At 39.7% G+C, this 70,884-nt stretch overlaps 1 protein-coding gene across 1 annotated transcript; it reads right to left on the bottom strand.

Annotated features, from left to right (window-relative positions):
* Positions 1 to 23,306: 23,306 nt before the first annotated feature.
* nptx1l (neuronal pentraxin 1 like) lies at positions 23,307 to 27,088 on the bottom strand. The gene is made up of 5 exons (XM_075453704.1): positions 26,565 to 27,088; positions 26,086 to 26,293; positions 25,189 to 25,433; positions 24,903 to 25,082; positions 23,307 to 24,516 (listed from the first exon to the last, which is right to left on the bottom strand). Exons 1-5 carry the CDS (start codon positions 27,006 to 27,008, stop codon positions 24,295 to 24,297), a joined length of 1,299 nt encoding a protein of 432 aa, XP_075309819.1. The 5' UTR covers positions 27,009 to 27,088; the 3' UTR covers positions 23,307 to 24,294.
* Positions 27,089 to 70,884: the final 43,796 nt, after the last annotated feature.

Below are 70,884 nucleotides of genomic sequence, written 5' to 3'. Positions count from 1 at the left end.
TAGGAGCAGCATCTGCCAGACATCTATAACTTCCTCAACTTAGACTAAACAATTTAAAACAGTTGCTTTCATAATGAACGAGCTTAGTATATAAATATAGCCAAAGTAACTGCACCGGCCTTGCCATTGACTTAAATGTTATTTATTTTTTTCATTTAGATGACTTTTTAACTTTTTTTACTTTAATAAATTGGCCAAATAAAATGGTCATATTTCTCAGTATCAAATTTAGGCACAATATTGACCCAACTATTAGCAGTTCTTGCATTTAGCAATGCAATTCAATTCAGACTGGTAAGGCCTATTTTCCCTCTCCATTTTGTTTCTTTTCCTCTCCATTTAGGTTTTTTCAATGTGTAACCAAACAAAGAAAAAACTATCCAGGCAGCAATGGCAGTAAGCAGAGGTAAGAAAGCGGCATCTCGTAAAGGATGGCTCTCCTGCTCCAGCATGCTGCATGCTTCTGTCCGAACTTTGCATTCGGTGTGTTCAATTTTATGCTGTTGCTCTATGCTGTTGCTTTATGCTGATGCTTTATGCTGATGCTTTATGCTAATGCTTTATGCTGTTGCTCTATGCTGTTGCGTTATGCTGTTGCGTTATGCTGTTGCGTTATGCTGTTCCGTTATGCTGTTGCGTTATGATGTTGCGTTATGCTGATGCTTTATGCTGATGCTTTATGCTGTTGCTTTATGCTAATGCTTTATGCTGTTGCTCTATGCTGTTGCGTTATGCTGTTGCGTTATGCTGTTGCGTTATGCTGATGCTTTATGCTGTTGCGTTATGCTGTTGCGTTATGCTGATGCTTTATGCTGTTGCGTTATGCTGATGCTTTATGCTGTTGCGTTATGCTGATGCTTTATGCTGTTGCGTTATGCTGATGCGTTATGCTGTTGCGTTATGCTGATGCTTTATGCTGTTGCGTTATGCTGTTGCGTTATGCTGATGCTTTATGCTGTTGCGTTATGCTGATGCTTTATGCTGTTGCGTTATGCTGATGCTTTATGCTGTTGCGTTATGCTGTTGCGTTATGCTGTTGCGTTATGCTGTTGCGTTATGCTGATGCTTTATGCTGTTGCGTTATGCTGATGCTTTATGCTGTTGCGTTATGCTGATGCGTTATGCTGTTGCGTTATGCTGATGCTTTATGCTGTTGCGTTATGCTGTTGCGTTATGCTGATGCTTTATGCTGTTGCGTTATGCTGATGCTTTATGCTGTTGCGTTATGCTGATGCTTTATGCTGTTGCGTTATGCTGTTGCGTTATGCTGATGCGTTATGCTGTTGCGTTATGCTGATGCTTTATGCTGTTGCGTTATGCTGATGCTTTATGCTGTTGCGTTATGCTGATGCTTTATGCTGTTGCTCTATGCTGTTGCGTTATGCTGTTGCGTTATGCTGTTGCGTTATGCTGTTGCGTTATGCTGATGCTTTATGCTGTTGCGTTATGCTGATGCTTTATGCTGTTGCGTTATGCTGATGCTTTATGCTGTTGCTCTATGCTGTTGCGTTATGCTGTTGCGTTATGCTGTTGCGTTATGCTGATGCTTTATGCTGTTGCGTTATGCTGATGCTTTATGCTGTTGCTCTATGCTGTTGCGTTATGCTGTTGCGTTATGCTGTTGCGTTATGCTGTTGCGTTATGCTGTTGCGTTATGCTGATGCGTTATGCTGTTGCGTTATGCTGTTGCGTTATGCTGTTCCGTTATGCTGTTCCGTTATGCTGTTGCGTTATGCTGTTGCGTTATGCTGATGCTTTATGCTGTTGCGTTATGATGCGCAAAAAAGGATCATCAGAGGGTTTCACTGATCCACTTTATGTGAGATACATTTTTATTCTCGGATCCTTAGATCAGTTATTTTCTATGGTAATTTCATATTTGAAGCATGGGATGAAATGATGAAAAAAAAATTAAGTGGTTACAAAAGTAACAGGATAGATTTTCTATGTGTGTGATTTCTGTGTCACTGAACTTTCCATTGAGTTGTTATCATTTCCTTAACTGGAACCCATTTAGAAACACAATTTCACGCCACAGTGCTCTAATCAGGAATAACAGATTAATTTACTTCTACTTTTTTCTCTTTGTAATAGGGTGGAGAAAGGTATTTCATCTATTTTGCATTTGATGGACACAAGAAGGAACTTTCTTGAGCACAAGAAAAAGTTGATTCATTTCATGGGAAATACATACCGTTTTATTCTATACAACAAGCCATGTTGAATATGATAAAATGCATGCTATCTTATTATTTGTTATCTACACAGAGGCCTTGATGTTGAAAAAAACAAAGTTGTAGGAAATGCCCTCACTGCTGAACTTTTCCCCTTACCAATTAAAGAAGAAAAATCAATTTGAAGAGGGCCCTAAAGAGGTTATTCTCAGATTTAGAACTCGATACCTCACCACCTATTTCATCAGAAATTGCCAATACTCATTTTAACATGATGGATGATATTTATCCCAAAATAATTGAGTGTTTTGTGACCCTGAGGTTGAAAATGCACATCATCTCTTATTTGCTGTAACTTTCTAAAATCATCTTGGAAATCCATTCATGAAAACAATTTCCCCTTCTTGGTCACCCACTGTAGAATAAAATGTATTCTGAACTATAACTGATGAGAAGAAAAACATGTGATGTACAATGTTTTGGCTCTTATTACCAAACATTTTCTTCACAGATGTAGATTAATTAATAGCAGAAAGATCTTTTTCATCTTCCTGAATGAGTTGGTTTTCAGAAAGCAGTGGAACGAAAGGCATAGTACTAAACCAACCTGGCTTTTTGATTTATATTCAGCCTCCATTTGGGCTGCTGTTGCTGGAAAAAAAAAAAAAGGGACGTCAAAAGAAAAAGTTCTCTTTAAAGTGTTGCTCTAACTGGTATTCCCCTGAGATCATCTGCTGTTGTGAGCTACTTGTGTCCAACGTTGTGTCTGATTTAACTGCAGCTCTTATGGGCAACTTAAAGTTTACTCTAAATTGGATTGTCTCTCGGCTGGATTTTAGCATTTCTAGGCTGGCAACCATCATGCCAAGGCTAAAAACCTACTAAATGGTCCACTCCTTTGATTATGAGCATGCAAAAGCTGACTTGATTAACTGTGGAGTTGTCTCATCATCTTCTATTTAGAGGCAGATTGTGCAGTACACCAGCGCTACCTACTACTGACTTGGCTGTGACTGCTACCATAAACTAGAAATCATTTGATACAAAGTCTGTCTTGCAAAACACATTTGATCTTCATAGGACTTACACTGGCATCTCATTTTTCCAGACAGGAGCTGGCCTAAGGGATTTAGCCTCCCGCTACTAGTATATAGCCTCGGCCAAGTGCTAAATAATCTTAATTTGGACCTTTTTACTGTGCCATATCTCTGTAGGTGTGTAGCTAAATATATTAAATTACTAAATATATTACTGGAATCTTCATCATACATGACTGAAAAGCCAAATTAGACAGCAATTTATGATAAAGTATACTTCTGCTGTATTTGACGATATTGCACATATGAAGAATACAGATAAGTGTTCATGAATTTTGTTTTTAAACATTGTATAGTATTGTGTTATAGCAGCTAACGCACACCTTCCTTTCTAACAGAATGGTGAAGGTACTGAACTGATGCCGAACTCAACGTTGATCCTGCTTACTTTTTTATTTCGGTGTGAATGCAAGATTAACTCCAGGAGAGGTGCTGGGACTACGAAAACAGTGTTTCAGAGTCATGCTTCTTCTACCAAACAACCAAGAATGTTAATTTGATTTTGGCTTGTCTAATTATACTATAGAATTAATGCTAGTTGGGTAACGGCCAATGCAAACTGCTATTTGTCAAATTAAGGTGCAGTAGCAACACAAGAGGAAGAGATGGAGTAGATGTAATGCAATTGTATTTAAATGCATATTCAACAGAAACCCACATGAGACTACATGCACAATGCTCCAGACCTCCATGCCATACACCCGTATAATCAGTTGTATAATCAGGATGAACGCTGCTATCGAATGGTAAAATAGCACAATCTGTTCAGTTGTTGGGAAACTAACAAAAACATGTGCCCATGTTTTCACAAAGGCTGAGTCATCTTTTGTACGAGAAACACAACGGCCATGTTGGCCCTCTCCCCAAGGACGCCCCATTGCTCTTTATGTGTGTGTGTGTGTCATTCTAAACTTTTCTGTATTCGTGTACATGTTTGCGTGATTCTGCTTTGTTGGTGGCAGTGTGATTCATTATCTAGCAACTCCCTTTCATCTGGCGGTTAGATTAATTTGTTAAAGCTCAGCAGCCATTTATTATGGGAGAGAGAGTGTACAATCTAAAGCAGTACTGCTTTAGATGACTGGAATTGATGAAGGACCCAATGAAGTGTTTATCAACACAGTTGTTTTTATCTCTGTTGTCTAAAATCGTACTACCATTTATCTACATGTGAAGTGTTTGGGCTTGTTGTGAGGAGATTTGTGAGGCTCATATCACAGAACAGTATTCATATTATTTTTGATAGATTTTTTTGGAGATGGGATTTAATTTGAATCAGTCAACATAAGGGTGTATACAGGCACAATTTGGTCGACATATGTCATCCCAGTACTCGAGACACCATAGCGGAACAGCATAAATAACAGAGGGCAGGATGGTAAACTTTGACCACAAAACCTGCTTATTATTGCGTCCCACAGAGGTACGGTAGAAAATAAAAGTCAAAAAGTTAAATGTACATGTAAATGTTTTTTTGGTTTTTTTTTTCAGTTTTTCTGTAAATTGACCAATAGCCGCTAGATTTGTTAAGCAAGCTCACACTTGTTCACATGCATATATTTCTGAGAGGGTACAGTATGAACCGATAATGCAGGTCAGCAAATATACAACTATTAACCTCTCTGGAAATTTAAAACTGTATCTACCGTGACTTTATCAGAACCCTTTCTCATTTGTTGTAAAAAGGGTGTACATCATTTCCAAACCATCAAATTGGATTGCAATTTATTTAAAAAAAAAATAAAATAAAATAAATGAATCGTTTCACATGGGAGTTGTAATTGGGCCTCATAACTTTCCACCCTTATTCCAGAGGACACCTTGAGCCAGACACATGTTCAACAAGGTAGATCTGTGCCCTCGAGTCTGCTCATTCTCTGGTGTGTTTGGATTTTTCATCCTGCTTTTCACTTCTGCTCACCCGCAATGTCACACTCACCTCTGTCGTCACTGTGGTCCACTTGTCTTCCTGCCACCTACTTCATCAATCTGTTCCCGATTCTTTAAAACTCTCCTCTGTTGTGTCATCCTCCCTCCTGGCTGACTTTTCTACCTCCTCCCCATCTCTATATTTTCCTTGCCAGAGATCTCTGCCACATCCTAACCCTGCTCCACCACCACCAGCATCTAGACACCTCAGGGGTGCAAACCTATCCCTGTCCTTGTTCGTGTCAAAATTCCACCAAGAGCGGTGGACAGAGTCTAAATGCACACCTGCATAGGCCTATTTTCCACTCTTGTTATATTCTGTGTACTCAGTTCTGGAATAATAAACAGGCAACAAAGAGAAAAATAACAAGAGTCATCAGCTCTGTAAGTTCAGAACACCCACAATTAAATATGTTGTAGTAGAATTAATAAGAAACAGAAAAACTATCATGACAAGTCGTAAGTTCTGTAAAAGTGTTTGTTTTTGGTTTTATTTTTTAATAATTACCTCTCTTTCCGATTTCCTTTCCACCATAATAGGCTTATGGGCTGCACGGTGGTGTGGTGGTTACCACCGTCGCCTCAAAGCAAGAGGGTTCCAGATTCAATTCCTCTCGCCCAGTGACCATCTCTCCAGACTGAATTTCATGCGTTTGAGGTCGAGGAAAGTTGTTTTTGGCTGATAAACATCCGACGCGTTCAGCTATGGGAAGGCTTTAGGTATGACAAAAATCGCGCCTGGAGCCACTCTATTGATTTGTTGATTCATAATAGATGGCCCAGGATAGTTCTTCTAATCATTTGCCAAGCATTTTTTAAGTTCCTTCCATTTTCCAGACACTTGTATGCACGACTTTCCAGATGGCTTCATGTAAGAAACCATCTGGCACGTCAGGTTTGCATTCAACACCCTGGAAATTAGAACAGGTTGGTATTGAGGGCGCATTCGGTGCAACCTGTACAATATTATTGGTGAGACATAACAGTTTACATTACATAAGCAGAGCAAGAAAAATCCAGTATGTGGGGTTCTGTTTTGCCTTTTTTCCCTGGTGCTCTCCGTTTACAGTGTTTAATGACACTGACGTGTTTTTTTTTTGTTTGTTTTTTTTTGTTGTTGGATTTTATTGATGGATGATGCAACTTAGAACTTAATAAGTTGATGAAAGTAGGGGTTAATGAGGTACAATCCTGCTGGCATTCTTTGTATAATACACATCAAAGCTGCACTAAAAGCAACTGTAAGATCTCATTAAGAGCAAGCTGTTGGCCGAAATGGACTGTTTGAGGAAAGAAAAGACCGTGATTATAAAGAGAAAGACGGTTTGCACATCATGTCTCCTCTTGATCTGTTTTCGATTGAACACTCACTAAGGGGGGAAATAATTACTTCCACAGGTTGTGTTCAATGTAAGAATGAACACGTGGGACAGTAGTGGAAACATCACTGTTACCAGAACAGCTAAATATGGTTAGGGAGTGTGTAATGCAGAATAGGATAATATCATCATTCACTATAATGTGTAGGCCACTCAGGCCTTGTGTGGAAGCGCTACATTTGTGTTCACATTCAGTTTTCATTGTGGTCTTTGTATTCTTGTATTACCTGATTCTTTTGTCTATTTTTTACAACAGTCAGATCTTTGTAAGGCTTCCCAAGTGTTGGAACTCAGACAGAAAATCTCCAGGAAGATTGTTTGGTTTTTCTTACTTTTTCTTTTCTTTTTTTTCGCACAAGCTTTGCAATAAATTGATTTAGTTTTCTGATAAATTAGTGTTTGTGATGTTATCCCCTTGAAAAAGTTAGAAAATTAAACTGTGATTGGCACACTTTGTATCCAAAATGTGAACATTATGTAACACAACAATGAGCCTCGGCAAACATGGATGGAAAATGTGACCTTGGATTAGAACCTTGCCCTCTCCACACTGACCTTGGGTTAAAGCCCGTGTTCTGGGATTATGGTAAACCAGCACTCCACCAATATGACTCACAAGATTATGTGGTACTGCATTATCCGAACAGAATTCAACATACGTTAGTTTCAGGAGATTGGAACATCAATGACAAATCCGTATCCTTGAGGATTTTTGTCCCACACCCTCTTAGATCTTTGTGTGGTCATTTTGGATTTTGTCAAACACTTTAAAACTCTAAGAAGCTGTATCGACCAATTTACATCAGTTACATGATGTTCATAATGTATAATGTGAATTTAAAACCCATAAACTAGTATTGCAATGCATTTTTTACTAATCAGTGTTGTAATTTTGATGTAATCTCAGTTACATTTCAGTTACTGTTTTTTTTTTTTAATGCTTTTTTTCATAACATGCCAGACATTTCAGGTAGGGTTGGAGAGGAGCTGCTGACGTTTTGTTGTGGCTGGTTGGATTAACTCTCCCTCTCTGCTGCTAAAACCCTCATTCACGCCTTCATCACTTCCAGAATTGCCTACTGCAACAGCATCCTCTACGGAACACCATCCAAAACTTTGAATAAACGACAGTACATCCAAAACTCAGCTGCACTTCTGCTCATGCACACCTACACCCGTGATCACATCACTCCTGTCCTCCGGAACCTCCACTGGCTCCCAGCTCCACAGCGTATTCAGTTCAAAATCATCTTCCTCACACACAAAGCCCTCCATAACCAGGCCCCGTCCTGCCTCACTGACTTGCACCATGGCCACAATCCATCCTACAGCTTCCGTTCATCTGATGCTAACCTCCTTACTCCACCATTCAGAACCAAGCACCGGACCTGGGGCAACAGAGCCTTCTCTGCAGCTGCCCCCGCCCTCCGGAACTCTCTCCCCAAACACAACCGTGACTGTACTGACTTGTCCACCTTCAAATCTCTGACAAAAACCCACCTTTTTAAAATTGCTTTGAATGTTTAACCTCAGTCTAATGTGTTTTTAGTGTACTATTTTATATTGTTTTGCTGATTTTATGTTGTTTTTATGTAAAGTCTTTGAGTATTTATAAAAGAGCTTTTTAAATAAAATGTATCATTATTATTATTAAAGTCCTGAGCTGTGTGTCGGAGAAGAGATTTGGATCATTTTACAACTCAAATCTGAGGTAAAAACCACACGGACAACCAAAGGGAGTAGGTAAAAGCAAACAGGCCTAACAGATATGGCTTTATTTGCTTTAAAATTGAGAGTTTTTCATAACTTCCGTACTTTCTGCAAAAGTTGATATACGACTTTAGTAACAAGCACACATGACATGAGCGATCGTCAATATTTGTGCAGCGCTTGGTGCTCGCACAGTAAAACTTTTCTCCCAAGTTTCCAGTCTTTACTTGGCAGCAGCTTTCACCAGAGCAGATGCATTACAGTGTATATCATTTGTGTTAAGGGTTACAGCTGTGCATTATTTTCTTATCTCGATATATCTTCAGTTTATTTTGTCAGTCTTGCAGTAAAAACGGCAGAGTCAATGAGCTCTGGTCTTAAATATAGAGAAATTATTTGAAAATATATTGTCTGTTTTATGGAACTAATTAGTCTTATGAACTAAATCATTTATTGAAAAGGAGATACAGATTGCAAACATCAATATCTTTATCATAAGTTTCTTCTCTCAGCTCTATGACCACAGCAAGCTAAAGCTGCCGATTGTTCGGCACAGAATACATTGCTATATCCTTGAATTGCTCATTACTCTGTAATCTACATCCCCATGTTTTCTACTGTCACAGGGGAACATAATTGCATTGATACTTCCCTAAAACCATAAGCTAGATGCAGCAAAATACAGGAAGATTCAATTTAAGAATCTAACAAAACCCTTAACAGAGTCACCAGCTGCCCTGGAAGCAGAACTGCCAGACAGAAGTCACACCAGAAAAGCTTCAAACTGAGTATGTGAGTCCAATGGATGGATGGAATCACCTTCTAAAGGGTCAGTGCAGTAAATGATGGCTGGATACTTTAAACCTGTGGCCTTATTCTGAATATTGTATTCCAGACAGTTGAACCAGACCCTGTTTTTTCTTTTTAAACTTTCTTTACCATGATTTATAATAATGTAGCAGTAATTTATATTAGGACTATGTTTGCTGGAGTAGCTTAAAAAATATCTGGCTTTAGAGGTTTCAGTCCTTGTAATAACAGCCAGTAATGTAAGACAGATTGCATCTACAGACTCTGTGATGACTGTGGTCCATTAGTGTAATGATGATTATGCTGTCTCTAGCGTAAATTAGCTTGACAGGATCCACTTGGTCTATTTGCTCATTAATTAATCTTTTCATCTATCGTCAAGCAGCAATTAAGAGTTTGTGTTTTTACAGAATGTCATAACATCCTTAAATCCTTTCAGCCGTGATAATCTAGTTAGAGATTTTGTCAAATATTGATCGCTGATAATGTGCATTCTTTTCACTATGTTTGTAATGCTAGTTTTCCATTTACTCTTTATTCTGTCATTGGTACAGCTCCATTGAAAGAGACCCAGAATCTCAGCCTCTTCATGTGTGTGTCTCTGTGTGTTGTTTGTCAAAAGATGGCAACGCTGGAGTTAGAGGAAACAATTTATGTGTTCTGAGGTGGATACCTCTGATCTTTTCGCACTGAGTGCGAGTCGTTTCTGAGATGTGAATGTAAGGGTAAGAAAATAGCTACAGTAGTATTGTTCTCAGTGACCCTTTAATTCGACTTAATGTCAGATGTCTTCGGCTTGATGTGTGCTTGATGTTGCTATTTTTTCATCTTTTCATTTTTTTTTTGTTAAATTCCAAGCTGAAAGTAGATAGCCTGGGTCACAGCATCAGAGCTTTTGGCTTTCTGATGTGACTGGTTGGATTATACCTTTGATCCCAAAGAGTTTTCCAGAGAATTTGGATAATTGGAGTTAACATTACCACTGAACTCTGTGGTAATGGTTCCACTGAGGACCAAAGAGGTTAATGACTAGCTTTGAACTTCTGTTGTGGGCACTGACACTGTAATACTCTCTCTGTCTGGTACTCTGGGCAATACATTCAAAATGGGCAAGTCTTAAATTGCTATGTAATTTTTCAATTTCAGCGTGTTCAAAGTTGCATTTTTGTGCTATTAATTGCTTTAGAGCAAAATCATTCATGCATTCTGTGATGCTCTCCTTGGAGGTTTTTTTAAAGACATTTTTCTTGTTTTATGTTATAGTTTATCATATCAATCAATCAATCAATCAATCTTTATTTATATAGCGCATTTCATACCACAGGCAACTCAATGTGCTATAAGTATTGCATACTTCAGTCAACCTTTTCTCCTCTTTTTTTGCCACGAGCAACCATTTTTTTTATCATTCATCACTCACCTCAGCATAAATACTTCCCTTATTGCACTCTCCCCTCACCAGATTGTCTTCACTCTTCGTAGCATGTGTTCCAATCTTTCATTGTGTTTCATATTCATTTTGTGTGTGATCTCTGCCAGTGTTGCTTAGTTATGCTCCTGGATTTTTTAATAACACTTGCTCATTTTTTTTTTATCTTTCTCCCTGCTGCTTGTCTGGAACGTCTGCTCAGCTAACTGACTACCTTTGTTTGACCCCTGCTGTGTACGACAGTAAATATCAGATTTTGGACTTTTTATGGGATAACAAATGATGAGAGTCCAAGCTTGTCTAATTTGTAGACTTCAAGCCTCCTATAGGCTTGTTTTTAATAACTACTGTGCACTGTAGCTTATTTTCTGCTTTTCGTGGATATGTAGGTCTCACGTGTACATCACATGACTGGTGGGACCACAAATTGATGTCAACAGCTGTTTTGGATTACCACAACTAGGAGAGAAACCCATGACGCTTGCAGCCTATAAGCCTTCTACAGTTTTTAATTACCATTTACCCCCCCCAGCTATCTACATATGCATGATATTGTAAGAAAGTGCACTTACAATCAAGCTGCATTTTCCCCCATATACCTGCAGAAAATATATGGCTATAATGTACATTGACTATTTTCAAGGTATAAGTTTGTGAACACGTAGTATCAGATGGGACTCTTCCACCAACTGACACCACGAGTCATCGCTTCCTACATCGTTAAGTTTTCATTTTTGCTTGTTTGTTTGTCTTCTTGTGGATGTTAAAGTAACTCTCAGTTAACAATCTCCTTTAAACGTATTCCACCAAAATTTACATTTCAAAGTTTTTACCAGGAAAAACGTGGCGCTTTTAAATTTGCCCGGGATGTGACTGCAGACGTTCCACACTCAGTGAGCAGGCATCTGTGATGCTAATTTGTTCTGGGCCACATCTCGGCCTGCCTGCAGCTGCCTTCCCTGACTATGCTAAGCACTAACCAATTCCAATGCTGGGGTAATTCAGCCATACAGCTTTAAACTACAAGAAGCTAAGGGAATTATACACAGTTGTATATGCAAGTTAAAATATCAGAATGGTAATGTATTCATTTTCTATCATTTTCAACATTCTGGGAGTTGTTAGCTCCAGGATCTCTCATACTGGGTGCAGGCTCGCTGAGCGGGGAGCAAGCCTGCCTAACTTTCTCCAAGACCAGAGCTGACCAGGAGCTTACCACTATATCCACTGTAGTGGTGGATCCTCACCAGGCCATGATTCTGCTGTTTTCTTACTAACTTTTTCTTGTGGCTTGCTAGCTTCCCACTTTATCGGGCTCACAGGGTAGCCTATAAAATTTAGCTGTGTCGCTCCATCCAACAGGTAGTCAGGTTTGGTTCCTCATATGTTCCACATAGAACATTCGTGCTGTTGACCTTTCCTTTCTGATACTGTAGGTGGTGCTCAACAGATTCAGAGCAGAAATCCTCAGCCATAGTATTGATGGCTTATTTTGCTTAAGATGAGCCTTTTAGCACATTAAATGACAATCCTTTGGACATGGTCAAAAGGTTAAACACTTTATTTTTAGCAGACGGGGACTTTAAAAAGTGATGGAAAAGAAAACTGATGGGTCATGTTCTGTCAAACATAGGCATGTTATCAGTTTTGAGTCTGTATTTTAAAACTGCTGCATTTTGCGCTATAAGACCAATGTAACTAATATCTGTTGTGGAGTAAGACAATATTGCAAAAAGTGCAAAAATAAGTGCAAAAAGGATTTATTTATGAGGTACTTATGAATAAAGTAATTGCTGTAAGGTCATTTCTCATTCAGTCCCAGTTACTAAGCAGAGCTATGTACCTTGTTAAAGTGGTTGTCCCTATCAAGGCTTTAACAAAAAATACAGTGGAGGAAATGAGATGACGGCGTGGGTGAAGGAGAAGGTGAGCGGTAGTGATGCATACACACACACACGCACACACACACACACACACACACACACACACACACGCTTTGCAGGGTGTTCATTAAGTGTGCCATAGGGACCTGGTATGTGACCTTGCCTGGCGCTGCAGAGCTGTGCTGCAAAATTCAGAGGAAAGATGGGATAGTCTTTGTTATAGGAATGTTCTACACCTGGTGAGGTAGATGACTGTGCTATTATAGTGTCCCTGTCACAGAAGACTATATTTGGAAAGACACATCACTTCCTAGTCTCATTCTCCCTTCTGTGGCAACCATCAGCAGCAGTTCCACAGTAAAATTACTGGACCGTGAAAGGAGATATAACGATACCTTTGGCATGTTTTGGGACATTTCTGCATTTCGTGCCCACATACAGACATTTATGCAGTTGACTGAACCAGGAATTATTTGCACCAGGTCTTTGAACAGCACCATCTCTCATTTGTTTATGTTTGGAGAAAAAATAAGAAATAAATCAACCTTCCACACACCCACGGTGTTGAGTAGAATAACCAGAGTTGTCGCGGTTCTTCTCCCACCTTCTGGCAAGTGTAAATAGACACTTGTGTCCTGTTTTGACAGTTTACTTGAAGGAAAGCTTCTCGCAGAGCACCAAGAGCTGTTCCCGGTGCCTCTGAGGTCATGGATTATTCATGGGATATGAAGAGAGGTGACATAGTCCCATTGTGTGGCTCATATGCCAGGAAGCATGACAGGGCCAGCTGCATAAGGTCAAGAGAGAAATGCATATGTCGCATGTCTGGAGTTCATAGCAGTGAGTGATGACTGATGGTGAGTGTGAGTGGCTGATAATGGAGGGAAACAATCTCGAAGCCTCTTGTGATGCGATTATCCTCAAACATCACTGATTGCTTTACTAGCTTATAATTGGCCACACCAAGACTAAGATGCTTCTACCTTTCCATACATTCAGCTATATTTGCTTCTATTCTTCCTTTGACAATCTGTCTTCTCTTTTAACCAACCTAACACTATCTTTCTGTAAAATTTGGTCATGGTTGACATGGCTGAGCATGACAATGATTTGTGTCTCCTGTGTGTGTGTGTTTTTCTTTTTTTATTGTTATTTAGGAGTTAAAGTTGAAAAAAAAAACAACTTAAACTTATTCAAGTTGAACAAAATCCAGGCGAGTATTACAAATCACCGCCCTGTCAATCAAACGTCCCAAAACAAGCACAGCTCAGAAGTTTTGATCTGGATTTTTGAGAGTTTTGACAGACCCAACCTCCATGTCTGGTTGAAGCGATGGCACACAAATCTCTTGGGAAAATGGAACTTGCTTGCCAAGGTCAACTTTAATATCCTACCTTTGCCTTTGAGATCTCATAAACTGGCCATGGTGCCCTTTGCAGTATCTCTGAGAGGTCATTGGGGGAGGATTGAGGTTGGAACACATCTTCCATACTCATGTGTGAGTTTTCATCTACCTTCTGAATTTTATGTATGCTCCAAACTTACCGCCCTTCCTCACAGCCTTTTCTTTATTGAAGCTCTGTAGTGAGCAATACCAAGGTCCACACAGTTGCTGTATGTGATTTCACCATCTTGGTGGCCCTCTTGATGTCATTACCCCTTCTTTCATTTTCTATAACTCAGTTTCTCTTAACACATCTTGTACGTTCTTATGATTACCTTTGTTGACTTCTTTCCAATATCTCTCAACTCCATGGCCTATCGGCCTGGTTTCATTAAGTGGCATTGGTATCGCACACCAAGCCATGTCTGGTGTTATTACATTCATTTGCTGTTTGGTATGTCATTTCATATTTTGCACTTTACCCTAACCCTGATACTAACCATTTGGAGTGTTATTTAAATTGCGTGAATTGGTAGAAAGCTCACGACTCAGGGCAAGCTGAAAATGTGCATACAAATATAGCTTATGGGAATTGTAGCTAAGCAGATAATTTCCTTTGTTTTTCTGACTTTCTCATCTTTTGGCATAATTGTTCTCAGAAGCATTCCACAATGACAAATAAAGAAAATTTCTTTATTTGTTCTTGTCTGCCATATTAATTCTATCATGCTCTCCAATAAGTGGAATTATATACCAAGCCATTGTTATGGTTGTGTTTATTTTCAGTAGTAGTTAATGGGGCTAGTCACACATTTGTCTTCAGGGTGTTTCCTGATGTGAGCCACATATTAGTTGACCGGCATTCTCGAGCGACTCCAACTTAATTACTCTTTTTGTAAGCACACATCGCCGTGATGTTGCTTGAAAAACTGAAACACCAAAAGTACACAGCCTTCAGCTGTCTTGTTGCATTTGTGTACTGTGATGTTTATTTTCTTTTGTGAGGCTATAGATTAGAGACCGAATACCTCAACAGAAATGACATGCATTGGATTTTTATGAATGTGACAGAAACCCACAAGCACAACAAGTGTGGTCAAAACTTGTGGAATGTCAGTTCATTAAAATAAAAATGTTTTTATCATCACTGGCAGCTTTTGTCACAAGTGAGCAGTACTCCTACACAGAATCTCTAAAAGTTGAACTTTTCTGAGAATTTAAAGGAAAACACACCACTTTTTCAATCTAGATAGAATTGTAGTGTTAATATTGTTCAGCAACTGATTTGATCATTGCTCTGCATTTAAAATAGCATATCTCATTTGACAGTGCATCGTTATTTAGTGGTTTTTCAGTGTCTTGGCTAATATTTAGTGCTAGGTTTACTGTTGTCTACCATCTTTGTTAAAGACTGGAGTCTGTTTCCTTTGGACTTGTTGCTCTGACAGCTTTGGTGATGACACCTGTGTTGCCTTCATCTCGTTTCAGTGCCGACTACTTTTGCACCGACCATACGTCCACGCACTCATCTTTACCTGGAGTATGTCGGGGTGGATGTAAGGGCAAGAGGGCTTCGCAGTGCCTGTTTGTGACTGACCTGATTATGGAAAACAGGCTCTGACATTGCTCCTGGAGGGTGCAGGGATGGTGGCATCTTCATGAAAAATATGCCTGTTGTGCCAGCTTCTGTCACAAGATGCCTGTGGATAAAAACCAGCCCTGGCAGACTGCAGAGAGAGAGAAAGAGCACGAGAGCACAGGAATAGTAAGAGGGGAACAAGGTGGGGCATTTCAAAGGAGAGCGAGGGAGGGAGAGAGATTAATGAGGAAAAGGCGACAGAATTATGCAGGACTCATATGATGACAGGTTTATGTGAAAATCACGCATGTTATTATACACCCGACTGAGAGATAAAAGTCCGGGTATGATTGTTGCATGAACACTTTGTTCCATTTTTGCATCAACGGAGTGAGTAACTATGGGAAAGTGGACATAGTTGCAGTTATTTTTTGACACATTTAATTTACAAAATTAAATTGTATTTGTGTTCAATGATATCAAACATTTTTCTCTTTTTCTCCTCCTGATAGGTGAGAAATGATCATGCACACTTAGCGAATTACACAACCGACTATCATTTGTAATCACTACATTTGAACATTTGTTATCACAGCCGACATAGCCCCTGAGGAGGGACGAATACTGTGATCTACTTTCGATGCAAATTTCAAATTGATCTTTGAAGATGGGAAATGAAAGCTTTGCTCTTAAGAAAGTGCAAAATCGACAAGCTATGAGTTGCAGGAGGTTGAGCCAGGAAATGTGAATGCACCATCATTCTACATTGCCATTCATTAGATAGGAGAAGACTTTCCTCTTCTTTTTCTTTTTTACTATACAGATAGCTGCATACATTCAAACCCCCAGTAATAATCGTAAATTTCAGCATGTTTTGCTTTCATCTGAGGGAACATGGAGGCAGGCGACTCGCAGAGAAGGATGATGATTGGTTTGCTCTCATGATGGGGGTATTTTACTGCTCAGCTAGTTTGCCGGATGCAGAAGCCACGTTGGTCTTGAAACAAGTGGCTCCTCATTTGTCCAAGGACATATATGGGGTCATTGGTTCATCTAGTCTATGTGCTTAGTGGATTTAAAGAGGCTAAGCTGTTCCTGAAGCCAGCAGAGCTTTTACATAATCCATGTGTTGTTTCTATAAAATATTCCCAACATGCTCTGCCAGGGTATTCTGTGCAGCTTAACCTGTTTAGCCCAGTCTTACAGTACATAGTTTAAAAGGTATGTCTGTCCACATGTCTAAAAGAAAATACTCCCGCTATTTATAGTTAAAAACTATAAATGACGGCAACAAAAGTGTAGGTGGTTACTTAGAACATGCCATGTCACGTTACTATGACGGCGATTTGTGCATGTTAAAATGTGTAAGCCCAAACTATGTATGTTACTATTAATTCTATTCTTAGCCATGTATTATACTGTAAAGTCATAACCCTTACTATTTGTTAGGACGTTTTAAGTGTGTGCATTGTCACGTAGCAAGATGTCACAGGTGAAGGATGTTGTTATTCTGAGTTACGTGTCAGTTGATCGTTGTCACATAGTGAGAATGTGGGTGCATGTTTAACATATGTCACCGTATAAGCCGTATCTCTGAATAGACAATGGGAAATGAGTGTGGAAAACATGATGATGGGAAATGTTTTAACCTTGATGGTGAGACTGCAACATTTTGTGCTCGTGAGCAACGTACTGAAGCCATCTAACGTTCTGCCATGAGATCAGGTCGTCCTGTTTGTGTTGTGAATGCTCGTTAGGAATGAGTGTCTATGCTAGATTTACGTCACCCAGCTCCTTAACGAAACAAACACTCAGGCACAAATTGTTCGTATTTTTTAAAATGTGCACTTCAAAAATACAGAGACGTCAAAAGAGACTATTATGGGTTATATTGGTCCCTATAATTTCAGTGTGTGTTTTTTTTCTGGTCTAAATGGTGCTGAGGCTGTTGAAATGAGAAAAAAATAAAAGCAAAAACGTGGTTGTGCTATTTGCATTGAGTTGTGAGATTTAACATGAACGTTCAGTGTCCACATTGAAAACAAAAGGCGTCTTTGGAGAATAAAACATCGCCAAAAGGTATAACCAACAACCATACAATAAGCCAAAATACTTGCTTTGGGCGTTTCTTTTTCGTTTTAGATGTTTCAAAACTAAAATATTAAAATGAATAGTTCAACTTGCTTTAAAAGTCAAAGAAATTTGCCATCTTTAACATCATGCCTTTTGGAAACTAGTCCATCTCTTACTCTCTTAGCTTTTCACAGTCAGACCACTGTGACATATCACTGCAGCGTTTAAAGCCTTTTGAATTATCAAGTGAAATGAAACATTTAGTGTTTATGTTTGTGAGCTTAAAGGTACAAACTCCGTCTTTATAGCTCGCTTGGCATAAGAAACCCATGATATCATCAGAGCATTTCTACAGATGAAAGTAGTATTGAATTTCCTGCAAATACACAGCAAGTGTTACTCAGTATGTCTCCCAGATGAACGCTGTAGAATGTATAATATACACTTGAGCAGCTATGGCTGTTAGACTTAAAACAATTCAAAATAATCTCTCCCCTTGAGAAGTAATTATGTACCTACTCATCTGGCAAACACTTCAAGTCTAGTATTAACGCAACAGTGGTGTGATTTTGAGTTTGCACTTCCCTGGAGGAAGGACATTTTTGTACATATTTTAGCCGAGGCTCAATGGATGATAATATGGAAGGGAGTTTCTCTCGTTGGCAGGAAATCAATTATTCATTCGGGGGCACCACCCTGACAGCTGCTGAAGTAGTTCTGAGATTAAGGACAAGTATGGCTGCATGTGTGCCTCATATATGTATATATATTCTATTTTATCCAGCAAGCCCAACTCCTCTTGTCTGCCTGCCTCCACTAGCCCATTCTCAGAAGCTTTGAAAATACATAGAAAAGAGACTTTTACAAATGAGGAGATTTAAGTGGAAGACTAAGATATTCATCCATAACAACTGAGAGAAACTTTCCTTTTTTTAAAATTAGACTTAGTCGCCGGGGTTAATGTGGTGGGACGATGCATGCCATGAATAAAGAAAACTGTGAAACATGGATTCTCTTGGGACATACACTTTGTTAGTTTGAATTCATGCCAAGCCTTCCTCTACCAAAATCCCTGAAAAATAAAAACTGTGTCAGCATTTTTGTGGTGTGCACTATAGTAAAAGAATACTGATACTTTAGACAACTGGTGAAAATCAACTTTTTAATCAGTTTTCCTATATGTGCAGCAAATATTTGTGTATTTTTCCGAACAGCATCTGTGAACAGACCGTCTTTGTCATCAATATTATATTTCAGCAAAAACAGCTCCTATTCAGCATGGATGGGACAGTTACATTTCTATCAAGCCCTCGTGGATTGCTTTGTTTGTTTTCTTGATCTGTAGCCAGTCAGACTTTTAAGATGTTTTCCTTATGGAGTTCGGTGAAAATATACTTGCCATTATGGTTGTTGTTGAGTTTTTCATATCTGAAGAAAAAGTGTTTAGTTCATCTTAAGACTGGAAAGTCAAAGAACTGCATCTTAGATATTTGATTACATTGAGGGTTGGCAAATATTCCAGCTGTCATTAAGCAGGAGCAGATGTACAGCTCACCAGTCCTTTACAAGTGCAATACTTACGCAAACTACCACATCCACTCATGCCCAAGGAGAATTTAAAATCAAGAGAAACTCCACATAAGTACAGGGAGAACAAAGGAATGCTAAATTAGGTCAACAATGAAATAGACTAAATATATATAGTTACCTTAAGGTTAATCTCTTAGCCTTACAGGGTACTTTTCTAATAACCATAACTTTGACTACATTTGAGAAATTAGACATTAAATTAAAAATGCACTCTGAATCACTTAGAGGTGAGGAAAAAAAAGTTTATCACACCTTTAGCAGCCTCTGTCATCTTCCACAGTTGTTGTTTTTTTTATGCTGAAGTGTGTGGCGTTGTCATGATAGGATTAAAAGAGCTCTCTTAGGGCATCAGAAAAAAAAGATGTTGTTTGTCACTACGAGTTTGGCAAAGGATTCTAAAACATCACCTGGCTATTTTGAATAAATAATTCCAGTGTCAAGAAACATGTGTTGTAGATTTCAATAACTGCAAGTTTACCCTAGACTATACAATCATTAATCGCAGCATAAGATCATACTAAAGGGTTCTTGAGTGTCAGGGAAGACTGAAGTTTAAGAGTAATTGGAGCTAGACCTTCCTAATCTTCAACATTCTAATAAATCCCTGAAGAACTGGAGGGTTGCAAACCAGGCTTGTTCAGCTAATTTTCCCATTCAGTTCAGCTCAGAGTTGAAGGATTGCATGTGAATATTGACAACTTCATTTAAAAAGTTAGATGTTTACTTGGGTTTCAAGTGGAGATAGCACTGGATGAAATGCAGTAAAATACACCCCTGAATTTGTCCTTGTCATGTTCTCATCAAAGACTGTCCGCTTCTTCATTGAAATTGCTTAATTTTTTCTGTCTGCATTCCTTTTGTGTCATTTCAAGGACAAAAACGGATGATTTTCTGCAAAAAGCTTAAAAAGAGTTGCACACAGTGAATCTATTTGAGCTATGCACACAAGGAATGGAATGAGAGGCACCAGATATGAGGAAAAAAAAACAACGTCTCATATCTGACCTCTCTTCCAAACTAATTTCAAGCAGAATGCATGCTGCACACTCCAATTAGGGCTCTGCAGAGCTGCGGAGAGGTCAAGAGGCCAGCTAGTATTTGGCTGAGCTGAGCGTATACCTGACAAAATGTAGGGCAAGATTTAGTTCATGAAAAAGACTTTCATCGCACAAGTATGGTCTGTAGGTCAGCAAGGCCAGGCGGACATGAATAAAGAATGGAAGTCAATAGAAATGTCTCATACTGTGTGTGCCTAAGTGTCCGTAATTTCACATGTGTGGATACATGGTTCTCATCTTGAGATTGGGAGGAGAGTTAAAAAATTCCACTGAAACCCAACCCCAGATGTGTCGCTGCAGCTATCTTTAATGGCTGTGTGATAGGTATGAGTCGAAGTTAGTCTGGTGTCTTGGGAAAAGACTATTATTGATGTGAAGATGCCCCCCCCCACCCTCAGAGGTAGAGAATGGAAACCAATTTGTGGGACATATGACCCGAATGTGGTGGGACTTAACAATCTCACCAACGACAAAGAGAAGACCTTCAAATCCAGGATCCTTGAGCGGAGGCGCTCACAAGTCATTTGTAGAGAAACTTCATAGATTTCCTGTCCCTTTTCTTTTTTTTTGGACCAGGACAGCGAAACGTATAGTCGACAAATTTTATATAGTTATTATAGTGCGTATGTGTTGCTTAATGTAAACGTTTTTAACAGCATGTGCTCAAGTATTTGTTTTCTTGAACTACATCTCCTGGAGACTGATCATACAATTAAAAGAGGTGATGTCTTTTCAACTTGGATGAAGTTCACTTGTAAAACATAGAACAACATGTTGAAAGTGAGAAATTTAACAATTTCATGAAAACAAATGTTCTCATCTTGCATTTGATGGCAGCGACATGACCATGTTTACCACTGTGTAGTATCCCCTCCTCTTTTAACAGTCCATCTGTGCCTGGAAACTGAGGTGACAGGTTGGTGGACCTGGGGGGGCAGCAAGACGATGACGATGTCTATGCGCGACACTGAAGCTTGTAGAGTGTTAATCCAACATGGCAGCGGACACAACGTTACCATTCGATGCAGCCTTAGAACGTGTTTTAAGTAGCTTAGAGCGCAAGTTTACTTTTATTTTACTTTTTTTTTCTTCTTCTTCCTAGTCGAATTTCTGTCGTCATCTGGTATAAGTGATACAATTGGCTATGAATCGTGCGCAAAGCAGCATGGGAAGAACCAGACGCCATTTGATAGACATTCGTAGCGCTCAATAAACGGCTCTAGGCATTCGTAAACCACGCCTCAAATACGAGAAAATGCACACCTAGTTCCCAGACCACCATCTCATCGAGATGTGGACGCGTCAGCCAGGCCATGTGCAAGTGTGAATAAAGAGTGAATTCATGAGATTTGCAATTCATCGTACTCTGTTTTTTTTGTACGTTTACCGCAGGGTCCCAGCTTATTCAGAATTGGAGTTGCAGATATAGATTTATTTGAATTTAATGCTGGGATATAATTTATGGTCCTAAAATATTTCAGAAAATCTTTGAGGGCATTTTGTAACAATTAAAGGAAGGATCAAAGCCATTTTGAGATTTATACGCTCAAAATTCAAAGCAACATTTCAGCATAACAGTTTTTTTGTTGCCAGGTTCCATAAGGGTCGTCCAGTTTGTTGAAAAACTGCCATTTCTACAGTATAACCCAAGGAGATCCACCATTGGGCCATGTTTTCTTAGATTTTGAAGTTGCTGCGGTATTGTAGTGTTGGCACAGAGGCAAAGTTGCTATTCACCAGGGAAATTTTGAGTTGACAGTAAAATGAATCACGCCTTCATGATGAACAGTTTTTGTGCATGTTTTTTGCATATTGGTCTTCTGACTGGACTCCCCCAAAAGAGTCTCAAACAGCTGCAGCTCATTCAGAACGCTGCAGCCCGAGTTTTAACTAGAACAAAGAGATCACATCACATCACCCCAATTCTCAAGTCTTTACATCGGCTCCGGTCAGATACAGAATAGATTTTAAAGTTCTGCTACTTGTCTACAAATCACGGAATGGTTTAGGTCCAGAATACATGAATGACATGCTAGCAGAGTATAAACCCAGCAAAGCTCTGAGATCTACTGACTCAGGTCAGATAGTGGAGCCCAGAGTTCAAACTAGACACGGTGAAGCAGCTTTTAGCTGTTATGCTGCACACAACTGGAACAAACTACCAGCAGAACTGAAATCAGCCCCAACTGTAAGCACTTTTAAATCCAGGTTAAAAACATTTATCTTTAGGTGTGCGCATGGTTGAGTTTATATCTTTCTTTTTCCCCCTCTTCTTTGATTGCTTTTAACTGTGTTTTTAATTTTTATTCTATTTTTTTTTTTTCTTTAAATTGCTGCTTTATGCTGTTCTTTTAAATGCCTTGTCTTTATGTAAAGCACATTGAGTTGCCTGTGGTATGAAATGCGCTATATAAATAAAGATGCCTTGCCTTGCCTTGCCTATTGGTGACGTCAATTGCCAAAATCACTTTTCAAATGAAAATGCACACATGATTCAGTCTCCTGTGCTCTTCTCCTCTCTGCTAGCTCAATATATCTAGACTGTTGCAACCTGTATCTTAAGGACTTTTTGATGTACAATGTTCGTACTTTAATTAATAGAGAAAGTTGTTTTCAAATTAGCTTTTAAAGAATATATCACAAATAAGCGTGGGCTAAAATGAGTTTTTTCTGTGAAAGAAAGAGAAGTTTGAAAATCCCACATTGAGAGGAGCCAGCTGAGGTGGTTCAGGTGGTTGATAAGAAGGCCTCTTGGGCCTCTCCCTTTAAAAATTTAGCAGGCAAGAGTAGCTGGGCAGAGTTCTTGGTTGGCCTAGTTGGGTCTCGCTGGAGGAGTCATATTTCCAAATTGGCATGGGAATATCTGGGCATCCACCATAAGGAGCTGAATAATGTTTTTGGAGATGTGGAGGGTGTCTCTTCTCTACTTGTTGCTTCTGCTTCTATGAAGTGGACTAATCGGGATTAGGCAACTCTTTTTTTTTGGTCATTTTGTACCAACTGCGGCCCATTAAAAGGCTTTCCGGTATGCAGATGGAACACCTGGCCAACTTATATAGCCCACCACATTCAGTTGTATTCATAGCAACTGAATTTCAAGCTCAGGACTTGTCGACTGTTAAAGAGGCAAAGGTTTGTGCTTTTATTATTGCGAGCTTATGTCCACTTCAACATCAGTATGTGTGCAAAAATAAACATGTTTACACCTGCATATGATTCAAGTATCACAATTTATTACAAAAACTAGAACTTTTTTCATCTGTCGGTGCTGCCATGCTTTAAGCGTATAACAATACAGTATAAAACCTCAACCTAAAAGTAGGATAGTCAAAGCAAAGATCAAAGATGCTGACGCAGCATTACAGAGGTTAAGACATGCTGTTACTGTACAGAGAACATTTCCGCTGAAGTTCGAGCTACTGTAAAACGCACCATTGTCATCAATGGATTGCATTTCACAATAAACAACTTGTTCCAGTCTCATCTAAAGTGTCACAACAAACACCTCTTTTTAAATTGATTTACAATAAAACACAAATGCACAAACACTCTGCTAAGGGTGATGAATGTGCTGAGATATTTTTCAACAGCCCAAGGCACTCAGGCTCAAACATTGGCAATGAATATACGTCATTCTTCGCACAAAATCACGCCAAGCAGGTGGTGGTAGAGAAAGAAGAGTGACAGAGAAACAACGATGTCTTTTTCACACCCTCTTGAAGAACACCTTCCCTTTTAAAGAAGTCCACCCTGCCCCTTTTCACAGTGAAAATCCCTGGCAGTCGAGACACAAAAGACAATCTGAAGAAGTCAGTCATTTTGTTGAATTGCGTGACATCTTTTTCCTAAAAACTACATGACCTCCTACTGTACGTTTGATGCTGGCCTGTCATTCTGCTCCCGAAGAGCGAGCTCCGCTCTCGTGAGTGGCATTGCCAGCTTTTTCAAAGGAAACCACAAATTGACCTGGTGTGCTTTCAAGCGCCACAGGATGCCACAGCGTCTCTTTTCAGTGACCTCTCCCACACGAGAGTCTGGTCAGAAATCTGTCAAATCGTCCACAAATGATGTTTTCAAATATCTATAACAAAATTCCAGATGCTATTCAAATGCAACAGTCTCCTCGGGATTTTTCAAATAGTTTAACGATGCCGTGACAACAGTGGCTTGTGCAAACGCACAGGGTTTCTCTTTGCAGCTCAATTCATCTGGCGACAAGCTTCAAAAGTCCACTTCGAGGCACCTCCGTAAATATCAAGGCTCGTCTCCATCCATGCAAAAACGTTGCCCACTTGAGCTTTGCTGCTGCAGGTTGCTAGATTATAAATCTCTCCCACTGACAGTTTCCGATCCCAGATGTGGAAATTTGCCAAGTCTCCAACAAAAGCTTGTGTGGCGTCAAATCCTCCTCCGTACGTATCCTGTGGTGAAGAAAATGTATTTAAATGAGGAAGATGAGGCTGCTTCATGGGGAGTACAAGAATCTTTTTTAATATTTAAATATTTTGATTAATTTGAAAGAGGAATGTGCTTCCCTGATGCTCATAGATTCTCAATAAGTTCCCACTTAAATATATAATCACTCTATTAAACCTGTGAAAACAGCCATGTAGGACAAGAATAATGAATTCCATTTTAATGTCACTGTAAACATCTTACCCAGCTTCTTAAGTTATTGTCTGGATCATTGAACAAGATTCTATAATTGAAATATATGTACACACACACACACACACACACACACACATACATATATATATATATATATATATATATATATATATATATATATATATATAGTGTTTACCTGCTCTTGGCCAAGAATCAGCAGGCCCTGCGGTTTGATGGGATGATAGGGAGCTAAATTTTCTCCACTCCCCCTTTTGACACCATCTTGGAAAGCTTCCCAAACACCATCACGAGTTGTCCAGGTCACGCAGATATGATGCCACTTTCCGTCGTTTATAAGAAATGGCAGCTTTGCAACCTTGAACAAATTGAAATACAGTAACAATCAGGCCGATAGTAACAAAGAAAGTACCTTACAGTGTAATTAAAGGGCTGACAAGATTTCCAGCTAGTTTATGCCATACCTTGTCGTTAATTAGTATCTCCATTGGGTTGTTTCCCCACTCAATAAGGACTAGCTCGTTGGCCTGGCCGGGAACAGCATAAGAGAAAGGTGTTCCCACCCCAGGGGACGCATTGGACTTCAGCCACATGCAAACGGTAAGGGCGTACATCTCTGGCAAACTCTTCTTCACTTTTGCATACATGTAGTTAGTTCTCAGTGGGAACGTAAGCTGGAATTTATCCAGTGGTCTGTTTTCTCTTTGACCTGTGAGAAAAGGAAATACTTGGCGTCACACACTGTGGAGAATGTAACATATGTGGGTTTTCTCTCTCTTTTTATCTTGGGTAGGCTAAACACCGATATCTCAAATCACATCACACGCACCCTGAGGATTTACATTGGAATTACACGTTGCACAACAAATCCACGACGGTGGTGCTCCAGATTTGCTTTAATCTCGCACGATAAATCCATCACTGGAGTAGTGACGGTGCAAACATTCATTTCGTGTTTTTTCTTCATACCCACCTCTGCGTTTTACCTAGTTGCTCAGCATCAGATGGGCCCAAAACAGACACCTCGTGTTCTAAACTGTCACTTAGAGCAAATGGATGTGACCGGTCGTTCACTGAGTGTTTGCAGATGTTTAATCTACAATAATTAGTACAGAAAACTGCGCAAAGCATCGGACTGCTTCTGCTGGGAACAACAGTAAATCACCAGCTGAAGTCGTAGAAGTTTATAAAACCAAACTGGATATGGACAGATTGTTTTCTTAATTTTTTATTCGGAATTAAATTTGCACACTGCAGCAATCTTCCACCCTCCCCCATTATTGTCTTGCGTATCGGTCCTCAGCCCTCCCACCAAGGACTCCCACATCAGCCGAACTTTTTTGTGTGTTTTCTCCACCTACCTTTCTCCAAGTCGGTGATCCTCTGGTGTAGAGACGTGAGGGTGGACTCAACTCTCCCACGCTGCTCTGTCTCATTCCGTAGTCCGGGCTTCCCCTCCTCGATGCTGTTCACTCGGGACAACACCTGCTTCTCCAAGTCGTCGATTTTACTCTGGAGCAGGTCTTTCAGGCTGTTCGCCTGCACCGAGTTGTTACTTCTGCTAAATTGCTGTTAAGGGCAAAAGACGTATTTAGCTAAAATAATTTTGGGTGGGGACAAGTCTAGATTTCAAATATTTCAAATGGTTCCTGCTGTGAGCAAGCAACTTTAATTCACATTTGCCAATTGTTTTATCTTAATATTGACTATAAGGAACATGCAATGTTGTTTTCAACAGTGATAATGTTGCAAATCAATGAGCAAAAATGTTGTAATTTGGTCGATCAAGCTTTTGCGCAACGTCAAAGGGTTGGAAACGTCTCCAGAAACATCAGCCTACCTCTAGATTTTCTAATCTCTGCTTCAGTGACTGCAAAGTCTGTGATAGCTGCGTCAAAGTGTCAGCGGGTCCCCTCGACACATCCCCCATAGTGTTTTTGGTCCCTGTCTCTTTCCTCCTGCCCCCGGGCCGCGCGTCCCCGGGCTCGGCGCCACTCTGGCTCTCACACCGAGCCAACTTTGAGGTCAGTTCTCTGATAGTCTCTTTTTGGTTCATGATTGTCTCTTTCTGCTGCAAAACCGTCTCCCGCAACTGCATAACAGTGGTCTTCAAGTCGTCTCCTGGCACACTGTTCTGCAAGGTGGCTGCGCATATGTCCATATCCTTGGGTACGGACGTGCAAATGAACTGCGTCTGTCCCGCGAAGTCTTGAGATAAACTCTCCAAAAAGACGCCAAAAAATAGAAAAAGTCTCCAACAGAATCCGTTCCTTGTCGCCTGCATGCTGGCGTCCGTTGTTGGTTTTGTTTTGGTCGATGAGTCGCGTACAGACTTCGCGCTCTTGTTGTTGTACTCGGTCTGTGGAAGCGCAACCGCTTTTATACCGCGTGCCAGGCTCTGCGCAGAGTGGGTTTACTGCATCACGAACAGAGGGGCGGGAATCGAGCTCTGCCCCTCTTTAAAACGTCTCCAGAAGTCGCGTCACAGTCAAGAGATGAAACCCATTTTGCTTTCAGGCTCTCGCATGTTAAATCTTTCATCACTTCGACTATTTGTCATTTCACGCCGTGTATTATTTATCTGAAAAAAGAAAACGCGGATTTCTTGCCAGAGAATGGGGGGGCTTGCTTGTGTGGCACCGGGGCAGAAGAGCCAGCTGTGTTTGAATTTTGTTTCGAGCGGACTGGAAACTCAAACACATTGTAGGTGGATGCAGATGAGAAGTTGCAGCAATTTGTGTCCGACTGAGTCCCCGCGGACTCAGCACCAAGGACAGCTCCAAACGCATCATATCATCACGGAGCCGCTTCTCTGTTGATGCTGGTGCCTCGGGCTTGTTTTACGACTGTCTCGTGTTTTTTTTTTTTTTTTTTTTTTTTTTTTTTTTTTTTTTTTTTTGGGGGGGGGGGGGGGGGGGGGGGGGGTACTTTTAAACTGTATGTTAAGCATTAACTGTACATTCAATGTGAGAATGATGTGTTCAGGCCAAACCCATGGCCTTGTAGATCTGACAAGCACACACAGACACACTCTTCATTCCGATAGACCGCCTCATGCTGTGGCGAGCTGCTCTCCCCATCACTCACTCTGTTATTCAATTTCTAAAAACATCACATGTCCATGAGCAAGTTGACCTCTGTATTATTCAGGGGAGGAAATGTCCATTCATTGACCATTGTCTACGCTGTTTGTAAAGAAAATGCCTTCGTTATTCTTAAGCTGTTGTTGTAAATGAGTAGAATATAAATAATATATTTCTGATTTGCAATGAAAGTGTATCAGCTGTCATATTAAAAGTGGTTGGAATGATGAAAACGAGGGGAAGTGCATGTGGAAAACCCTGCATGTGAGAGTGGGTTAGTAACTGCAGGAGGTTAAAAGGTTTGTGGCATAATTACTGTCATCTGTAGCAGGTCACTGGGCTGAATGCTGTAGCTGCACGTTTTAACCTGCTTGCTGGATGGAGGATAACACTGAATGATTAAATGATTTTCATGAGGGAGGGTTCTGATTTTAAAAGGTGCAAAAGCTATCAGAGCACAATGTTAATACAATATGAGTCATTATTGTGCTTCTTTTGCAACTATTTTCTGAAAAGCAACGACTGTATGCATCGATCATTCTCTTTAATGTTAATTTCATTTTGACTTCCATGATACTTTGATGTTTCTAAAGTCCATTCTTTTTAAGTTTTTTAGGCAGAGCAAAAGACATTTTGAGGATATTATTTTCCTGGCCAAATGAAAGAAATGAAGTGGCCAACTGTGCACTTTTATTTAAACATGTTTGGATTGAAATTTGTTCTAAAATAATTTTATTTTAGATCTTGACAAAAATTGTCAAAAATGTAAAATGCAACTTGGTAAATTTTAGACACTTTAGACACTGTGTTTCTCTGGATGTAGCAACTTCTCCATGCACCATAGGGCCTCAAGACTAGAAATATGAAAACTTTTGTACATATATATATATATATATATATATATAAAAAAAAATTGATAATAGATTATCTTCTGAAGTATATACTTCATAGATATGTTATTGTGTGTAATATTGTGTGCTTTCCTTCTACTTTTTTTGTTAATATTCATTTTTGTTTGTGTGTATGTTATTGGTGTGTGCTCTGATCTGCCAAGATTTAAGATTCAAGATTCAAGATTTGAAAAGCTTTATTTATCCCGAGGGAAATTGCTGTGCAACAGTTAAGGTATGAGAGGGAAAGAACTAAAGTAAAATAAAATAAAATAAAGCTAAAATAAAATAAAGCTAACATAAAATAATATAAGTAATTGAATACAATATTTGCAAAGAGACTCCTGATATGAGTTAGCTTGTCACGTCCTGTCCCTTTCAAATTCATAAACATGTCAAAAAGAAAAAAAAACTGGAGACCTTTAAAATAAAACATGCTAAAACATTTTCTGTTTCAATCTTTCTTTCATTTCATCTTGAAGTTTGCTTTTTTTAATGTTTTATTACATCAGAGCTTTCACTTGCAAGAAGGCAGTTCACCAGTGTTATGTAGGAAACTTGCAGAGTGTTATATGTGACATAACTTAGTGTTCCCAGCATTTATGTATTGTTTACTTATGGTCTCTTGAACCTTTTCTGTGGATTAAAGGTCCATTAAAGTGATGCAACATAAAAGAGGAATGAAATGGGAGAGAGCTTTAGTGATTTTGACTTTGGGTTTTTAATCCAAAGTTGTTGGGCACAATTTGATATTATGAAAAATATAAATGAGGTGCGCAGGAGCCAGAGCCAACAACTTCTTTTCACGCTTTTCAGTTTGGTAGCTTTGGAGGAGGAATGCCTGCTGGAAGACTGCAGAAAGGTCAAGAGTCAAAAACAACATGCTGTATGATATCAGTAAAGCTTTTGGTCTATTTTTAGGTCTGGGAGGAACATGAGAACAAACAGAGAACAGTAACACTAGCACAGAATCCTTGTATTGCTTTTAGCTACGTTGGCATAAATTGTTGAGACAAAAACCGAAAACCTGATATGTCATACAATAAGACCTTCATTCTTTCCCTGTCAGAGCACCTAACTTGTACAGATGTGAGGAAGCAACTTTTTTCATTACTGCACCATTTTGGACAAGTAAATCTTAGCTTGCTACATGATAGACAAAAGTATTTTTTTCTTTTATTTAGATTAGGGTTAACCCCTAATGCTCTTTAAGCAACCCTCTACTAAAGTAAAAGCTTCAACTCTTCCTAAAACGTAATTCTACTGAGGAGAGCACACAAACAGATGAACAGCATTTGTAATATTTGGATTTGCTTTTCAACTGTCTGTAAATACTGAATAATCAGGCACAAAAGACCAGACATCATCTACCCTGGAACAAAGGAGCACTGCAGTACGTCCACAGTCTATAGCTCTCATTATGAATTCATTATTCAGGCCTTCCCACACAAACAACTCCTGGAGCAATATGCTTTAACTGTCTGTTCTCCTCAGAAATATGCTGCACCTCTGCACCATCACCTACTTATTACTGCCTTTCCTTTCTCATCTGAACAATTAAAGCACCCAGTTATTCTGAACCCTTTCGTGTCTCTCAAATTAACATCTTCCTCTGGATATGACAAGTCCAGCCTGAGACCGTGCTGTGTTATGCTGGGATTTTAAAGAAATGTTGTGACAAGGATTGAATTTGTAATGGCTGTAGCCATGGAGTGCATGAAATAATAATGGGGTTTGGATGAAATGTTTTTGTTGTTGTTCTCCAAACCATTTTGCTAAATGTGACAGTAGAACAATCTATGATTCTGAAGATATTAATCTGAGAGGAAAAAAAGAAAAAAGAAAAAAAGAAACAGCTGCCAGTAGCTGTTGTCACGCTCGTGCACTGGCTCCAGTTCTGGTAAAGCCTCGCCACTGTCCACCTGTTGTGGGGAAACAGCGTTCGTTAATAACACAGTCAAGCACAGAGGAAACACATTCTCCAGCAAAATAGATCAATAGTTGTAATTTCACATGATGGAATTCCCCCATGACTTATTCCCCCACCTTCTGCAACAGCGGGGACCATTTGGGAGATAACAAATACTGCTCAATTTAGTTTTTATTTGATCTTGTAATCATTTTAGAACCTCTGTGTCTCTGGATTAAACCCAATTGGATATAGAGATTTAGTGTTTCTTTTTATATTTCTCATGGGGCTGCTGACTGTGTGTCTTCCTCATTTAACAGAGTGTAAAGTGATCTTTTCCTCTCCAATACTGTACATAAAGTAGCAAAGAATATGTGTACAGTGGTGTTTAAAAAATGTGCAAAATATTCAGAATTTTCTACATGTCGATCTAAACCAACATGAGATTCTCACCAAAGTGAACATCTAATGAGGAAAATGAATGACGATCGTATCGGTATTGTATCGTGTCAGTAGCTAACCTTTGCGGATCTGGTTTGACCCGCTTGTTCAGCAAAAGCTGCAACCAGACATTTCAGCAGAAAACTGTTCATCAGTCCTGCACATCAGCTTGGAGGAATTTCTGTCAATTACTTCGCACAGCTTTAACTCGGGGCTGATTATAGGTTTCCTCACATGAACTGCTCACTTCAGGTCATTCCACAACATTCCCATCTGATTAAAACCAGGACTTTGACTTGGTCATTGCATAACATTCATTTTCTTCTTTTTTAACCAGTCTCTTGCAGAAAGCCTTGTTTTCTGGCACTTTCTCCCGAGATTCACTTCACAAACAGAAGTTCTGAGATTTACTCTCGTATTTGTTGGTATAAACTTGGTATAGCACAACAAGACATCTTGTCCTAGATGCAGAAATAAGCCATGACACTCTGATCACCAATGGAATAGGCTGTTGGATCCATCCATTCACAAATAGTTTTTTTCAACAGCCCCCTGGTTTGTTGACTATCTTTAGTAAAATGCTGTTGGCAGCTCACAGGAATACAGTGTCTTTGTCCATGCATCCTGGCCTTGTATTGTTGTTCAGTGTTTTCCTGTCAGTGGACTCATGAAAATCAGCCTCGTCCTTGAGTTCCTTTAAGGCTTCACACACTATGCATATTTCTCTTGGAGGTATTCGGTAAAGATTCCTCTTGAATTCCACCTTCTGTCCATCTGGTCGTAGACTGGTGGAGTCAAAGGCCTTAGAAACGTTTGTATCATTTTTTTTTGTAGCATTGCAGGAGCTCTTCTTCAGAGGTTCTCCAAAATCTCCTCTCTCCCTGCCTTGATGTCCTTCCACAAACATATTGTGAACATTTGACTTTAGAAGGTTCACTTGAATAGAGGATGATGCATACACACACACACGCACACACACACACACACACACACAAATCAAAAAGCTTTCAGAACCTGTCAACAGGCTTGATGGGTCTAACCGGGACTTCTTCATAATTTGACAATCACTGATGTTTTGTTAGATCGTTAACATTTTAATCCTTTGTTTATTACTTATTTATAGAATTTCATTCAAAAGAATAACAAGTTTGCATCAAAAGCATTTACACAGGAATGGAAAAAAAAGTGAGATACCCAATCAGAGTTTAAGCAAAATTATCTTTTTGAAAAAAGCTATACCATAAGTAATGCTGTTTTGCTAATATTCTTGTCCTTCTTTGTCACTGTGACACAAACGCTGCAACTTTGCCTTTAAACACTGAACCCGTGCTGTCTGAATCGCAATCAGAGAGGCAGCTGACCCCCCCACAGTGAAATAATGTTTACAACATATCTGAGGAAGCTGCAGATTCATAGGATTCATTTAAGTATGTACACTTGTGTGGCTTTAATGAATGGAAGGTATTTTATCTCCATATGAACAAAAGCTTGATTGGCTGCCTCTATGTGTAGCAGGCCATAGGCATCCTATTCACAGGGAAAAAAAACAAAAAGAAAACATTGCCCGTTTGAGGTCACTGGAACTAAAGTATGCAGTGGCTGGGCGGAGCAAGGAAAATGTCAGGCAGTTGCCAGCACATTATAAAATTAAAATTGCCCAGAGAGGCTAATTAAGACAAGCCATTTTACTCATAACTTCTCATCATTTTTTTTTTTTTTTTACTTATTTCCCATGTGGTCTGCAGATGGAGGATTTCATACTGTATTGCTTTCCTTATGTTTTATTAAAGGTTATGATTTAATTATTTTTCCTTCTGCATGAGCTGAGCGGCCATCTGAAATTGATACAATGCATCATCTGACACTGAGATCATTTTCTGTGCTGATGTGGCATTGTTCTCCCTCCGCTGAAGAAGATGAAGAAATATATAACAAAGTGCACTTGGAGGTATTCCTTTCCTTCCCAGTGTCCAGAGCGTGTAGTGATTTTAAAGAAAACCTAACAAATTACTGTCTAATGTAATCTGCCATCAAATGCATGCAAACTGGGATTTGTTATTTGTAATCTAAAGAGAATAGACTCCTTCTATGGCTTTCTTAAAACCACTTACTGCCTTTACTTCCTTATGCATGTTATCATTTTATAGTTCAGTTAGGGCTTTAATGTTTTTCTTTGCTGACTCTTGCTGGGGTTTTACTGCTGCATAAATGCACATTTGGTTCCTGCGGTTTTACGGCGGTCTTTTTTTTCCACCACTCTCCTTCGTGAGAGTATTTCATGCAACTAATAATAATTTCTGTAATATAACAGCTTGCTTCCAGCATGTCATTAGAAGCAGCTCTTTGCTCACACAACATCCAGGCTCCAGTTAACAGAAGTGAAGATCTAGATTAAAGGAGCATTCCTCTCATTTAATGCATGAATAACAGTTTAGTTGTTACAAGGCGCAGTTGTGTTGAAATAGTTGTGGAGGTCATCTGTGGCTATGAGTGAGCTATAAAACCTTGATGATGTCATTGTGGTGTATTAAGCTGTTACATCAGCTTGAGATTGAGGTTCAGAGGATTTGGCTACTTTGCAGTCAGTGAATAAAGCAGCCTGGTCTCATGAAAAGCAGTAGTTATCGCACGCTAAGTCATTACAACGCTTTTGTTTGTACTTTTGCATGTCATTTTACACCACATTTGCCCCAACCCTAACCGTTTGACATGTTATTTGAACGATGAAAAATTACGCACCAAAAGCTTAAAATGCGCAAAAAAAAGTGCTGAAAGTGGCATGTTGTTGACATGCAATGCCATGAGAACACGTTGAATAAACATATCCACAAATAAACACTCAAATTCACACTTTATGCTTTGTGTTGACACTCTTGTAGACACATTTATGAATGGCTGGATATTCTGCTCATCCAACATTATCATGTGACTGCCATCATGTGATTTAGGATGGTGATGTATACATCTTGCCTGATGATGAGCATAATATCTTTATACTAAGTGTAGTAAACGAGGGTAGAATGGAGCTCTGCAGTGTGTCAGACTTAAATATTTTTATCTTCTGACTTGGCTACTCTGGCCTCATGCTGGTTGGAATTGATTGTTTACACAGCACCCAAACTCCTCCGTGTGTTGGAGCACCATTGTAATTGCTGTAAAGTGAAAATACCCGAAATGTCTGCGTGATGATAAACTTGAGGAAAATTAGTTATGAGTTATTCATCACCAAATAAGAAAATAGCACATTGATCCCTCTCTGTCCTCTCTTTGCCACCACTGTTGTATTTGACTGTTGTTTTTGGGATGATTGCAAGAGGCACAGTTCCTTCTCGGTACCTGAAGGGATGTTACATTATGAATTAGGCGTCAGACTTTCCTGAGCTCACATCACAAATGGCCTTGTGGATTGGATTTTTAATCTAAGCTCTGATTCTTGCAGCAACGTTGAAGGCTGACTGCAGACTCTGCAAACACTGTTTATTGCTTTAAATCAAACCAATCTTGTTACTTTCCTACAGGAAACTTGCTTCTTGTGACAGACCTTGCAACAATTTTGCAGTAATTTGCCAGATGAGGCCTGCTAATCCATAACAGTGAAGTACTCAGTGAACATGCCCTCCAGAAACACAATATTGTATGCAAAGGATTTATTAAGTTATCATGTTAATCCACAGTCGGTTCAACATACAAAATGTAACTACTGTATAAGATGCAGTATGTACTCCTCTGCTCAGCTGATTTCAGTGTATGTTATATAGAGATGGTCAGTCTGTATGTTCATGGCGTGTGTTCGTGACACAGCACAGCTAGCCATGCATGAGCAGTGCGTAGGTGGGAGCCTGCGCACCGCTCAGCTGTCAAAGAAGCAGTGGAGGCATGAAGGGCTGTCAAGAGATGCTGTCTAATGAAGAGATGTATTCTTGCTGTGCAACACAAAAGGAAAGTGACTGACTTGCTCAAGGCCTCTGTCTGGCATATTTTCTGTGCAGGAGACTGAAAACACAGATCACGCTGCATCACGCCTGGCAACAGGGGAGAAAGTTAAGGCAGCTGAAGAAAAAAGTTGTGCCTCACAGTGCTAACCTGTTAAGATGCAAACCCACCCACACTGAGCTCTAAAGAGGGGCTGCTTTGCTGATCAACTTGAATTACAAATGGAAGAAGAACACTTTCAGATTCAGTGAAAAACTGCTTCTGCCCATTTCAGTTAACATGTCAGATGCTTGGTTTGGTGGTTGAATTTTCACACAATACATAACCGACTCTTATCTGACTGCATGTGGATTATTGAGTTTTTGACCACCCATTGGATCAGTGATTCAGATGGAGACAGCTTTACCTATTATGCATGTAGCTCGAGAAAGAGACTGTACAACCCCTTAAAGAGTGTTTTGAGGTGTGTCTGGTTATACTGAGGGGCTTTTGAAGAATGTGTGGAAAGAGATTTATGAATTTATTTTTTTTTGTCCTTTCAAACATCAAAACTCCATACTGCAGAGTTCCCAAAAGGGTTATAGTTGTGTTGCTACATTAGTGTTATTTTTCACTTTGAATAGTGACCCCACAGTCACAGTAGCATAGATGAATCATCTGATATCTGATATTATATTGATATCAAATTAATTAGTTTGCAAAAGAGAAAAAAAGTTATAAAAGTTGGTCCATTTAATCTAAATAGAACAGTGGAAAACGCTGATCAGTGTTTAAAATCAATAGAATGGACTGTGTCGGATATTCACTGACAGATATAAATCATCACATTCTGCACTGTGTCAGTAATAACAGTGTATGTTTGCATGCCAACGAAGATTCAAGCATCCATGAGTTTTTTGTATTAACAAGCTTGAGTCGGGTTCAGAATAACTGTTTGCTGATTTTGTGTCACGATCACTGATGCTGGCAAAGGAGAACGCAAAAGCACGACAATGAGGCAGGCGATTAGCAAGGGAAGATCAGTTTACTCAGTCCAAAAACAGTCAGGGTCAAAACCAGGCGATCAGAAAAAGGCAAACAAATCCGACAAGGGGCAGGCAGGTATCCGGAATCCAAGAGAGGCAAAACAGAGTCAGAACAGGTAGGCAGGACTGGAAATGCTGGAGAGCTTGGCAAAGTACAAACACAAGACAATCTGGCAGGGAACAAGTGAAAGTGACTAGTAAATATACTGAGGAACTAATGAGCAAATAGACTACAGGTGAGGGGGAGATGGGCGGGGAAATGAGTAAATTGCATGGCAGGGAAGTAAAGGCAGGATCTGAAATGACAGGAGAGTTAGTGACATGAAATAAAAATAAATGCAAGCTAAGAATTAGTGTAACTACATTACATTTGAGGGTTTAATACCTTTTATTGTACATATTTATGCATTGTGCTTATTCAGAGTTGATACACTCCTTTTTCGAAGGGAACAAGCATTGACCCCACGGTGTGAAGGGTTAAAACAGGAAAGAGACTGAGGGGAGTGTTGAGAGAAACTGCTACATGCTTGCAGGGGGAGTCAAAACAGGTGGGATGAAGCCTAGTGGAAATGGACCGGACACAGGGAGATAGAGAGGAGTTTTCCAACACAGGGAGAAGACATCAGACTGGAGCAGAGATGGGGTACGAGGCTGATATCGGACCAAGGACCAATAAGGTAAAGCCAAGGCTAAACCACGGCTTCTCCACAACTTTTGGACCAATAATTTTTACATCATGTTTGTATGGCAATATAAAAGTTTATTTTGCAAAAGAGTGGCACCCTTTTTCTGATCAGACTGCCTGGCAGAGAGAGGTCCACACCGCTGTGAAACTTGAACCTTGAACCATTTCATAAATTCTGAGCTAGACTTGGAGTTTGTAAATCCTCTCTCAGACAAACGACGTGACACTGAACAGTTTAAATTGGACATTCTCAATACAAACAGCTTTACGAACTCAAGGGGTAAATAATCAGTTGCTGTCTGCACATCTCAAACTTTGTTTGTGACAATGTTAATGGAGTACATAACTTAGTAACCTTTGAGAACCTTGTTTTTACAGATCTTTAAAATCCCTTTTCTCCTCTCATGTAGTTATTTCCAGAGCCATGTAAGACTATGTATACCTCTTATGCCTAAAAACACCCATTTTTTATGATAAGAAGTAAAAAAAAAAAAAAGGTTTGAAACTTTTAACTAGCTGTGAAAACACAGCTTTGTTGTTAGTAGTTTTTATGTTTACAATTCTTCATCTCAGATTGCAGAAAAGCAGATTAGATTGCACCTCATAGTGTCAGACTTCAGTCAGTATTCCCGAAAATGAATTTAAACCAGCACAAAAAAGAAAGGGGATCTATGTTTGTTCGTTATTCGACATAGTTTGGATAAGGTGGTACAATACAATATCCTTTGCTATGGCGCTCTAAAGAATGGTCACCGAAGATGTTTGGGTAGACGGAGTAAGTCGAAATGACACCAAATGTGAAAATACCTTTTGTTTAAATACAAGATAAAGACAGAAACAAGTAAACAATCAAGAACATCATGTTTAGATTTTTCTTTTTCCTTTTTTTTTTTTGTGACACTGACTTGATTTGATCACACACCAAAAAATGACCAGAGTTATTCAACGTTCAAAGCACTTACCAAAAAGGAAAAGAAAAATCTGTAAAACATACATTAAAATATTTCTAATGCAATCTGATCCTTTTCACAGTTGGCTAACATCCAGTTGCATCTGATCAATCATCAATCCCTGACCATGAGTTCTGTGAGAAATAAATACTTCGAGCCATATGTGAAGTCCAGCGGTCACATCGTGTATGCAGCTCTCTGGAATTGAGCTGAATTACACTGTAAGCACGGGGATATTGCTGTTATGTGATGTGGGAGAGGATAAACTGGGGACATAAGAGTAAAGTTGTATTGATTTTCCAGTACATGAAGGTCAATTCTTCTCTCTATGCCTCCCCCTTCTTTGACTGTCTGTGTGAATGTGGAGGAGGAAACTGAAGGTACACACAGAAAAGTGCCATCCTTCATGATGAAGTCTCACTGAAGATATCTCAACTGACAGTCAGTTTTGGATTTTCCTTTTTTCTATCCTGTCACTGTGAGACACATGCACTGTAAGATACACGTATGTGTCTCATCTTTTAATGACTGTACATGATGTTGATCTGAAACCTGTGAGTGAATGCTGCTCGTCCCAAGGCGATGCATAAATCAACACTTTCAATTCTCTCGCACATATTTGCTGACCTGTAACGAATCAAGCTTACACATACGGTTAATGTGTGGTGCCCTCACTGCACCAAAAGAAAAGCAGGATTGGTGCCTCCACATGAAGGGTCTGTCTGTAATTCGACTGCCAGAGAAAAGCCAGACTCTGTGTGGAATACTAAAAATGCTGTCAGAAAGTGTGGCAAATATTTCCGTTCACCAGCACTCTCTGCAGGGAGCAGAGTCCAGACATCTGCAGCCATCCTTATAGGTTTTTTCCTCTTTTTTTTTCCTTTTCCCAAACCTCTCCTCTTAATGCTTCCACTCTTTTGCGGTGTCTCTAGCCAGATTTAATTGTAATACAATACTATTTTCTCCTCTCATTCCCTTTTATTGGTCCATTATGTCTTTTTAATGCAATGACCACTCCCCAAAGGCAACCACTAGCACTGAACACACACACACACACACACACACACACACACACACACGCTCAAGCAGGCTTCTCTCTCAGGCGAGAACCAGACAGCCCCCACTTGTACAGAAACATCAATAATACAACCGAAACATCCCTCACCACCATTTGCTTCTAAAAATAGACCTCCAATTTTGTTTAATATTTTATTTGCTCCTTCTAGACCTCTCTTTGAGTTTCTCCTTTTCTTTATTCATTGTCTCTAAATAGCTGATGAGAAAAGATGTCAGCAGATCAGTCTGAACTCTCCCACTTTCCAAGTAAGTATTAGTCAGTAAAGTCAAGTATTCTGTCTTCCAAACCCATCAAACTTGTATCTGCTGTCTACAAAGCCCATAAAAGTGTAGGACGAGGCCAGCATAATGGGACAATGAGATATTTCTAGCCTACAGACTTTTTTAATGTGACAAATAGCTTTTGTTTAAACCAAGCCAGGTCACCAAGGCATTGTGCTGAAGACATGTTTCAGCTAGAAATCAACTGTAAAAATTGCATCAAGCCATATGGATTGCTAACTGGGGGAATAACCTGTTGAGTCATAAATTAGTAATGCAACCCAGTGGAGTGTATACTGCCAAGCTGCGACAGGAACTTACATTCCTTCGGTTGCTGATGCAGAAACTTCATAAATACATTTTTTTGCTGGTTCTTGATTTGCTGTTTCACACTGTTGATGTTAAAATGTGAGTACAGACTGTTAAACTGCTCAGTCTGTTGTTATTTATCACATATAATATTAATTCGGTACAAATACTTTGAATTGGAAAGCAAAAGTTATCTCCATGTATCCCTGATTACAAAACAGCGTCAAGCCCAAATGCACCTTTTGAGTATCAAATCCAAAGTGAAAGAGCTCTGATGTGCAGCATTCTCAGAGTTGCTTTTTGCCATCATAACCTTTTGTGTTTTGGGTCCTTTGTGTAGAAAAAAAATCATCAAATGGCCTCTTTTATGGGAAAGCACTCATGATGAAGAAGAACTGGGTTGACATAGAAGTACGCCCTTTGAATAATCTCTGCTGGCCCCAACGCGTTCATTTTTTAAGCCCTTGCATTAGGAGCGGTGCTCACTTAGTCCATTTCGGTTAAATCTTTGTCACAAGTAAACTACAGACTGACAATTATTCATTACTCCTGATGAATTATAAGTGCTGCGCCTGAGGTAATGAACACTAGACTAGAAGGTCTACGTCTATTATTTCCATATGATTTGAACATTTATTGATGTGTTACGTCGCCACTTTGTATTCCCCTGAATTCTCCTTATTATAGATCATTATGCTCTGAGCAGGTGATTGTTTCCAATGTCACTCTTAAACTGGTAAGTTGTTTGCTAAGTAAATTTCATCATTCAGACTCAGCTTTCTAGTTCCTTAATTAGTCAGTTAGAGTATTTCTTCTATATGTGTAAGTCTAACAACTTTGACAGGCCCTGGACTTATAACTGAGTAGCTCTCAATCAACCGCAAGCCGTCCCCGAAAGTACATATTGTCATAGACAAATTTTGCAATAGTTTTAACTAAAGAAGTAAATCATCCAAGCAAAAGTGAAACAAGCATTTAAAATAGCAAGGAGATAATGAGCAAATTCTAGCAATTACATTGCATCAAATTAATCTTTGACTGGAGAGTGTTTTGCTCTAGTTTAGAAGAAAACAAAAATGACAGGCTGGTCTCACACTTAAGCTTTGTGATTTTGGTTACATTTAAGACAAAAGCACTTTGCTGTGTCAAAAATCTATTGGTATTAGAGAATGTTGTAAACAAGATGAGGGAATCCACAGTAGCATGATTACAGTGTCTGAGCTCTAAGCCATCATCACCTGCCCTGCTGTCGATAGGACTAGAGGAAAAACACTTACTGACAGAAGTGTCTATTCAAACCAAATTTAATTGTGCATTACTCATTCTCATCCTCTTCCCATTCCTTGTAAGCAGTTTATCACTGAACAAACATGAGTCCCCCCCAAATGTGGGAGGCAAATTCAGAGGTGGTTGAGTGTACTTTATACATTACTGTGTGTGTGTACATTTTTCAGTGTAGCTTTTACTGTAGTTCTAGCTCTGTAGTTGATGTTGTAGAGAAAGAAACTGATTAATGCTATGCTCAAATGTGCCCCCCGCCTACCCATTAACCCCTCTGGTTTCAACCGGGGCATTGGAAGCAATCCCCATCATTCCTAGAGGATCACTTCTCTTTGATCTCCAAAAGAAAATTAGCACTGCACGAGGAAGGTGTAAGGCCCGGAGGAAGAATAAGGATTTGTTAAATGAAGGGTATTAACAGGGCGTGTGTGGGCACATGCTGAAGATACTGGAGTACTGATGCTGGTTTCAGCCCTGCTAGCCCATCGCTGAGATAGCAGCAATTAAGAACTAATGATACAACCTGACACTTTTAATTTCATGCAGGGCTTTGAAAAATAGTATTGCCATTTTCTATATAAAAAGTCAAAGAGTCCTTTTCTAACTTCGTCCTTTATGCCACTAGGCCCATTATTCATCCTCTTTTAGCTGGCTGCTCTGCTACACTAACTTCAAACAATCGTAAACAATGGATTAATTTGATTTGTTTTTGCCTCATAGATCATGTGAGATTATTCTTTCAAGATGTTTGAAAACAAGTACAGTGTACTGAGGTGTGCAAATTGGTTTTGGCAGGCAGAATTATAATAGCATTTGCAGTCATGTGTCAACATGAGGTTGACTAGAACATCTTAACATGATGATTATGATGATGATGATGATGATGACGACGATGATGACGACTTTACTTTATTATCAAATATTGTTAGGGAATAATCCTAAATTTGGCAAAGAGTAAAACACACAATATTTCAGTAAAATACATCATTAGGACTCAAGCACTGCTTCCTTCGTGAGAATTAGGTTGTATTTGCTATAAAATTGTCGTTGAGAACAAAGACGATTCAGATCCTCCAGCCAATCATTAGAATCTGCTCACGCTTGAACTATAAATAACAGTGCTGTAGGAGCAGATTCGTGATGCCAGAGGAGACTTTGCAGAAGCGCTGGATCCAGCAGCCTTCTACCTACTTTAAAATCAATCACATTATAAAACTCTCTGTTCTCAGCGGACTGAACTTCTCACACAAGCTTTCTTTCTTCCACTAATCTCAGACACGTTTCCCGGTCAAAACTTTGAACACTGTTTTAAAATCTAAATCTGTTGGCGAACATGTACCATCTTTCTGAGTTTGGACTTTCTGAAAACCATTTGCACATAAAGGTCATGGTGTTTGAGTTTTGCTGTGTGTTTAGGAGTTCAGTATTACCTTGTACTTTGAATTTGATATTCTATCTTTACTTCCTGTTTTATTTTGAAAGCTGTTCTTCCCTGTGAGTTTCTGATGGTTTTGATTCCTGTCTTTGCTTCACATCTGTTTTGTGTTTAGTTAATAACCCCACTGCACTGTGCCTGCCATCCATACCAGCTTGTAATTAGTTGCTATTCACACCATCCATTTACTGCAGTTGCTGTGGCTCTCTACCAGATCATGTTGTTCCTCTGAGTTTGGCACCGTGCTGTTCCATATGCTTTCATTCAAGCTGTTCTGATTTTATGTTTTGAGGCTTTTTTGTATTCTCTGCCATCCAGCCCTTTTGGTTCATTGTCCTTTGTCTTTATGTTTGTTATTTTTTATTTCCTCTGCTCTGCATTTGCTATTCCCGTTTCTGTGTTTTTTGTTGAGTAAAGAGAGTTTCTTTCTTTTCCTTATGCTTTTTTCCTTCTACCTGCACTCTGTGAGCCTCTGTTGGGTCCTTGTGAAAACTAAGACATAGATCAACTTGTCATTGATTCTGGTTGCTGTCCTTTGAGTCATGAGTATGAGAGTCAACAAAAGACAGGCTTGAATGTTTTGCTCCTCTAAAGCTGACATATATAAGGAGAACATACTGAGATACGTGCTGTGCATAAGTCTCAGCTCTTCATTACTTTTTATTTGGTTTCAAAGGAACCAGACTTATTTGGAAGTGTTCTTCAGCAATAGCTCTCCAGGTTTTTTTCTTTGAGCGTTGGACTCATTTTAATTTTTTTTTGTTATGAAGCCACTTAACACTGACCTGTGAATCATTTTAGCCTAAAACAGAAACTTATGAACCAGTGTTACATCTACACATAACAGACAACTTTGCAAATAATCAGTTTGAAATCTTTCTGCACTTTGTTGCAAGCAACCTGTAGTAAAAACATACAACCTGTTCCCAATTTTTTAGTTGCTTTGATGAAAGATGCTAAGATGAACAGTTTGACAGACATTAAACAGTATTTTTGCATTAATAAGGGGATTTTCAAGGCGCTGTAAGCTGAAAACTTGGCATGTCTCACCATGTGTCCTTGAAACATTTGAGGAAACTGAATAAGTGTAGGACAAAAATAAAAGTGTCAGGCCTGAAAGAATATCTACAGTAGATGGACAGTACCTGAGAGTGATTATAAGATACAGGGAACAAAAACAGCCCAGACATGACACAGGATGAGCGATACATCTGGCCCTTCAGCTGATCCATCTACTGTTCACCGAAGCCTCATCACAAATGGACTCCACAGAAGGGTGGCTGTCAAGAAGCCATGCTTAAGGAATTTAAACCGGGACAAAAGGCTGAGCTATGCCAAATGACATACGAACTGGACTGAAAATCAGTGACAACAGGTCTAATGGAGGGATGAATTCTCCCCAGAGCCTCAACATTATTGAAGCATTGTGGGATCATTTTGACAGAGAACGGAGCAAAAGGCAGCCAACATCCAAAGAAGAGTTTCGAAATGTCCTTCAAGAAGCCTGAAGAACTATTCCTGAAGAGTACTTAAAGAAAGTTTGTCTAAGAGGATTCAGACTGTGTTGAAGAATAAAGGTGGTCGTACCAAATAATGATTTTCAAGCTCATTAGAATTGTACAGCCACCGTTTTTTCCCTCTCCAATGTATTTCTATCTCTGTTTACATGTTTCAAGAATCTACTGCACCGATTTGCCCCCTTTTCCTTGAAATATTTAAAGAAACGAGGGACAACTCAAGACTTTTTTTGGAATACTGTCCATGTAGTCTATAGGGATAAGAGAGTATATCATTTCAAACTCTTTACTTTAAGTGGAAATGGCTAATTTAAACCAAACTCAGTCAACTGAAACTGAAAATGGTCCACACTCATATATTGCCTTTTAACCTAGCTTGCTTCAACAAAGCACTTTTGGGGTGTTTCTCTCATTAACCCAAACAGTGCTTCTTTTTATATTAACACACTGTACACACTTCACTAACTTCTTTACAGTTGCACATCAATTAGCATGACAGCGCAATTTGCTGTTTGATTTCATCCCCATGGACACTTTGACAGGTGGAGGAGTTGGGGTTTGACACCCAAATCGTCTGGTTGGAAGATAACCAAACTATTACCTACAGCTACAGCTGCCTCACAGCTAATAGACAGCAAATAAACTAGACAGCGTACACAACACAAAGCTTAGGGGATACTTTGTGGCCTAAAAAAACAAAAAGGCTTATTTATTACTCATTTGAAAAAATGCAAGGTCAAAACCTACTGCGTCCCAAATTCACAGATAAAGTCTTTATCTACACAATAAGGAACGATATCCAAGTGCAGCTACTTGTTATTCATCATGGAGCGATGAAGTCCAATTTTAGTCATCTCCTGTTTTTTATTGCAGTGCCACCAAGCAGTTAATACAGTATGTTAGGTTTCACATGAAATGTGTTGAGATCTCTTAGATGGATGGCCAGACTTTATATGTCCTGCAGAATGAATTGTACAAAGTGAAATCATGGGGTAATTCTGTTTTCAGTATTTACGGTCAATGCCTTTCTTTCTTACGTTTTAATTTCAAAATAATCTCTCAACAAGTCAATTCCATTTTATTCATAGCACAATTTAACAAAAAAAAGTTGTCTGGCGGCACTATGCAGAGAGAAAAACCCATCAATTTCTTTTGAGCGCACACTTGGCAACAGAGGGAAGAGGAAATCTCCCTTTTTTGACGGGAAGAAACCTCTAGTAGAGGAGAACAGAAAAGAGAAGAGCAGTCATTTGTCTCGAGAGAGAGAGAAAGAGAGACAACAACAAACAATACACATTCAGCAGGTCAGGCTACTAACCACAGATCAGAAACATGCAGTTCCAGAAATACTTACAGAAATGTATAGGAAGAGAAAAAACACAAACTACTGGGGAGAGCCAATGTTAATTCTGTGCATTAGCGACGACAATTCATTAAAAAGTGAAAGTGAAGAAAGTAGAGGAAAAATACCAAGTGCAGCTTGGGAGGTTCCTCCGCCGCCTGGGCAAATTAAAAGGAAAAAAAAGTTAACTTTGTTCCAGTGTCGAGGCAACTCAAAATGCTTGCTCACAGCGAAAGACAATAATCTTAACAAATGAGACAGTAAACGTACCACACAATATCTTTCACTTATCTGAGTCAAAGTCATTTGTTTGCCAAAATCAAACTCACAGAGATTACACATATCTGAGTCTGTAATCAGTGCAGCCGTCGTCAGCCCCGAGCTGGTTTACAGAAATCTCTCAGCTATCAAGTTTCCTCTAAAATCTATTGGACGAAACAGAAAGCTGGTTTCCTGGTAGGAAATAGTTGAACATTGGATAACTCAGAGACCCTGTCCTTCATTGATTATAGATAAATCTGTACTCTTCTCTCTATTTGTGTCAACTTTCAGCTCCTTAGTTTTCTTTTTACTTACGTGCAGTCATCTTAAAGGTGGGGTAGGGGTTCTTTTTCTGGAGCATTTTTTTTACATATTGCTTGTCGAGCATCGCTCAACGTTTTCATGTCGCTGCTTGTAAATGCTCATTCTGTTTCCTGCATTAAGCATGATTTGCTGCAGCGGTGAGATCATGGAAACACAGGAACTAGATTGCATTAGTATTCTGCCTTCACAGCTCGCTGTATTTCAAGCTCGGTTTGTGCATTTGCTCAACAAGAACTTCAATTACATCAGTAGTTCAGAGAGACTCTGGCTGACAGTTTGTGATTACACAAGCGGAGTTTCATCACATGAACATTCTTGGACATTTGTGCTTAGGCGAATACTAAAAGCTACATTCTCCCTGTAGACTTCGCAGGCCTTTGCCATATGCTGCAGCGGTACCTCCTCACAAACGGCCCGCGGGTGCTCTTGATGCACATAAACACAGTGCCTCTATATTTACTCTTTAAAAGCCCTGCTCATTGAATATTCAGGGTACTTTTGGACCGGGCACCACAGCACCCTCTTTAAAGTGGATACAGCCATAGTCCTCAATCTTTTTTCAAAAGATGCACTTTTCCATTGTAGAATACGACTGTAACCATTGCATCTTGTTTTGTAATTCTCAATGCAGGCACATATAAGTAAGAGTTGAAATATGATAATGGCAGAATAAACCTCTTTTCAAATCACACCCGTACCGCTTGCTGTTGTCAGAACCTAATAGATTTATTCATCCACAAGGTGAGAGCCAAGGCTGAGGGGCAATTTGTCTGTTTTCTGAGTTTCATGAAATTTAGTGGAGAATTGGAGCATTGAGTAAGAACCTATTAAAATCACAAAATACAGAGCTGGCCCTGGTGGCAGATACACCTCTTGAGCATTCTTTTTTTTTTTTTTAAGTATTTTATGCCTTTAATGAGAGGACAGTTGGAGAGAGACAGGAAGCAGGGGGCAGAGAGAGGGGAAAGACACGCAGCACAGGGCCGCTTGGTGCGGGAGTTGAACTGGGGCCAGCTGCAGCGAGGACCGTAGCCTCTGTACATGGGGCAGCCGCTTAACCCACTACGCCACAGACCGCCCCCCTCTTGAGCATTCTTGTTGCATTAGCCTCGGTAAGGCAAATTTAATGTAACTTTTCTTTACCACAAATATATTATTTCGTAAGATCATAGTCAATTGATGTCAAATTGGCTTCCGTGAACTTAATTTTTTCATTATTGTGAGGAAATATAGAAGGTCTCTGAGGCTCAGCAGCCTGCCTACACCAGAGTCACATCTCTGAGCTCAGCAGCTGTCAATTCAAACTCAATGTGCCTCACAGGTGCCAGCTCCACTCTGCCTCGTATAGGCCTTTGTGCATCGATCAAAGCAAACCACCTGCCTGCGATTAAAAGGCAATAGTGTGTATTTCTCTCTGGAAAGTCAAACAGACCAGCTTCCCAACTTACTGCAGGTTTAATGTTGTCAGAGAGAACAAGATGACACCAAAAACCCAGACTGGGTGTGCTCCATCCACAGTGCTGTGTGCAAGCAGCCAGTGTGCTGGCGAGAGGTCAAAAAGCTGCACCGGAGCCAAAATACTCAACTCTTAACTCAGTAATACGTGCAGCCTTGGTCCATGTGTGGCAGCTGCTCACTTCTAGTATTTGAATAGTCTTAGGTTGTAGCATTTCCACACTCTCTGACAAAACTTTAAAAGGTTTTATGTTGTGTAAATATGGCCTACAGAAAAGTTGCAAATCCATGTTGAAAAACACAGAAAAATTCGTTTGAATGGTTTGGCTCAGTTTAAGAAAAAAATAGCAATATGAGAGTACAGCCTCACTGCATTTTGGTAACTGTCGCAGTGGCAGTATTTATCTGTTTTAAAGGGCAAAAAAGTCCACATTAGGAGACTGGGATAAATAAACATGAAACAGTACAGTGTGGTGATTACTTTTGTCGACTCGAAGCACGAAGGCTTCTTGTTTGAACATGGGCGCGGTGTTTACATGTCCTCACTATGCCTGTGTGGGCTTCCCACAGTCCAAAAACATGAGAGTAATCGTGATCATGAATAAACCGTAGTAATGAGTGTGTCTTTGAATGTTTGTTTGTCTCCTTAATGGACTGGTGACCTTTTACCTGGTATACTTTGCCTGGCTGTAGCTGGGATAGGCTCCAGCCCCGTGCGATCCTGAGCAAGATACAGAGGATACAGAAAATGAATTAATGAGTAATTAGACACGACTGTCTATCAAGATAACTGAGTATTTCTCCTGTCGAACCTAGTTCATTTAATTTTCCTTTAAATGTCCTCTTTTGTTTTCAGTCTGTATTTGATATTACTTTCATTCTGTTTGGGTAGGTTTAGGCATTAACCTTGAATTTATCCTCTCAGTATGTCTACTGCATGCTAAAGCTCTCATTTTCTAGTTTTTCCAGCTCATGGTATTACCTGGTGGCAAGACTTCTCCTATCTTGCAAAAGATACAAAGCACGGTGCATACTCTGGCATTTTGGGGACCCAACCCCAAGCTCTTCCCATATTCCATATCATGGCAGTAATGAACCAGTTGCAAGCAGGTGCCAGTTGAGAGTTGCTGTTCAACTTGCAAAGCTTATAAGAACCAGTTTCCTTTTCCAAAGGCTCAATAGACACCACAGAACCACGTCTCTGCATCAGCATTCACATTTGTTCCGACTGTATTCTTTTTCCATTTAACTCTCAGCCTTACAGGAACAGAATATACTTTGTCTTATATATATTTAATAGTGCTAATCAGCTTTTAAAATTACTGAATTAAATAGCATTTGGGGTCATGTGGAGTTTAGAAACCTTGCAATATCACTAAATAACTGTTAATCTATTAATGTCAGCTGTTATGCAGTAAATTCATATTAGTATCAACCAGCTGTTGTCATTAGTTGTAGGAAGATTTTTTCTACATTGCCTGGTTGAGTTTTAATTTGGTTTATAAGAAAAGCATGGGGTCACTCTGTTATATTTTGATTTAGAGCACAAAACATGGGGATTTGTGGCACTCGAATTTGAATGTGAAAATTAGCAGCACTTTTTGAGCTTTTAAGAAATGGCAGAGATGGGAAAAATGTCAAATATGGACACAGCATCATTTTTATCCCTGTTTCCCCAAGCAGCATTTTTTTAGCAATGCTAAAGTGATTCAAAGTGCATCTGTGTGTCCTATTTAAGATGGTGTGATCACAGAGGTTTGCTGTGTCTGTCTGATCTCAGGTGGTGGAGGTAGCTCTTGCTGGGTGGTCATGACCCTCCCACATAGTAGCAGAGGTGTGGTGGATAGAAATGCGGACTGCATGGCTTTGAGAACAAAACCCACTCTTTAATAGCAACGGCTAATGCATTAGAGATGGAAACACCTGCTGGTGATCGCTTTCATCTCGAGGCCCGGAGTGATCCGCCGTCCTTGTCTCTTTGAGTCCATTTGATGGCGACTTTCATAAAAATGCAATGCTTTTGCATAGCAACGAAGTTGTAATTCACAACAATCTTTCCTTAATGGCCTCTTGAACATTTTAGAATTTAAACTAAAGCGAAGACACTGCATTTTTAAAGTTGGTCAGATACAGTTAACGTTTCACCAGCTGCAAAGACTATACTGGTGAACAAAAGAGACACACTGTGAGGTCCTTTGTCAGGTAAATGCTCTAATTTCTGACCTTCCCTAGCTTTCTGCGGCCCTAGAAACTCTTGACCTGTTCCAACCTATTGATTTGCGTTGACTCAGGTTTGTATAGATTATGGTATCCAATGCATTCTTTACTCTTTTTTCAAATGGTAATGACAGGAAGATTTCCCTTCAGGGCATCTGTAAGTTACCAGTTTAGTTTAAAAACAACAAGTAAAAACAAAACATGGACAGAACCATCCTGGCTCCTAAAGTTTGGGAGTTGCTTTTCTATTATGGCTATTTAAATACCCCACAATGTTCAGTTCCTCAATCAGTGATAAAGTTTTTATTAGTCCCTCATCATCAGAAGTGATTTTTGCCAGTGGCAGCCCTTGCATTTGGCATGTCTGCAGCCTAGGTTGTGCCTGTCAATATATGATAGATTTATGAGTGAGACAAAGCTGACATAACGGAGGATAGTGAGTATTCAATTGTGACCTTTATCTTTTCTGTGCTTTGAAAGGTCTTCATCTTACTGGAAAGAACATGTTTCTCACTCTGTGATGTGGATTTTCAACAAATGTAGAAGGTTTCTATGCACGTCACGTCACAGCAGCACAGTGCAAAGTGTCCTTGAAACATATGCTCTATCTTTAATTAAAAGGAAGCTTGAGAAAGGCTGAGAGTTAATAAAGGCAACAGTTCTTATTGTTCATGCATGTGATTGTCGGTGCTGAACTCTGCACCAATCTTTATATTGATGTAATTATTGTGTACGGATCTATGCTTTCTTATTGAATGCACACATCACATGAATCTCAGCAGTGAAAGTAAAAGTCAGATTAATCTATTATAGTTATTTTTAAAACCTTTATTTCCCAGGAAATTTACTTTAAACATTGCTGTTTTAAATGTCCAGGCAAAGACATTAACAGCTTAAAAACAACCACATTTACACATATCTTTAGAGTGCATATCAAAAACAAACCTCATAGCTTCATATCCAAAGCATGTAATCCAACAAGGTTGCATGCATGTAAAAAACATCTCCATAATCCATTACAGACATTAAAGTGGCAGCTCTAAACTACTTTTTGGACTAAATGACTTGACATGACTTGATTTGTCATGAATTGCAACATATTTAGCTTGACTTAAAGACTGAATAACAAGCCAACAGAGTCAATACACCTCACCAGCAAAAAGAAATATATCACATTATCGTCGGCAAAAAGGTGAATTTGCATTGGAATTGTTTCAGTAAAGAAAAGTTTGATTTAGAAAGTTTAGCCTTTCTTGTTTGTTTTTATGTGATATACGTCAGGGATGTTGGTTTATGGGTTTCTTTTTGTTTTTTATTTAAAAAATTAAAAATAAACTAATCCAAATAAAGTGTTCAGGGGCAATTCGCCATGTCTAACAAAACTTGTAGTATGTTCACAACTTCACTCCATTTTCACGTTTGGGCCAAAACTATAAATAGGGACAAGAGCTCACAGACAAGGACGGTAACATGGCTGTTTGAGGAAACAGATGCAGACAGCCTATTTTGGTTTACATGTTATAGAGGTGGAGGTGTTATAGCTCATTACAACATGGAATGTGTATCTTCCATTTAGGTTGATAATGTTACTGTAGCCCAGTGTTTGTCTGTATTCTTTGTTGGCATATGTGTAAAAAAGTTTCAATCAAAGAAACAGTCAACACTGTTACATGCACAGTTGAGACAAGCTATGGTTACAGCGCAACTTGGCAATTTAATTGGCCCCCTGTCCTTTTCTCCAGTTCACATGCACATGAGAGGAATCAAGTTATTAACCTTATTCCAATACTGTGGACTGTTGGAGAAAAAGTTCAAGGCTTTCTGCTGTTTCTGACTTTGCTGTCTGTTGGAGATCATTGTATATGTATGTGTAGCTGAATTTTTTACATACACTGGAGTCCTGAGATATTCAAGAGATAGGCATAGAGTGGTGGCATGTGAGAATGAAAATGTCTGCCAACATTTCCTGCAGACCTCTTACAGAGATGTTCCACTCAGCCCTCTGGTAAAATCTCTGGAATATCAGTGGGTGGGACGGTGTATGAACGTGTCAGAGAATCGTCTCGGGCATTTGATGCTGCTGTGCAAGTGAGTATGTGTCTGTTCTGTTGATTTGGCCTTTCTACTGAACTATATGCTGAGTTCTTATTGCGTGTTTGTTTTATTTTTAGGAAGCTTAGTTTTTTTCATTGTGTCCTGTAAATGGGCTGACTGTCTAAAATCTATCACTTAAACAGCTAGAAACCCTCTTGATGCATTTTCTTTACACAGATCTTGACTAAATCAACACAAGATGTTGCATTTCTTGTCTCCTTTCAGGCGGCCTGCACTGGACACAATACATTTTTCAGTGAAGGGAAAATTACACTTTATTCAGACCTTGTGACACAAAGGCATCGACCTCAAAACATGCTCTATGTTGTTGACCTATCCCGTAACAATTTTATCTGAAAACTACAGAGCAGAAACAAAACAAACAAGGGGATTTGCAACTTTTCCAGCAGCTGTAAGTGGCGCTGCTTTAACTGTGGTAATCATAAAGGTAACAGCTTGCAAAACATTGTTTTTCTGCATTGTCAAAAAGCTTTAGAGGTTTTCAAGAATCCACTGCTCTCACCCCGTAGAATGGCCTTGTAGGCAGAGCACGTCGATACAAACCACAGAGAGAGCTGATCCAACATGATGCCCTGTGCCTGGTGAGCAAAATTTGATACAAGTGAATCCATTAAAAATTGACTTTATGCCATCGATACACCTGTAGAGCTCGACTGCAGTCCTTGGAACCGAAGCATTACCGACACTTCTCCCAGTGAACCTCGACCATGCATGATAGATATATTTGCTGAGGCGTTTTGCCCTTTCTGTTTTTAGGAAAGCCCACTCAGACTATCTTTAAGTTCCAGTTAAAGAGGCGGCATGTATTAGCTGGAGCCATGTGCTTTTACATTCACATGCACCATCCTTCTGATTATTCATGTGTGTATTGTCTCCATCCAGAGAGAGAGAAAAAATAAGTTTTCTCCAGAGTTGTGGGAGGACTAAACAGAAAAAGAAAACAGAAAGTCTTGTGCAAGTTTCAAGTGTTCACACACTGAGATCTGACAGATTCATGCTCTGTCTGCCTTATTCTCTTCATCACCCGGAGGCCGTGTCCATCCAAATTTGGAGGACTGTGTTATGTCATAATATGGGGTTCTCCTCGTCAGCACAGCTGTGAGTGGGTTTGCGGGCTGCTGCTCCTCAGAGACGCAGTCGAGCGGACGCCTCTACATCGCCTTTTATGTGCGCTTCGCATACAGCTAGAGGCAGAACAAACAGACGCAAAACTTCTATTCACTGATATTATCATTTGAAAACTTCAGAGAAGCTCCAGTGAATCAGTGTGACATTTGACTCGTCATTTATTGGTAGTGCAGTTCTCTGTTAGCACATCTGATGACAAATTCTACAACACGATTTATGCCACCTACAGCTCAAACCTTCCATACAGTGTTCAGCATGCCATGCGATGGTGTTTACCCAGTCACAAAGCAAAGCTGACACTGATGAACAGGAAGAGTTTGGATTTCTTTTTATGATTCATTTTTCTTTTTTCAGTAAATCCAGTGAACATTTTCATTTCCCTTTACAATTCTGAGCTCCGGTACACAAAATTGAACAAAAGCTGTTGAAATGTGTTTTGACCTTTTCTTGTCTTTATGTTTTATTCCATTTTGAGTGGATATGTACCCATCAAATTCCATTGCGCCAGCATCTTTTAACACATTACTGAAACATAATAAGCATTTCATGTGTTTTCTCTCATCTTCAGTGTGCTGGTGTATTTCCATCCTAGTCTCCAGAGAAAAAAGTGAAAAGACCACAATCTCTTAACACAAAACACAACAACAGTCAGCAACAAGTCTCTCCTCCATGGTTTTGGTTACCATGGTGATAAATAAAAGGTCTGCACTCTTATATAACCTTTTTAACCTTGTTTCTAGGTTTTAAAAGCACTTAACATCTTGTTTCTCGTTCATCCACACAATAATTGCTTGGCATTATATATTTGACCTCTACATCTGCAGCTTTTTTTCTTTACCATCATACAATAAGCATCTTGGGGTCAACATGTGGTTTTGTGCCCAAGGTTACTTCGGCACATGGAGGGGCTGGAGCTTGAATCGCCTTACCTGCCAAGCCACGGCCAAACACCTCAAATAAGGATATTTTCGTAAATTTAACCAATTCATTTGGGTGCTGAAACCTAATCAAACAACAACTGAAAGAAGGAATGCAATTATAGCCTACAGATGTATACATGAAGAGGTAGCCTATAAATATAAAGCAACTAATATCCCATACAGGGCCCAAATTCCAGTCTCTTTGTTGAGAAACTACTGTTACTTTTTCTGTTTTTAGTCTAATTCAACTGAACAAGAGAATCTGTTTGTCCACCACAATAAATCTGCTAAACGACTCTCCACTGACATAATGTCTGTGGTACAGGAGTACAATTTAAGCACATCGTCGTAGGTTACGACCACAAAATGTGGTATTGTGGTAAATTCACTTATTTTCTTTCCCCTGTGAAACGATGTTGTCTGTGCTTGACTTTGTGTGTGAGTATTTCTTTAACAATTCTGTCAAATTCCTCTGGAATGTTTCCATTATTGACAATCTAAATCACTAACCTAAAATTGACATGCTCCATTCAACCAGTGACGGTATTTCTTCTTTTATCCAATTATTTCAGATCAGCTATCAATACTTTCATACATTTGAGGAACAACTCTTCATATTTATCAGCTTTGACACAGTTAGACGATTGAATTATACTCAGTGCGGTATTAAAAAGTCGGTACTTTGCGAACCCCGCAGGTGTGTGTGTGTGTGCGTGTGCATTTGGAGTTATAGGATATCGGTGTGAGGTAGGAGGACAGGTCACATGTGACCTTTGCCTTGACTCAGATACCAGATGCTGATGTCACATGGCAGCAACCAGCTGGAGGAATCAATGACCTACATGTGGCTGGTCAGATGGGAAGGTTTAACACAATCCAGCAATTAACCTGCAAATCTGGCAGAGATCAGACACGGCTCTGTTCTGCACACCAACCAGAATGACGTCTGACTGATCCCATATGCGTGTTCCAAATAATGCCACAATTTGGACAAATCGTCCTGATCCGTGACCACTATCTGTAATCATGTAGCATTCTTGTTTAAAGACTGCCCTTTGATTAAACATCAATACATTTTAAGAAAAGGAGTTAAGGAGGCTTACTTGCTCTGAAAAACCCAGGCCAGCTGTGATTAGCTGTAGCCTGATAGGGCTGAAATATGATTCTGATCATAGTTGAAAAAAAAGCAAAGTTTCTGTCATAAGAGAATTGGAAACAGCCAACAGCTGCTGTTAATGTCAACATTGTGTCCCTCTATCGTTCCCGCTGCTGTCAGAGACCTTTGTCAAGTTCAGGAGATTTGATGAATGAGTGTTTCTGCTTTTTTTCTAAGGAGAACAACATCTTGGAAACAAAACTCCTCTCTCTACGGTTTGGGTTCATGAGTTAAAAGGTCCAGAGTGACTTTGAGGTGAATTTGATCGAGCCTGTTTATGGCAGTAAGGCACAGTGTTGTCATAAGGCTCCAGACAGAGCAGCAAAACCAGTCAAGGTTGGACGGGACAGCTCTTGTTGGTCATAAGCTCTTCTCATTCTGTAGCTTCTTCTGAGTTTCTAAGGAGGAAAATCAATCAGTACTGTCTGCTGTAGCGAGAGCCCACTGCAGGTCGTCATGCCGAGGATGTGGGTGTCGCTGTGAAATGCTCATTCTCGCCCACTAAGACATCTATCAACTTGACTCATTCTTATAACACCACTCTCTTTTTCCTTGTCCACACTTGGAGCCATATGGCTGAGAAAAGCTTATTGCAATGCAAATGACTCAAAGGATCGGGTCGAAATCTGCACACACTTCAGTGCTCCTCCTCTGTTAAAGCTTTATGAGCATGTAGCAAGTATATCAATGATCATGCGTAACACCTATTTTATTAAAACCCACTGCCTGCAGTCATGATAGCAAGTAGTTTTTGATAGATAGTTTTTGTTCTGCATTGCATTCGTCCACACTGATTTTGCAGGAGAGCTGATAATTCAGTGCTAGTTTGACAGCTGCATGGCCAGACAGAGACTTGATGCACGCAAACCTCGTGCATTTCTTCTTCTTTTTCGTGCAGCCCTACAGCTGTCAGCCGCTCCCCTGAATAATCAATCAATTCACTGCCGATGAAAAATTTATTTTGTTATTTAAGATCACCTTTTTTTTTTCCCCCTCCCTCTCTTTATTGTGGAGGCAGTGTGTAAATCATTACAGGACTGAGAATGGTATAGGTGAGAAAAAAGAAAGGTTAAAGAAAAAGGAGAGAAAAAAGAAAGACGGGGTGACATTCAGCAGTGGAAGAAAAAGGAATTGATGGTAGAGAGGCTGGCTGTCTCAGATGCAGAGAGAGGAAGAGAAGGTCAAGGGGGTGAGGGTCCTCTGCTCTACAAATTACCGCACAGCTAGTCACTGGCGTTTCCCGATAATTTGCAGCCTAGAGGGAGAAGGAGATCGTTAGTGATTGTAGTGGATAGATATGAGAGAGGAAATATATTGCTGTGGACTTTTCTCTGGGTTTCAGTGGCAGATCTATAAAGAGGGTGTTGATGGGAGAAAGGGCCAGGGTCAGAGCCAGCGGCTGACCGAGAGTGAGCCTCGGAGATCTCACGCAGTAAAAATGCACATATACTGCATTGATAATGTGAAAAACAGGACAGGATAAGTTGTTTTTTTTCTCTTCTCTAAGTTTGTTTTTGCGTCAATAAGTGATTTATTTCAGTTGTTCTTTACATTAATTTTACATCTCTTTAATGTCTAAAATAATTTTACAAAACAAGGAATAGTATCAAGCGCAAGCATATATTATAAAGAAGTATAAACATATTAAGGTCCAATTGGGATAAACTGCAGCACAGAGTTTGAGTTACTTAACATGGAACAATGCATGCAACACTGTACTGTCTTTACCGGGATGCAGCATGCACAGGATATGTTTTTTAATCAGGCTTCACTAATCCTAACAGAACTGTCGAGCAGGACTGATGGTAACACATAGACTTGACAATAATTACAGTTTACAAAGTTATGTGTTGCAGTTGTATTCTTATGTGCACCAGTTTTAGCCATCTCCTTTCAGTGCCAGTCCTAATAATAATAATAATAATATATAAGTTTTATATAGCGCTTTTCCAAATGCTCAAAGACGCTTGGCAGTGTTAGTGCTTCTAGGACCAAGTAAAGAAGAAAACACAAAGAAAATTCAAACTACTAAAGTATAGTGGTATAGGTCAACAGGTCCAAGCCTTAGATCTAAATCTAATTATTTCTAATGTAGTTTGTATTAAGGAAGTCCTACGGCAAAATTCACAAGTAGGAATTCCTGGATACAATTTATTTCACTCACTCATTCATTTTGAATGGGGCGACATCTTGGTTGAAGAATTGAATTAGGGACCTTTTACTGGCGTTGCTTGTGGTGGAAAGTAAAGAAAATTCAACTTTTGTGAGACTTGCTTAAGAGTTTGGACAATTTCTAAATCCTGCCTTCCTAAAAGAACCTGTCCACACATCAATGTCCCGTTATGCCACTGTGATTACTTTAGTCATTATTATAATTATGTCAATATAGTTTTATAGTCACTCCTAAGACACATCTAAAAACAGAATGTGGCTCGGAATTAAATTCAAATTCTTAATGGGTTCAAGTAAGTGGGGCATCGTGAACGTGAGTCTTTCAGGAGAGACTGAACATATGCACCGTTATTCTCATTTTAAGACCAGCGCTTGTCTCCCAGCTTGCTTTTCTCTCCACTTTCAAGTGCTGCGGTCTGGAGCAACTCCTGCGTGAACCCTTTTTTTCTCTGTCAACGTGATCAGATTACACATCTCCCAAACAAGTTCACCTCAAGAAAACTGTTTCTTCACTTTTATTTATCCACTTGTTTAAAATCTCTGATTTCTGCCAACCACTCAATACAGCACACAGAATCTTATTAGGCTGCCTGTGAAATAGACAACTTTTTAGCTTAACTTCACTGAGAAAATGAGTTTTTATTGTGACATCACAAGTGTTAAACTATGTTGTACTTAAAACATTTGTTCTCCAAAGAACCTTCATGTGTGTTCCAGCTCTTCATCTCAGTATGTCAGCTGTATCGGTCGCTAGGGTCTTCGAGCCCGTCGGTGTAGGTCAGGTTTTTACTGGCGCTCAGCAGCATGATTCAGAGTGTGATGAAGTGTCTGTCTGCCGAAATGTATTGAACATGTTGACAAGCTATTCATTCTATGACTTCTAGATGTTTGTTTTGCAGTAGACAGATGCCTCCAGTCTTATACAAAGAGATGAATTTCAGCTGATATCTAGGTCAACTCGTAGGGATGGTGCAGCAAATCAGAGTAATATGTGTGTAATTACATTTATATGACAGATTATTTATCTCAGCTTGTTCATACAGAAGTATTTTCATGTTACCAACTGCTCTATCGTCCATCGCAGTAGCTTACCTTGAGTTTTTGTGTCAGAATTCATTTGGGGATAAGTGTTTAGGTGCCTCTTGCTTCATTACTTCCCTGCCAGCTGCACTGATGTAGCAGAACATGGCAAACTCTCCCTGCATACACACAACACCACAGTAATAAAGAACCAGACCTTAGTCTGTGTACAGTCATGCATAAAAATACATCCATCATGAGACATGCAAGCAGCTGAGCTAACTGTGGCACATTGTGGGGCCCTCATGCTGGGCCCTTGCTGAATCAGCAAGCCATCGGTGCCGTCGCCCTGGGAAAATCCCAAAAAAGAATAATCTCAATTAGTTTCTTCTGGATAAATATAATCATTTCATATCATCGCATTGCTTTCGCCTGGAAAATTAGTTTTGCTCTCCCGCAGACATCTGCAAACCTGGAGAGACTGCAGATTTTTAGTGACTTGAATTCTACTGGGGAAGAATTAATGTGCTACTCTGGACTGCGTGTGAGTGTGTCTCTGTGTTTGCTTGCCTGAGTTTTTCTTTTTATTTGTTATGGTAGTGGTGTTACTGCGTGTTTTTGGCAGAGGCTTGAGCTGCTTTCCTCACTGGCAGTCTGACATGCTACTGGAGCATATGGCGCTCCACTGAGAACATGAACACTGCCATGCCCTTGGATGGAACAGGAAATATCTCCTCCCCTCATTCTCACTGATGTCCTTTTTTTTAATCCCTTCCTCTTTATTATCCCTCCTCCCTCTCTCTGGCTTTCACTTTTATCTCCTCTCACCACTTTTATCTCCTCTTTGTGTTGCAGCTTTTCAGTTTATGGTTGACTAAAACTGTTTTAGATAAACAAAAACTCAAATCTAAGTATATTATGACTATTCCAAAGAATTTAAAAAAATTCTTCTTACGCATGTCCTTTTCTTTGTCCGGACTTTGTTTTCCTGTCTTGCTGCTGAGCTGCTAACGTTTGACCAGTGATCACTGAGAGAAGCTGTAAGCGAGGCTTAGTCCTTATTAAGCCTGTCTGTCCTGTCCAAGCAGATTATTACTGTTATTAGTTAACCCACAGTTGGACATGTGACCTAACCAACAGCCAACTTTCTCCAAGTCCTCTCCAGATGCTCCAGGGGCATTTTGTCTTTTTCCCCTCTGATGCAAAAACCCACAAAGTGCCCTTTGAATCTATTTGTCCTAAATATATATTCGTCCTCATTTCTTTCTATATTGTCAGGAAATCAGGAAAAGATTAAGCAATTTATTGACACATGTACAAACATGTTTGGAAATACAGTATATAAGGCAAACACAGAGTTTGCACAATTCAAACAAGCTTGAAAGTCGATATTTGGTTTGACCACCTTTATTCTTCATCACAGTCTAAACCCTCTCAGACAAGCTTTCTGTCATTTATTTAAGCAGTCTTCAGTAATAGTTCTCCAGGCTTCTTAAAGGACATCCCAAAGCTCTTCTTTGGATACTGGCTTTTGTTCCGTTCTCTGTCAAGATGATCCCACACTGCTCGATGATGCAGAGGTCTTGGCTCTGGGGAGGATTCATCCCTCCATAAGACCTGTTGCCACCGATTTTCAGTTTAATACTCGTGTTATTTGGCACACCTCAGCCCTTTCTCTCTGTTCCCCTTCTTTAAGAATGGCTTCTTGATATTTACCTGCATGAGGGCCATTTCGGACAAGGCTTCGGTGAACAATAGATGGATCGACTGAGGGGCCAGATGCATGAGAAAATAATGTTTGTTTTCCTGTTTCTGACAGACAACGCTATCAGATACGGTTCACCTATTGAAGAACATTTTTTAGGCCTGACACTTCATTTTTTTCCTCCACTCGTCCAGTTTTCTCAGCTTTCATTTCAAGACACATCATACACTGCACACCATACTGGTATATGCCGAGTTTTAGAACAGAGCCAGAAATGAGAACAAACGATATGTCTTTGCAACGCGCTGCTCTTAACAAAGTCCCTCAACATATTGTTTAACATTGGTTCCTTGCTAAGTTGTCTGTTATGTGTAGACACAACATTAGTTCATCCATTGAGTGGGGTGCCTCTTTTTATGCTTGAATGATGCATAGCTCGGCGTTATGTGAGTAAACATACAAACACACCCCTTAAAAGGGTCAGGTACAAAGGGCTAGACTGAACTGAATGTCCAAAGAAAACTTTAGAAAGCCTGGAGAGCTATTTTTTGAAGACTACTTTATAAGATTACCCAAAAGTCTGGCTCCTTGGAAGAAAAATATTTCTTAAATATATAGGCTTGGCTCAAGACTTGTGCACAGTACTGAATTTGATTTCCTGATATTTCTCCTGTTCTAATGCACCTGTCAGTCTGATCCACTATCTGCATCCTGTCAGCCAACATGTCTCCGCCTCCATAATTCGTTTCGACTGTGATTGACTCGGCTCTCCGTGGGGACAGCGTCCATGCCTCACTTTTGGATCACAGGATGACACATTTCCGTCTGTCACTCAGTATATTTTTATCACGCTGCTCTGTTTTGCTGTGAGACCATTCTCTCTTGTGCTGAGGTGATTGTGGTCATCAGTCATGAGAATCCACTGAGTTTTCATTATCTAACAGCGCTCAGAGCTTTTATGTCTTTTGAGAGAACAGATGAATCTAACACAAATATCAAGGGCTCAGTGGGAACACTCAGAAGTTCTCGAGGTCAATCTCTGCTTTGCTCTGACTGTGGCTGCCTGCGTTGACATGCCTGTTATTTGTGTTTCTTACTGTGTATGCGAGCTCCAGAAACAAAGGGTGTTAGTGGCACAGAGGGGAGGAGTCACAGAGGTCATGAAATGGGTAGATTATCATTTCAGACAGGCTGCCTGACTAAAATAATCCAATAAGAGAGGAAATGTTAATTGTATCGTGAATCAAGGTCAAAACTGAGGCCAAGTGTGTAAAATCCAAAGTTGATTCACCCCATGAACTCAAAGTGTGCAGCACCTGTCTGCACTTGTTCAAGAGTTGTGTGTATTTATGTTTTTTACCTTAATTAAATTGATTCGATTTTTTTGCTTTTTATGTTTCTAGAAACCCTGGATAAAAATCTCAACACTTCACATTTTGCCTTTTAAGATTTCCTTAACAACCCATTTGAGGCTTGAGGGGAGAGGGTGTTACCATATTTTCAAACTATTACATTTAGAAATATAACGTGTGACTCTTTTAAAGCTACAACAACATTTAAAGATTGAAATTGTCACCTTGGAAACCACTGTGTCTCATACTAGAGAAGCAGGATTTAACACCAAAACAAACTGAGCTAAAATTGCAGATGAAACTAAACAGACCCCATAAAAAAGCTGATCTCTATATCCAGGTAAAAACCAACCCGCATGGACTGAGATCATTTTCCTGGCCTTGTGGGAGTCTTTCGAATCAGAGAGTGCTCTATTCATTGGAAGACAACTTTGACCTTCATCTGCTCCGAGAGAGACTCACATGCACGAGGACACAGGTATAGCTGTCACGGATTTCATAGAAGATGTAAGGCAGGCAGAGGGAGAGGGGATTCGCACTCTGGTAAGAACATCAATACACTGCTATATCTTCAGATGGAAAGCAGTTATTTGTTGCTGTGCTAAGCTTTCAAATCTGTAACAGAACTTTGAATATTCGGATTGAATAAAAACATATTACATGTGCTGGTACTGTGCATTGCACGTGCTGTAAAACCAGCGCTTTTTCAGTAAAAAGCCAGAAAGTTCAGTGGCCCAGCAACATATAGTGGATAATAAGAATGTCACCCATGTCATTAACACATATGATCATTAAGAAAGAGCTACCAATTTTTTTTTCCTTTTTTTTTTTTTGTGTAACTGCACGATTTTGCAGTTTTTCAGTTGAACTTAAAGTTCTCCATGTCAGCTTAAAATATAATATGTCAGTGTTCTCACCAAAATCATTCAAGTGTGTTATTAATGGCATTATAAACAAAACCTTGCAGGAAGAAACGAACACACAACCTTTCATGAAGCAAGACTGGTTAAGCAAACACATCTTTTAAAGAAATGTCAGTAATTGACAGTACACGCCATAAACAGGCCTGTAGAATTAGCATGGAGGCTGTTTTCAAGCTGATCACCTCTCTATTGATCAGTGCTTTGGGACATTTTACCAGAAGGTTATCTTGCTTCAACAAACGTGTTTTTACAGTACCAGCCTTCACTTCCACCATCACATCACTTATCAGTACTTTGAAGAGTCCCTGAAGGCTCCCCTAGTGGCTTGTCATCTCACTGCAGCCTGTCAGTTTCTGCTTTTCATAACCCGTTAAAGAGATTAGGGGGTGTCTGCTGTTGTCAAAATATCAAGGGCAAGGAAGACTTGTTAAAGTTTGGTGATCAAACAATCCATCCATCACAAAGACATGGCCGGCATGCATTATGCGCTCTTGGCAATTGACGCCACTGTCCCACTGTGCTATCCGAGCAGTGGTCAGTTCAATTCAATTCAATTCAATTTTAATTATTTAGCGCCAAATTACAACAAATGTCATCTCAAGGCACTTCAAAGATACAATCCAATTCAAGCCAATTAGAATCAAATTGTTAGTGTTAGAAAAACATGCACTGCTTCAGTCCAACAAGCTTTGTGTTTTTATTTCTTAAATTTGAGGACTATCTTTCAGCGAAATGCTGTTTTCACCCCGCCTGTCCAGTTGCAAGAGTGTGCAGTCTTTGATTCAGACGGAGCTGTGGATCCATATCAATTTGCAGCTCCTTGATTAGTGTAGAGAACACACACACATTCAAATCTTTGAAAGCGTAATAATGCAGTCTCTTCTTCCCTACCCATTCTTTACTCATTAATGGACTGGGCCACAGCAATCTCACTGCCACTCCATGTTCTGCAATTGGGGAACGCTGTCACGTGCATGGAGCTGACTCCAGAGGAGAAACAAGTCAGGGTATGGATAGAGAAGGAGTTTTTACTTGTGAGCTGATGAAGGCCTTTATATTATTGAAAATCAGTTTGTTCTCGGCTCATCTTCAAATGATGTGTGTAATACAGTGTGTGTTTTTCTAAATAGATTTCAGTGATGGTGAATGTTTTTATCCAAGCGGCAAAGCTGTGTGTGCTGGGATACACAACTTTAGAGTCGACAGTAGGCTTTCTCTTTTATCTCTAATTTTATAACTGTATGTGCCCCATAGGAAACATTGTCACCCGTGTGTGTGTGTGTGTGTGTGTGTGTCTTTATGTGTGTGTGTGTGTCTGTGTGTGTGTCTTTATGTGTGTGTTTGTGCAACTCTGCTGAACATTGCTGCAATTTCTCTTGGTCTCATAGCCGTGTTGAGTTTATTAAGTGATTCTGGATGAAAGCCAGGTGTGTAAGTAGACTGGGTCTCTGTGGCTCTGTGTGACGAGACATGTATATTGAGTAAGTGTCCTTCCTTTGTCAAAACACTGACAGATCCCCAAGGTAGATCATAAAGGTTTAAGGCAAATCATGCTTTGAAGAGAAAAAAAACGTCCACTCTCCCGCTGCCTGCCCCTGTGAGGCGTTTGGATCCAGCTATTACATGCTCTGTGGCCACATTTCTATTCTAATAAAATCTCTAACCTTTAATAAAGACAAAAAACACATGTACGAATCGGCCAGTTATTTTTGATTGTTTGGAATGCTTTGCCTCTAGTGGAACTAAGGGGTGGCTTTTTTATGGTTTTGCCATTACGTCGCACCAGAAATTGTGAAATGAGTACATTGGTTCAAACGTCCAATATAAAATAGTTTTACAATCTTGGCTAAAAACTGAGATGATAATGTTTTGGTTGACAGTTTTTGTGTGTTTGTGTGTAGGGTAACATGTAAGGAACCACTAATAATCAGTAATGAACTGAGTGTATCATCTTCTAACCCCAACCATATATAACATGACATCTAAATCTGACCATGTACTTTTAATTCCTAAGCATGATAATTAGTGGCTCGCAGCAAAGTAGAAATGTGAGGGATCTATCTTCATTAGACATCATTAATTCTCATTAGAGGATTACCTCTGCATGGAAATCTCCACGAAGCAATGAGGACAGGTCTCTTACCTGAAATTTGCGATAAAATTGCAACAGTCGAAATCCCTGATTTATATTCCCTTCTTTTACAGAACTGGCAGGGAGCAGAATACCTATTGAAGACAAGTTGTACTTCTCACATTTATACTGTACTGGTTAAAGTTTAAACCAAACCCCAGACAGCGTAAATTATTCAGTTTTTGTTTGATGCCAGCCAAACGGGTGACGGGAGGTTCAGAAGCCAACTATAGCAATGTGGATCAAAAAAGATGGCCGCTGAATGATACACACTGTGTCTCTGCACAGTCATGATGTATACAACTTTAATAATGTATGTGTGATGTTTTGCATTTTGCTCAGCCCTTATACAATGCCATATAAAACGTATATTTGCAACATTAACAAGACGCTTTTACCTTAAATACAATCTTTAAGTAATTTATTATTTCTGCTTTTTTGATTTTCTTTCCCCTTTTAAGCTCTTTGTAATTTCCGTATTCCCAGTGAGCCTTTTCTGACTGACAAAGACATCAAAGGTAAACTTTGACTAAATCAAGCTCAAAAGTGAAATTTATTTCCACGTCTATTTAGGGATATTGATCAAATTTTCACATTTAGCACAGACTTCCTCAGTAAAATGGAAATGATCTAACATATAAAAACTCAAAACCTTCCCCCTATTAGCTCATCTCATAACTTTCCGAGCCACACGGCCTTGTTATTACTACAAGCTCTACCACAGTGTCATATTGTCTGTGGAATAGTTGAAGCTAAGCAACTTAAGTGGTTAAAGGAATAAGTAATAATCTTAGAGATAGAAATAATACAGCACTTTACTTTAAATTGAGATAAAACCACTTTGAGGGAAGGATGAACAGAATTACAAAGACTGTTGGTGCCCACACAGTGATGTCAAAGTCGTTGATGTGTTCAAAATATGCCTGACCTTTACATCGAAAAGACCACCTATGAGTTTGCTCGTGCTAACCCAAGAACAAGAATATGCACGCACACATACTCAAGCCCTCTCACCACCCACAGACATCCTTCAGAGTGCTGACAGCATGGTCCCAGGTTCAGTGGTAAAAGTGCTGTGGATGGCTCCTCAGAGAGCCTCCTGCTCAATTCCCCTAACGATCTACATTCAACTCGAAATGCTAGTGCTCCATAATGAAAGTTTGAAAGGAGGTGAGTAAGTGTTTTAGAGCAGGGAGGAGGTCTGAGTCAAATATGACCAAAGAGCCAAAGAAGAGGAACAATTAAGCAGGGAGAAAAGGTCTGGGAGTGATGAGTCTCACATTCTATAACACACAAAAGGTGAGTAGAGCTCAGAGCTCTTCATACGATCTGGTCACTTGCTGTCTGATCATCGAGATATAAGAAGTACAGTCACGTCATTCATCTGTTAAGCTGACTGGAAAGGGACAGATTTTACTGTAAATTATATTTGGCTTGACAAAGTCCTCTCTTTATAAGTTGTAAAATGCCAAAGTCAGAGTTTGTAGCTACCAATCATCTTGGCTCCCTCTGAAACTGAAAAGTAATTTCTTTGCAGCTAACTTCTCACTTCCACTTTCAGCAGAGTCAGATATTAATTTATACTGCCATTATAATTTCCTCCCTTTTGTATGAAACAATCACCAGGTTCTTCCTCTGGTGTTTTAATCCCTTGGCTGTATATGTACATCACGCATGGCCGCTTGCACTTTTTCCCCGTGCACGTGTGTGCGTCAGAGTGAAAATGAGCTTCTCCTCTTGCTGGCATGATTAGCGGGTTGTGTGTTGCTGAAGTGTGTCCAGGATATCCACAGTATGAAATAGGAAATGAGGCGATCAGTGGCGGGGTTATAATCTGTAGTGACGGCCCACCACAGGATCACATTGCAGGTGATTTGGAAGGACCATCCTCTCAGCTGCCATGTTGTTATTATCATTCTCAATGTCTTAAAATTGTTTGGAAGCTTTTTTGAAGCCATTGATGATAAACCTCACTGATGCACAGGGAACTGCAACAGTTTGTAAGACCATTGCATTAATCTTTTTACAATATGCTGCTGCATTATATAAATCGCAGCTACAGTTATGTCTTTCGTTAGTACTCAGCTTTATCTTTTCATCCTTCCTTATCTGCTTTATGGGGGAAGTGATCACTCTGTTCTCTAGAGGTTATGTGTTTTCAGCTCATTCCTGAAGCCCTTCTCAGCCTCTTATGTGACATCTGTCCTTTGTTTAACCTCACACGCTAACTTTCCCTCTATATAATCAGGGGCGATTTACAGCGAAAACCCCTCAAAACACTTATCATGTCTCAGCTGCACTGATGTCAAGCATCAGCTCACTGATGCAAATATCCATTCAGTGAAAAAGAGTTTTCAGTGATCACGATGATGGTAAAAGTAAAAGTAAAAGTGACTCAGTGGGAAAAGTTATTTTTGGTTCTAAAAAGGAGGCATAATTGGAGTGGGTGAGGGAAGAGGCTTTCAACAGATTTGATCAGAAGAAGTAGATGTCATCAGGGTCAACAGAAGGAGTCATGCGCACAGACTCGTGCCAGCACAGGATTCTTTGTAAATACAATGCAAATCAGCTCTGAAAAAGAAAAGAAATTAAAAAAAAATATCTAAGCCACACATTAAACACAATGAATGTTGAGAAATTTAGATTCTATATTCTGTCAGACAATATTATACTGAGACAATTTACAGTGTCACATAGAGTGCTTGAGGATTTTCTGTTGCATCACTGTCATTGTGTTCGAACTATACATATGTTGGCTGTGGATTAGGAGTCTGACTATATTGTGCATTAATCGCAGGATTTGGGGTTCAGGTCTCAGCTTCTCTTCTGCAAATATGTCCAAAACCGCAAATTCATCCTGCCAGTAGGGTGGGGATGGGATGGGGTGGGGCTGCAGCCAGTAGAATAGTAAGTCGAATTCATGTGGTGCTGTGACGTGCATGCACCCCCTGCTTTTATTGTTACATAAGAAATTACAACACATGCGCAATATTTGTAGACGGAGACATTTCTGTGACCAATTTAGACCGAGAAAGGGATCACATATACACTGTGAGGGCTTTTCACTTTGGTTGACTCACTGGAACACTGAGCAGGTGGTGTTACGACACAGCCCGCTAATGGTTGATCATATGACAGAAAAACTTACAGCTGCTTTAACATTGTGCTCATGTCAGACCCGGACTAAACAAGCTGTAAACCAAAGAGAGGAGTTTTAATAATACGTGGTGTTTTATGGAAGGATAGTGAAGGCAAACTCCATGTGATCGTTCTTATGTATTTACTTATCATCTGTCACAGCCTCTTTTACATCAGAAAGACAATGGATGATCACAAACAATGGACATGCATCAGTCACACTGTGTCCTGAAACTTGCCGTAAATTGTACAGTGAATTCCACATGTTGTGTGCGCATGACAGAGATCAAGGTGAGGTTGAGTTACATGCTGTATTTCTCTATCATTAATTACTGCACAACTATAACGGCCGTGTGAAGACATGTTTGTCAACTTCATAATTACTTTGAGGGTTTAAAACTCAGCTCATGATAAATTATTTGTCCCAGAGAAAAAATTCCAGAAAAAGAAAGAATGTTTTTTTCCAGAAAACAATTCCACAGTCCATACAGCACAGCACAGCACAGTACAGGAGGTATTGCCAAAAGTATTCACTCGTCTACCTTTACACGCATATGAACTTAAGTGACATCCCATTCTTAATCCATAGGGTTTAATATGACGTCGGCCCATCCTTTGCAGCTATAACAGCTTCAACTCTTCTGGGCAAGCTTTCCACAAAATTTAGGAGTGTGTTTATGGGAATTTTTTACCATTCTTCCAGAAGCACATTTGTGAGGTCAGACACTGATGTTGGACGAGAAGGCCTGGCTCCCAGTCTCCGCTCTAATTCTTCCCAAAGGTGTTCCATCGGGTTGAAGTCAGGACTCTGTACAGGCCAGTCAAGTGATGGGTCAGTGAATACTTTTGGCAATATTGTGAATCATCAAGTGTCTTACAGTTCTGTATACAATCTCACATTAAGTCCGAACACTGTGTCTGTTATTCAGCAGAGTAAGACTAAGACAATCTGGGAGTTGTGAAAATTTGTCATAGACTGAGGTCTGCTGCACACAGTTCTAATCACCCCATGTCTGAGCCATTATCCACTCAGCAGAGATGTTGCCAAACTACAAAACAAAGAGCCACCAACTGTTCATTATGTAAAGAGTGAGTTGGTGGCATGTTTTCTGTCACGTTTTTGGGAAGTTTTTGGTATAAAAGATGTTCTTGTAATCAAGAGTAAACTTGCTGAATACATAACTCAACAACTACGATAGAGTCTTGTTCTGACTGAAACTGAAACTCTGAATCCACTTTCCTGGTTGGATTTAAGGTGATCAGTACACTTATTGTTTTACATTTCCTTCTTCGTTCAATGACAAAGTAACAACAGTAACCTGATCAATCTTCTGCAGTAGCACCGGGACACTGCTTCACTGCTGGCTGATCCCTGATTTGGTTTTCGTCCCTGTATTTCAGGTGATTCAGCTCGGTTAAGATCATTACCTTCTTCTGCTGAAACATAGAAGAAGAGCTGGGCTGCTATGTTCTGTGTAGTTCATGAGCTGTTTCCTCGTCTAGTTCCAACTAGCATTACAAATACTGTAGCAGCCTGCTTGTTAATTCAGCATAGTATACACTCTACCATCATAACTGCAAATTATGTTTGGGCAAAACAAAACCTCTCTTATTCTAACACTGTAGTTGATTAGAAAATGGACGGCATGTATATAAAGTTGTTGACCACTCAAAACGCTTTGAGACAATTGGTTAAAAGGGAGCCTCGGTGAACATCTGTCTATCTTGTCTTTTCAGTGTGTAATGCATTGGCGCTATGGGAGCTGTCAATATTTACAGCCATATCAGCATATTCTATCAGAGTCAGGGCTTATCAGTGAGATGAATAACTCTGATTGACTGTTCACAGTAGTGGATGAACTTTACACGTTAGTGTGACATTAACTGTACAAAACAATCCACGTGGTGTTTTAAACTGAACAGGTTTTTGAGTCTGAGCACACTACAACACACCTCAGTGAGCTAGAACGTTGTTGGATATTACAAACTTAACAAATAGTGACCTTACTTTCTGCAAACATTGCTTCATTAACAATTTAATCTAAGTGGTCCTCAGGTTTCCATTGCTGAATAATGTATAGACTATGAACTGAGACCAAACGACAACTTGTTTATGGTTGTCATCAAAGTCCCACTAACATCCTGCTGAGGACATCATTGTGAGAACAAACAACTGAGATCATAAACCTCTTATCAACATAAAGGGAGCATCTCTTGTTTGCTGGTAAGTTTGGTTTGGTCAGTGTTTCCTTTCTTTCCCCACCTAACATTTAATCCACAAAAACTGCTTTTTTTTTTACTTAAACCTTTGTCGACCTTCAACTCTTGCCATCAGAACATGGGACAAACAAAAATACTTTATCATTGAATAAAGTATTTTTCTATTCTATTCTTCTATTCCAAGACAATTCCCATATTTCTTAGAGTAGCAACAAGCTTCTTTCTCTGTGGTTTAAAACTTAGTCAGTTCAATCTTTAACCAGCACTGCAGTCTGAAAAAGCCAGATCCTGAATCTGAATCAGCTACTGAATCTGCGTGATAGGTGTACACAAAATGCACTACGAAAGTCGAGTGAGGCTCATCTCAGAAAGAGAGAGATTTTTAAAATCACCATCACAGAGTGAACTGGATTAAATTGGTTTATAATGATATTTATAGGGAGGCAGCATCCCTCAATTTTCTCCCTCTTCACACACAAACACATGCATTATGTGGGTGTCGTCTGCTCATAATGAAGCAGGCCTTTGTCAGTATCACTCCCTTGTTTGTGGTTTTCTGGCAGTCAGTGTCAGGTTTACATAATGTTCTGTGCCTTACTCACTGAACCGTGCCATCATCGAGACACCTGCCACAGCAACTCGACTGGCTGACGCCTGCTGGGCCTGCACGTGGCTTCGGTCGTGAACTGTGTGGGGAAAACAAAGCGAAAGATGATTGGGTGATAACAATGATGGTGGGTGATTTAAAAAAAAGTTAAAAACTGTACATCAAGGGCAACCTTCTGTTAAAGGTGGAAAGAAAGAGAAAAGCAGAACACAAGAGGGAGACGGGAGCGTTTCAGAATTTTTATTGAAACAAAGTTAACACAGGAGAAATGCAAACACATATCTACACTTGCTTGTTAAGGAGCTTATCCTGAAAGGATCCGGCTCGGAAGAATCAAAACTTCCTGGAGAGGCTTTTTGCAAACCTTGGTATATTATTCTTTAAAGGATTTCAGTTTCCCACCTCGTCTAAGACTTTCTGTTGTAAGAGTAGATGAAAGTCATCAAAAAAATAATTAGATTCTAATACCAAGATCATCCCGCTGGGAGACAACCACTCCTCCTTCTAAGCGAGCACATTTCCCATCATATTCATCAAATCATCTATAATTTGTTTCAGAATGGTGCTTATGAAACTGCTCCTACCAACAATCAAAGACAAACAATGACATTGACACACACTGAGCAGAAGATCTGCACGACTGAGAAAAAAAAATCAATGCTGTCATGGAGACAGCTGCTCCATCCTCCTCTCTCTCTGCTCAGTTTCTCAGGCTCATCTGATTAATATCTGTATTGGAATTACAAACCTAACCTCTCTTTTCAATTTAGATCGCCGTTCTGCACCTGCCCCTCCAGCCTCCCACCAGCTGCTATGGGGCAGAGTACACCCGCCAGACATTCCCGAGCTCCTTTGCTGCTCTTTATAGATTGGTGGAGGGCCTCGGGTTATCAGCTTGCTTTGTGCCCGATCAACAGGAGCAAGCAAGCGTCCCGTTTGCCCAGGCTTAAGTTTATAGATGGACCTTTGTGTTAAATTATTAATCACTTCCCAAAGCAACGCATTTTTGCTCTTCATTCTGGCTCTACCTCTCAGGGTTAAGTTTTATAAGATGGCATTGATTTTATGTGGCCATTTGCATTTTCCAATTAGGAAACAAACTATGAGAGCCATTTAATGAATCATTACGTAACTGTCATACCTGATCTGATGATTATATGTTTTGACCACTTTGTTTG

The sequence above is a fragment of the Odontesthes bonariensis genome, chromosome 21, assembly GCF_027942865.1.
Source record: "Odontesthes bonariensis isolate fOdoBon6 chromosome 21, fOdoBon6.hap1, whole genome shotgun sequence".
NCBI classification, from domain to species: domain Eukaryota; kingdom Metazoa; phylum Chordata; class Actinopteri; order Atheriniformes; family Atherinopsidae; genus Odontesthes; species Odontesthes bonariensis.
The sequence above is the reverse complement of the archived record's forward strand: the minus strand, read 5'-3'. Positions and strand labels throughout refer to the sequence as shown.

Bases quoted from the DNA above. Each gene is read 5' to 3' on its own strand.
- nptx1l (XM_075453704.1), bottom strand. From the start codon at position 27,008: ATGCAGGCGACAAGGAACGGATTCTGTTGGAGACTTTTTCTATTTTTT. The intron at 25,083-25,188 runs GTATGGCATAAA...AATTTGTTCAAG, and splicing joins AGATACTAATTAACGACAAG to GTTGCAAAGCTGCCATTTCT. The intron at 24,517-24,902 runs GTAAACACTATA...TCTTCACCACAG, and splicing joins TGATTCTTGGCCAAGAGCAG to GATACGTACGGAGGAGGATT.